This window comes from Gopherus flavomarginatus, chromosome 5 (genome assembly GCF_025201925.1).
Source record: "Gopherus flavomarginatus isolate rGopFla2 chromosome 5, rGopFla2.mat.asm, whole genome shotgun sequence".
In the NCBI taxonomy this organism is placed as follows: Eukaryota; Metazoa; Chordata; order Testudines; family Testudinidae; genus Gopherus; species Gopherus flavomarginatus.
Genome location: NC_066621.1, coordinates 149,808,971 through 149,881,059, shown reverse-complemented (window position 1 = coordinate 149,881,059; position 72,089 = coordinate 149,808,971). Strand labels below are relative to the sequence as shown.

The 72,089-nt window shown below is 42.4% G+C and overlaps 1 protein-coding gene across 3 annotated transcripts; it reads left to right on the top strand.

Moving 5' to 3' along the window:
* Positions 1-35,729: 35,729 nt before the first annotated feature.
* Positions 35,730-61,383, top strand: NAA30 (N-alpha-acetyltransferase 30, NatC catalytic subunit). 3 transcript variants are annotated; one of them, XM_050952691.1, is made up of 5 exons: positions 35,730-35,846; positions 36,076-36,852; positions 45,273-45,396; positions 47,867-47,922; positions 50,276-51,493. In XM_050952691.1, exons 2-5 carry the CDS (start codon positions 36,079-36,081, stop codon positions 50,291-50,293), a joined length of 972 nt encoding a protein of 323 aa, XP_050808648.1. In that variant the 5' UTR covers positions 35,730-35,846; positions 36,076-36,078; the 3' UTR covers positions 50,294-51,493. The 3 variants fall into 3 exon arrangements, with proteins under 3 accessions (XP_050808648.1, XP_050808646.1, XP_050808647.1); XM_050952689.1 differs by lacking the exon at positions 50,276-51,493 and adding an exon at positions 58,077-61,383 and having other exon boundaries at positions 35,734-35,846; XM_050952690.1 differs by lacking the exons at positions 35,730-35,846; positions 50,276-51,493 and adding an exon at positions 58,077-61,383 and having other exon boundaries at positions 35,857-36,852.
* Positions 61,384-72,089: the final 10,706 nt, after the last annotated feature.

Below are 72,089 nucleotides of genomic sequence, written 5' to 3'. Positions count from 1 at the left end.
GAGGACGAGCTTGAAGAGAGCACACAGCACTCTGTTAGCCCCAAAAGCCAGGAGCTTTTTCTGACCCAGACGGAATTACCGTCCCAGCCCTCCCAAGCCACTAACCCAGACAGTGAAGCCATGGAAGCGACCTCTGGTAAGTGTACCTTTGGTGAGTGTACCTTTGTAAATATAAAACATGGTTTAAAAGCAAGCTTTTTTTAATGGTTGATTTGCCCTGAGGGCTTGGGATGCATTCACGGGCAGTAAAGTTACTGGAAAAGTTTGTTAACATGTCTGGGGATGGAGTGGAAATCCTCCAAGGACATCTCCATGAAGCGCTCCTGGAGGTACTCCAAAAGCCTTTGCAGAAGGTTTCTGGGCAAGGCAGCCTTGTTCCGTCCACCATGGTAGGACACTTTACCACGCCATGCATGTAGCAAGTAATCGGGTATCATTGCTTGACAAAGCATAGCTGCGTATGGTCCCGGTGATTGCAGGCATTCAAGAAACATCAATTCTTTATCTCGCTCTGTTATCCTCAGCAAAGTGATATCGTTCATGGTAACCTGGCTGAAATTCAGGAATTTAATTAAGGGGACAGAGATGGCCTTTTTCCTACAGGGGTGTTTGCCTGTTGCTTACAAGAAATCCTTCCTTGCATGTAGCCAAGCAGGGGGAGGGGAAGAAGGATAGCGCTGAGCTTTCTTGCGTTTGGCTAGCAGGAATCTTCCCAGCTACCAGCCACGCGGTGAGCGGGAAGGGGGTGATTAGCAGTGATCTTCCATGATACCAGCCATGCGGTGGGGGGAGAGGGTAAACCGATCATCCTAGAGAATTGGAGGGGGGCGGGGGTGGCTTCTGTGAATGGAAGTGAAGGCTGCGGAAGCCGAAAGACAATAGCTTACCATGGCCGCATGCAAGCTGTCATAAACAGATAGCTAAGGGTTAATGTTTCTTTCACCTATAAAGGGTTAACAAACAGTGACCTGCAAACACCTGACCAGAGGACCAATTAGGAAACAAGATACTTTCAAATCTCATGGAGGGAAGCCTTTGTTTGTGGGTTTTGGGTTTGGCTTTGTTCTTTCTGGGTCCTGAATGGGGCTAAAGGTGCAACCAGGTTTTGCCAATCTTCCTGCTACAGTTTCTTATTTATTTAGAATTGTAAGTAAGAAAAGGCGGTCATAGTCTTTTAATTTGTTTTTTTTTTTTTCATTTACATATGTGTACTTGCTGGAAGTAGCTTAAATTGTGGTTCTGCTGGAAAAAGTTTCTTTCTATTGTTTATAAGTTAAAAAACCCTGTAACTGTTTACCATCTAAAGTGCAGAAATAAACCTTTTACCTTTTTTCTTTCTTTTTTATTAAAAGTTCTGCTTTTTAAGACCTGTTTGGTTTTTTTCTCCTATTTAAGGTTCAAGGGAATTGGTGGGGAGAAGGGAAGAATAAATTTTCTCTTTGTGTTATATTCACGCAGCTTGTATTGCCTCTGGGTGAGGGGGAAGGTAACACTCCTCTCGGTGTGCTGATTCAAAAAGTAGAATCAGGCAATCTCCTAGTGTTTCCAGGGCGGAAAGGAGCTGGAAAAAAAAAGGGAGGGGGAAGGAAATGGTTTATTTCCCTTTGTTGTGAAACTCAAGGAATCTGGGTCTTGGGGTCCCCTGGAAAGGTTTTTGGGGGACCAGAGGGTATCAGGCCCTAAAACTTCCTGATTGGTGGCAGCGCTACAAAATCTAGGCTGGTAATTAAGTTTAGAGGACTTTATGCTAGTACCCATATCCTGGACGCTAAGGTCCAGATTTGGGAATTATACTTGACATGGTGGCAGTGGTGGGATAGATAAGAATCCAAAAGCCAGTAAGATTATTAATTTGCTTCTCTACTAGCTGGTTATAAGCAGAGGGAAAGGGTTTATTTTTTTAAACCTACAACCAGAGAATTTTTTTTTCTTGCTTCGGTCTGGCTGTGCATAGATATGGCCTCAGGCAAGGGCCATTAAGTTTAACAGAGGTCTTTTGTTAGACAATAGAACTCCAGCTGTGAGTCAACTACACCAGCAGAACACATTTGTAAATGAAAGACAGTTTCTTTTGCTTTTTAACTCTTTCCGGAGAGGCTAGGAAGTTAAAGAACTCTGTTGCTAAGCAACCCCAGGAAGCCAACAGAGAACCTGCATTTCAGGCAGTAAACACCAGAGGGCACCTCAGCACAAGAAAGCAGGAGCCATGAGTTCAAAGGAAAGCCTGAGACAGGAACAAGCCCGGCAACAAGCCATGGACAAAGAAAATGAACATAGGAGACGGATGGAACTAATTAATGCAGAACTAGCCAAGGAAGAGGCAGCCCACAAAAGAAAAATAAGAAGAAGAAGAGGTGGCCCACAGAAGGAAACAAGAAGAAGAAGAGGGAGCCCACAAAAGAAAACAACAAGAAGAGGTGGCCCACAAAAGGAAACAAGAAGAAGAAAATGCAGCCCACAGAAGACAGATAGAACTCCAGAGGGAGGCCCACCGACAGGCCCTGAAATTAGAACAGGCTAGGCAACAGAACACAGCCAATCCTAACAACCCTTCGCCAATAATGGTTCCACAGCACAAGAAATTTCCCACCTACAAGGCAGGTGATGACACTAAGGCCTTCTTAGAAAATTTTGAAAGAGCCTGCCTTGGGTACAGCATCTCTGAAGACCAGTACATGGTAGAATTGAGGCCACTGCTCAGTGGACCCTTAGCAGAGGTGGCGGCTAAAATGCCTAAGGAGAAAATAAACGATTATAAACTTTTTCAAACCAAGGCCAGATACAGAATGGGGATAACACCTGAACATGGCCGTCGGAGGTTCAAAAACCAAAAATGGAAACCAGATGTGTCATTTCCCCGACACGCCTACCACATTGCAAAGCGTCTGTGAGATCTGTAACACCAGAGCCCAGGCACTCAAAGTTAAGATGCAAAATGCGACCTTGTAGTGAAATCACATGTGCTGTGTAAGGTGAATAGTGTTGTTCACTGTGAAAGAGTATAACCATTGTTCTGTAAAATGTATCTTTTTAAATACTTCTCTCCCTTTTTTCCCTCCCTCATGCAGCTGCACATTTTTCAAGCCTCCCTACTCCATCCCAAAGGCTAGCTCAGATAAGGTGGAGGAAGAAGAGGACGCGAGACGAAATGTTCTCTGAAATCATGGAAGTAACCCACAATGAAAGAGCTCATCTGAATCAGTGGAAGGACATGGTATCAAATTACAGGAAAGATGCCAGTGAACGCGAGGACAGGAGGGACCAACGTGAGGAGAGGAGAGATGCTCGAGATGAGAGGTGGCGGCAGGAAGATCAGCAGTGGTGGAATGAAACGCTGGGGCTGCTGCGTGATCAAACTGACATCCTCTGACGTCTGGTGGAGCTTCAGGAAGAGCAGCGAGGTCACAGAGTGCCGCTGCAGCCCCTGTGTCACCACCCTCAGTACTCACCATGTTCCATATCTTCCTCACCCACACGTGTAAGAACACATGGGGGAAGGCTTTGTGCACCCACCCACTCCACCCCCAGGGACAGCCCAACCAAAAGGCTGTCATTACATTGAAATGATTTTAGTGGCCTTTTCCTTCCCTCCTATCCTCCTCCCAAACCACACCCTTGACAGTTCTCTCCCTCTTTTTCTAATGAGTTTTTTAATAAAGAATACATGATTTTTAAACGATAGTGACTTTATTTTCTTAAGCAAGCTGTAATCGAAGGGGGAGGGTGGGTTGCTTACAGGGAATGAGTCAATCAAGGGGGTGGGGTTCATCAAGGGGAAACAAACACAGCAGTCACACCATGGTCCAAAGCTAGCGGCCCGTGATGAAACTCGTTTTCAAAGCTTCTCTGATGCGCACCGCTTCCCGGTGTTCTCTTCTAATCGCCCTGGTGTCTGGCTGCGCATAATCAGCGGCCAGGTGATTTGCTTCAGCCTCCCACCCCGCCATAAAGGTCTCCCCCTTACTCTCACACAGATTGTGGAGCACACAGCAAGCAGCAATAACAAAGGGGACATTGGTTTGGCTGAGGTCTGAGCAAGTGAGTAATGTGCGCCAGCGCGCCTTTAAACGGCCAAATGCACTTTCTACCACCATTCTGCACTTGCTCAGCCTGTAGTTGAACAGCTCCTGACCACTGTCCAGGCTGCCTGTGTATGGCTTCATGAGCCATGGCATCAAGGGGTAGGCTGGGTCCCCCAGGATAACTACAGGCATTTCAACATCCCCAACAGTTATTTTCTGGTCTGGGAAGTAAATTCCTTGCTGCAGCATTTTAAACAGAGCAGTGCTTCTGAAGACGTGAGCGTCATGAACCCTTCCTGGCCATCCCACGTGGATGTTGGTGAAACGTCCCTTGTGATCCACCATTGCTTGCAGCACCATTGAAAAGTACCCCTTGCGGTTTACGTATTGGGTGGCCTGGTGCGCCGGTGCCAAGATAGGGATATGGGTTCCATCTATCACCCCCCTACATTTAGGGAATCCCATTGCAGCAAAGCCATCCACTATGGCCTGCACGTTTCCTAGAGTCACAACCTTTTGTAGCAGCAGCTTAGTGATTGCTTTGGCTACTTGCATCACAGCAGCCCCCACAGTAGATTTTCCCACTCCAAATTGATTCCCGACTGACCGGTAGCTGTCTGGCGTTGCAAGCTTCCACAGGGCTATTGCCACTCGCTTCTCCACTGTGAGGGCTGCTCTCATCTTGGTATTATGGCGTTTCAGGGCAGGGGAAAGCAAGTCACAAAGTTCAAAGAAAGTGCTCTTACGCATGCAAAAGTTTCGCAGCCACTGCGAATCATCCCACACCTGCAAAACTGTGCAGTCCCACCTTTCTGTGCTTGTTTCTCGGGCCCAAAATCGGCGTTCAATGGGTAGAACCTGCCCCATTACCAGCAGGAGCTCCAAAGTGCAGAGGCTGGCGGTTAAGGAGAATTCAGTTTCCATGTCCTCATCACTCTCGTCGCCGCGCTGCCGTAGCCGCCTCCTCCTCGTCGCCTGGCTTTGCAGTTCATGGTTCACCATAGACTGCACGAGAATGCGTGAGGTGTTTACAACGTTCACGATCACGGTGTTGATCTGAGCGGGGTCCATGCTTGCAGTGCTATGGCATCTGCACAGTTTACTCAGGAAAAAAGGCGCGAAACGGTTGTCTGCTGCTTTCACTTAGGGAGCGGTGAGGCTGTACCCAGAACCACCCGCGACAATGATTTTTGCCCATCAGGCACTGGGCTCTCTAACCAGAATTCCAAGGGGCGGGGGAGATTGCGAGAACTATAGGATAGCTACGGGACAGCTACCCACAGTGCAAAGCTCCAGAAATCGACGCTAGCTTTGGACCATGGACGCACACCGCCGAATTAATGTACCTAGTGTGGCCGCGCGCAATTGGCTTTATAATATCTGTTTTATAAAACCAGTTTATGTTAAATCGAATTTATCCCATAGTGTAGACGTACTCTAAATATGATGAAAGGACACCATTCAAACATGCATTAACACCCTTTCACCACAAAAGTGCGCTTTACAATATAGTGTGGGGAAAAGGTTAGCAATTTACTGGACGTCTGATTGCACCTTTTCACCGTAAGCTTCTGTTTTATTCGGTTTCTTTCCATTTACACCCTAATTCCAGAAGTATGATGGGACTACACTTAAGGTTCAAGTTAGGCACATTCTAAAATATGTTGCTGAACCAGGGGTTTAATAATTAGCGATGGGAGAGAATTCAGTACTAATGAGCATCCAGAAGGTTAAATGTTTATTCTAACTTTAATCAAACTTCCAGTCTTGTACTTCATTCCCTATTCTCCAACAAGCACTCCCTCTCTCCTCTCAGAGGAACCCCCATCTTGACCCTGTCACCCTCCCTAGCTCTCCAATGGGCTGCCATCATCTCTTTTGCCCAACACCTGACCTCTTCCCTTTCTGTAACCCTATCAGCTTCCCCCATCTTGAAAGATCTTCAGTGGGGTTCAGGTGGCTCTTCACCAGGCCATGTGTAATTCCACCTTAAATTCAGTGAGCATTTGACATAACTCGGATTGCCACCTGAAATTCAAAGGATGTGAGTCATAAAATGCAGAAATCTGTGGCCCAGGGTTGACAACAGCTGGACTCCACAATAGATCTTAATATGAGGTGGGAATACAAGTAGTGCATTTTGTATGCAGGCGTTGGGGGAGGGAGATGGTCTAGTAAGAGAGGGAGTTTATTTAGGGTCTCTGGGAGATGGCTGATTTTTGAGGGGTCTCAGTAGATAGAGTTATTATTGATCGTATAATCACACTTAGAAGCTTCAACAGAGATTGAAGCATGTTGTGCTAGGAGCTGTACATACACAGATAAAAGACAGTCCCTGCCCCAAATAACTTACAGACTAAATAGACAAAGGAAGCATTATTATCCCCACTTTTTAGGGCTTGTCTACACTACCCACCGGAATCGATTCAGCAGGGGTTGATTTATTGTGTCTAGTACAGACACAATAAATCGATTGCTGAGCACTCTTCCGTTGACTCCGGTAGTCCACCAGAATGAGGAGTGCAAGTGAAGTCAGTGGTAGAGAGTCAGTTGCCGACTTACTGCAGTGAAGACACTGCGGTGAGTAGATCTAAGTACATCGACTTCAGCTACACTATTCACGTAGCTGACATTTCATATCATAGATCAAGCCCACGTGGCAGTGTATATAAGCGCTTATTGGGGGACCTGAGGGACAGAAAGACTAAGGCGCAGATCTTTGAAATCAGTGGGCATTAGAGCCAAATCCTTGAAGGTATTTAAGCACCCAAGTAACTTATCCAAGCTCACACAGGAAGTCCATGGCAGAGCCAGGAATCGAACCCACAGCTCTGGTCCAGTGCCTTAACCACAAGTCCATTCTTCCCCACTGAAAAAGCATAAGTGCAAGCTGGAGGCTACTGTGAAGAAAGTTGGAAACATGGTAGAACTTACCTGAAGGGTCTTTTAATGAATCGTTTCCTCAACACTTACAGAGTTTTGGCAGTGTACAAAGAGTCAAATCATATGTTACCAGAATTAATTCACTATTTTTATAGGTAATGGGTTTTCAAGTTTCATCTATGCTGCTCAATTGACTTCAGTGAAGTTCAGGTGAGAGGAGAATATGGCCCAACATGAACAATAAACACTTTATTCCCCACAAGAGGCAAGTTACACTAAGTATTGTCAGTTTGCTAGGATCTTCATTGCTGCACTCAGGTGGTATCTCAAAATGAAGATTTATCTGAATAGAGATCAGAATGGTACTCAGTTTATACAAACAAGTTCTTTCATACAGAAAGGAAATCTAAATTAACACTTCCTCTTAGTTGCAGAAAGACTAATCACTTATTCACATCTAGAATACATCTTAATTTCACTGAAAAACAAAAAGTCACACTAGCAGCAGTTCCTGTTTTGTTGCATTACCATAGAAACAAAATAGTGACATACACCAAACAGGTCGCATACCTATTGTCTTGGTCTTCAGCTCTCCTTTGTTTCTATCACTTCCTCTGTCCATTTCCCTTCTGAGATAATATCTAGGTAATTTTTAAATTAATATAACAAAGAAAAAGAGAAAATGTGTGAAACGGAAAAAAAATGTTGAATCTGACTCTTCTCTAGTGTTGGGGTATTTTATCAAATTCAAGCTCCATAAGTAAATACTGGAACAACTATTTGTTTTTTCTAAAGGCAGTGATAACATACAAACCTGCCCGCTGTACGTCTTTCTTTCAGAAAGTGTATTGCTCCATTGAGGTAGTGATAATCTCTGTATCTGTTATTGTTCAGTTTTATTAAAGGGACATAGTCAAATAATTTGGGCCAAAAATAGATAGGCTAATATAAAGATGGTATGATCTTGCGTCTATATCCTCTAAAGCATTTAGGTGCCTAATTCCCATTGATTTCAATGGGCCTTGGTCCCTGATCCTCCAGACACTTACGCATTTCCTTAGCTTTAAGCACCCGAGTAGCCCAATTCTACTCATGTGGTTAAAGTTAAGCATGTGTGTATTTTCACGCTGGGAACCAAGCCAGTGGGGGAAGAGCGTATCTTCAAGGGTTTTGCAAACAAAGGCGAAAGTTATAACTCTGTCCTGTTTCCATCTTCATAAAGTATTTACCACTTTAGAGAGAACAGCAGCATTCATAACGCTCAGGTCAGATGAGGGTTCACACAAACTCATGTCAATGGAACATAAAATGTCCCACAACTATTACCCACTACTACTAAACTGCTAAAAGAACAGTTATTTTTGCGGATACAGACTAACACGGCTGCTACTCTGAACACTAAACTGCTGAGACATATTAGTCATAGATGAGCATCAAAAGGCTCAAAGATTTAGTTCAGCTCAATCTATAATCAAAGCTGGGATAGGAACAAGATGAAAATGGTATGAAGATTTTGACATTTCTTTTTTTTATCAATATTTGAAATTTCATGAACACCTGTCAAAAAGTTGAAGCTGCTTTCATAGTTTTAGAGGATTATCTGACTCTCTTGCCTGCCATCCAGCCAGCCCTGTTGTGATGGACTGGGATCAGGACACCTGGGTTCTAGGCCAGGCTCTGACATAGGACCTAGGGCAAATCTCTTCCTGTCTGTTTCTTCTCTAATCTTTTGTTTAGTTAGATTGTAAGCTTTTGGGGGGCAGGCACTGTCTCTCATTCTGTCTATACAACATCTAGCACAATGGGGCACTGATCTCAGCTGGGGTCTCTATACATTTCTGTAATAAAATAGTAATTATCAGACAATCCTACCCACCAACAAGTCCCCTGTTCAAGTTTCGTACACTCCTTGCCTCTTTTAGTGGCAGCAGGATCCTTGAAAGTCACCCTGCCTGTTTCTTGTTATGTTCAAGGGCATGTAGAAGTGACAGGACCTTACCCAGAGGCAGCACAACCCAGAGACACAAGCCAGCAGCCACTGTCATTCTTTTGTAAATGTGGTACCCCTCTCTGACCTCCCCTTGATCTGTCCCCCTAATGCTTGGTGTGTCTCTGGGAATCCCCAGAGCAGCGATCTCTCTTCCCTTTTATAACTTTTCCACAATAGCTGCTAATTTTGCAAAGAAGGAAGGGTCTGGTCTCTGCCCCTCTAAGACTCCATAAGTAATATTTGCCTGTTAGGACAAGGATAATCAGCTGTTGCACTTCAGGTGTAAGCTGATCACCACAGAGTTCAAGAAGGAACGTATCCTCTTGGACAGCACTGCACTATGTACTGAGTCAGTTCGGGGATCTTGGTCATCCTTTTGTCCCAGTCTTTGAGTAATAAAAGAAGTCTTGGATTTCTGGTGTGGGTTGGAAGAGAAGAGCTGGCACAGACCCAGGATATTCTATTCCAAAGGGGCTTTATTCACAAATATTTACCTGCTTGCCCAAAGACAGCAGAAGCAGCAGCAAAGCTCCAAGTTCAAAATCTTTGACCAAACTCTTTCTCTGTCCCCAACACACACTGGGGCCAGACCTGGCGTGTGTCTGTCTTTTTCTAGCACAGTAAATTCACTTTGTGTTAAATGAGTCTCTACTCAGCTCAGTGCCAAGCCATCTGGGGGCTTCCTGGTCCAACAAAGGGAAGCCAATATAACCTCCTGGATTTGTAAGTCACTTCTGCTTTTTAAGAGCAAAGGTCTCAGTATAGCTCTGACAATGTAAATACCTCACCCAAGAAGCTTTTGGGTGTGGCTTCTGTAGCTTGTTTCCTTCTTATCCCATCTCAGATCTTTTACCACAATAAATCAATTTTGCCATAATACTCTGAATCATTCAGCGCTGGTTAGCACCAGGGGCACAATGCTGGGTGATTTAATGCAAATCCTAGATTTGTCTCGCACTAAGACCGTACATTGAAAAGAGAACAACTGCAAGGCCCAGCAGACAGGCTGTTTGAGCCTGTTTCTTTCGATTCACAGAGAACATGAGTGCTGCATAACAGACCCATAAAAGCTTCAAAATGACTCTCAGCCATTATGGAATGTACAGTGTTAATAACAGCTAACTCCACAGGATGGGCTAAGTTGGAGGATCTGGATTCAGAGCTGAACTCTCCTGTGTCCAGGGGTATTTGGCTTCAGGATTCCAGTCTGGACCCATTTTAGAGCTTGATCTGAACTGCTAAGTATGGAGATGGGTGCAAATCTGAATTCTCCCAAGTTCAGGGTGGTTTGGATGCAGGGTTCTAGTTCGGGAGCCCCTGTAACTTTATGTTTGCAAACAAAGACAAACATGTTGGAAGTTGCCATTTGTAGCTGCACATTAGGCACAGGTCCACTTCTGCAGGGGCAATCAGTTCAGATGTGAAAACAGTGGGCATGCAAAATCAGAAGGCAAAGCTAAATGTTTACATCTAAACGTTCTTACAACCTTCCAATAAAGCTTCCAAAAGCAAAATGATACATTGCTCATTTGAAATGCCTGGCTCTTTCTCAATCCTGAAGGTTCAAATCTGCTGTATCCTGTACAAAGCACATATTTCAGATAATGTATAAGGTCTTAGCCACAGCTCTAGATGAATGTATTTTCAAAATATAAATTGGACCAGCTCTCCACCTGCTCATCCATTCAAACGGCTTGGCTTTACTTTTCTTATGCACGTAAGTAAAATTAAATACTATGTATGTTCTGTTGAACTATTCAAGCAGGGAACATATACAGATATTGCCTGGCTATCACACACCTGCTAGTAATGTTGAGCATCCTGTCATCAGTGCAGTGCTGGTTTCCATGGCTATCCACCTATCTTTCCTTTGCTACTCCAGCCTATTATGAGACAAAAATGCTCAGAGTGCTGCTTTCAAGTAAAAGACGGCTTGCAGAGCTTTACGTTATCCTGCCACTGTCCTGTTCTAAAGGATTTGGCCACTAACACGGGCATTTAGAATCTATTTTGTAAGTGACTTTGTAATTTTAATCTGTTGCTTTTCTCTCTTACCATTATTTTTTTCTTTACTTAACTCTTGAGTTAACATTATGGTTTACTTGTAAGCAACATATGGTTTGTTTTCTCCATTTATGCCTTATAGCATATTTTTGAAGGAACGATGCTAGTTAAAAACAAGACAAAGGAAAAAGACTATAATAAGATATTCTCACAAGTCCCGACAGGTACTAATTAATAACCTCAAATATATGTATATGTAGTTATGTATACGATTACAAATAAATACAGGAGCCTAGAATTAGCTGATGTTAAAAGGCCCCCAAATTTGTTGAAGATGTGTTCCTCAGGCTTTTGGTACTGCACACATCAAGCTTATCAGAAAGCTTTTGTTCTTGTCATACCGCAATGCTTTGTCTGACCCGAAGGTTTTCAATACTTTGGCAATAAACCATGGATTTGATCCTGTGTAAATGGGGATTGTCACCTGTATAATAACTATAACAGGTAAAAAGAACAGGAGTATTTGTGGCACCTTAGAGACTAACAAATTTATCTGAGCATAAGCTTTCGTGGGCTACAGCCCACTTCATCAGATGCATAGAATGGAACACACAATAGGAAGATATTTATACATACAGAGAACATGAAAAAGTGGAAGTACCCGTACCAACTATAAGAGGCTAATTAATTAAGAGAAGTTATTATCAGCAGGGGAGAAAAACGTCTGAAGTGATAATCAAGATGGGCCATTTCGGACAGTTGACACGAAAGTGTGAGGATACTTTAACGTGGGGAAATAGATTCAATTAGTGTAATGACCGAGCCATTCCCAGTCTCTGTTCAAACCTAAGTTAATGGTATCTAGTTTGCATATTAATTCAAGTTCAGCAGCTTCTCATTGGAGTCTGGTTTTGAAGCTTTTCTGTTGCAAAATTGCCACCTTAACGTCTGTCACTGAGTGGTTAGAGAAGTTGAAGTGTTCTTCTACTGAAAACAGCAACCACATCTTCTGAGCAAAATTATGCCAGTTCCCAGCTCTTCCTCGGGAAGTTTCTTGCTTTGCTGTGAAGTAGCTGCTCCTGCAGTGGACAGTAGGGAAGTTCGTATGCTCTCTGACTATTACTAGGTGAGGCAGTGACGTGCAGTTGGAGATCTCTGTTACTGGGCTAACTAAACATTGGAAAAGTTAAGAGTCGAGAATCACAATGTCTCCAGCAGACAATGGGTGGAGAGAGCAACATGGCCGTCTCAGGAGCGAACTGTGGTAGCACAAAGACTGTTTCACACAGAGATCCAAAGGAAGGACATGAAAATGAAGTCAGATCCAGAAGTGGATTGGAAACTTTTCTGCTCAACACTTCATCTGGATTGCAAGGAAAGTAGGATACATCAATCAATTTTTTTAAAAATGGGCCTCCGTGATCACTGTGTCTGGAGTGGCTCATGACTGTGAGTGCCAACCTCAGGGCAGAGACCCCACACTGGCTGTATGTTCTATAATTGGATTTCACCAACCCATCAACAAGTGTGAACGCTTAAAAGACTGTAACAGTTTGAGCATGGAGTCACAGTCCCCTTGGGCATTCCAGTTTCTCTTGCCACCAGGCAAGCCAGCCTTTATGACAGTTGGTTGTTATACACCAAAGAACACAAAATATTCAGTTTGCTTCCAGTCCCAAGAGAACAATCACTTGTCTCAGGTCAATTTCTACCTCAGATCTTTTGCCAAAGACAACACTTGTAGCCAATCCTGTAATAAACCAAATTCATTTGTATATATATGTTTGCCTGCTTTTAACCTTGTAGTAACTCTCATTTCTTTTTCCTAGTTAATAAATCTTTGGTTAGTCTTTGGTTTCAAAAGCTGATACAATTGTAATAATCCATCGGCTCTGAATGTCTTTTAGGGCTAACTCAGGTTGACCCTGGGGATCTCTGCTTCTGTCCCCATGAGAGCCCAAACAGCAAAAAGGATGAAAAATTTTCTTGTCGGCCATTTTTATTTCCTTCTTCCACAATTCAAGCTGATGGGACAAGCCCCTTTGCAAGAATCCTCTTCATAGTGCAAGGGGGCAATTAAAGTCTTTGTATTGCGATGTTCTACAATGGCCCATTTCGTTTTGATAGCCTTTCTTGCTGGGCAGGAGACAATCCCTCCTGACTAGGTTCATGGTTTCAGAGCAAACACTGTTTATAGTTAGAAAGCAAACACTTGAATATTTGCCTTATAGCAGGTGATAAAGATATTCTAAGTGAGATTAATGCAGGCAGCAACTTGCAAGCATTTCATAGTCTAACCACATTGTTATAAGTTCAATACCTGTCTTAACCATACTAATCGACTGCTTTCCAGCAATGAATTTGTCAGTGCTTGGCTGAGGCCTAAAGCCTTGGCAAGAGCTGACACGTGTCACATCCACCTCACAGCTCCATTGACTTCACTGAAGCTGAGTATCTGGCTCAATAAGTGGAAAGGGTCACTACTAAGCTTCAGGGTAAATCCTGCCCTATCATATGGACAATGGCACCTGCTATGCAATGAACCAGTGTAGGTTCCACTGTATGGTGGCAGAGGCAGGATGTGAGGAGCCCATGGAAAGGATACACAAACTCACTGGGCATCATGGAGCCAACCCTTCACCAATCAGATAGAACTGGCTGCAGGAAGATAAGTGGAAACTGATGGGGCACCAACAACCTCACAAATCCACCAGCTAAGCCGAATCACATAGGGAGACTACACCAGTTGCATAGGCTACTCCCTGAGGCGGAAGTAGCCACGTGGAGAGGATCCTTTACTACTCCATACCCTGGCATGGATGCAGTATCAGAGTTTGGATTAGTACATGTCCTGATAGCTCTGGGCAAGGCATCAGTCAATCACCAATATATTAACCCCTTGGCTCTGCATGTGTGACTGGCAAAATCCCTTTTGTGTGTTACTGTGCTTGTGAAAGACTTATCTTAATTATTCCTTCTTTAGGGAAACAAAGGCTTTAAGTGGATCTATCTGTATTACTGTTTGTTTGTTTGATGTCATCAGATGAGTATGTGGTGCTGTAGGAAAAAGAGAGCAGACCCCAGGCCACTATGGAGCTTAACACATATATCAGACAAATACAAAGAGCCAAGGACAATGGGAAGAGTGGGGGAGAATTAGAGAGAGTAACAACATTTGAAGGCAAAGAAGAAGTGACCTTAAAGGAGGGATAGGAACTAGATGGCTTAACACAGAGGAAAGAGGGGCTGTTCCATGCATAAGCATGAGGAGAGTGAAAGAAGGCCTGGGAGAAGGAGACTAAGATCCCAATCCTGCCGTCATATTCACTGTCATAGCTCCTGTACCTGTACGGAACCCCATTGGCACAGAGGTCTACGCTAGGGGGTTTGATCACAAGATCAGTGCGTACAGAGCAGTCAGGGGAAAGAGGACTGAGGAGAATGTAGAGTGGGGGTTATAGGAGCTGAGATGTGGGAGAGGGAAGAGCTTTGTGTTGAGCCTTAAAACTGGGGGCAAGAGCTCAATGTGTGTAGTGAGGCAGAGTGGCTTCCCTCCGAGCAGAAAAACAAGGGACCACTACACTCCCCGTGGTGGGCAGAGATAAATCCACGCTGCCACGCTCTCCGGAAGTCCCAGGGTGAGACATGAAGTATAAAAGGAGAGCTCCAGAGCTCAGCTGGGGCTGGAGCACTGGAGGGAGCAGACAGCTTTTCCAGGGAACTGGGATCTCAAGATCTCAGACTAGGCCTTAAGTGGAGCTGCACCCTGTGGCCGGAGGAGACGGATGAGTGCCCCGAGGAGCTGCCAGGACAGCCATCAGACAAATGACCCAGGGAGCTGTGAGGACTACCGGTGGCTGAGTACCCCGATGAAACAGAGGACCTTGGTATTACAGAGCCCTACATCCATACTGTGGTAAGAAGTAGCCCAGGGGAACCAGATTCTGGTCCGGTTCTGCTGCCGGAGTGTGAGTCATTGTGTTGCGGTGGGATTCCCCGACCTAGTGGTGGAACTCTCTGCCACTGTTTGGGCCCTGGGCTGGGACCCGGTGGAGTCAGGAGGACCTGGATCCCGCTACCCCTGCTACTCTAACCCTGAGGTGGCAGCCTCCCCACCTTTAAGCCCAGAGGCCTGCATCTGTCGGCCGTCCACTGGAGTAAGTGCACCCGACTGTTTGGTACCCTACCCTGCCTGAGGGTCTGGGCCCCTAGACTCCTTTGCTACTCTCCCCTAACTACAGGCCTAGACTGTTTGGTACCTTCTCCCCTGGCTTGAAGGTGCTGGGCTATAGACTGGTTGTGCTCTGGTCTGCCCTGCCCTGCCCAGGACACCAGAGCTCCCTTATAGACTGTTAATTACTGTCCGCCCCAGCCAGAGGGTGCTGGGCTATAGACTGTGGCTCTGACCCACCCAGAGGGCTGCAGTTTCCCCCACAAACTGTGACTTGCAGTCTGCCTGTGCTGAGGCAGAGTGGCCTCCTTCCCACTCGAGGGCGAGGGACCACTCCAATCAGGACCAGCACTACGGGTTTGAGCGCCCTAGGCGGACGGCAATTTCGTTGCCCCGCGCACTGGTCCCGCGGCTCCGGTGGAGCTGCCACAGTCATGCCTGCGGGCGGTTGACCGGAGCCGCGCAAGGAGCCGACCATCCGCAGGCACGACTGCGGCAGCTCGACTGGAGCCGCGGACCAGCAGACCCTCCGCAGGCACCACTGGGGCAGCTCCACTGGAGCTGCCTGCCGCCCCCTCTGGCAAAATGCCGCCCAGCAATTATTATGGCGCCCTAGGCGATTGCCTAGGCTGCCTAAATGGTAGCACCGGCCCTGACTTCAATGAGGAAAGACCTGAGGAGGCAGTAAAGGGGCGGGGGGGGGGGAGGAGATAGGGCCCAGATGCCAGGAAGCTAGCAGCCCTTTTCCACGCGCTGCACTTTTTATTACTTGCATCACTTATATTCATTGTTAACATGTAACTAAAAGCCCTGGGATCCATCTCCATTTAGTTTCCTTCTAGCAGCTCTTTGGTCCTTAAGAGGATGCCTGAGCCCAAGCCCAGGCTTTCTGGGAAGGGCTCCCACCCATATGACTTTGCCTGTGGAGAGACTCTGAGGAAAGAGAGTCTCTTTTAGATTTATCCTCCCTCCATTTCTCACAGCTCGGATCCACCCCTCAATAATAATACTTGATGCGACAGCACTTTACATCTTTCCAGTGCTGCACAATCATAACCTAATTAATCCTCCCCACATGCCCGTGAGGTATTGCAGGGAAACAGGTATTATGAAATGTCTTTCAAAATGTGCTCTGCTGTTCCCAAGCACCTCTGGGGCTCTGTGAGCAGGTCCCCAAGCTACCTGCCTGTTTGCTACTTGCATTTCCTCTTCAAAGAGTGCTGCCAGGGCCACTCAGAGCTGGGGAGGAAGTGAAAACCTTTGAAATTGACACAACTTTCTCTGATCAGTCAGAGTGCTGGAGGGAGGGGTGTTTTTACACTCATTGCTTTCAGAGGACACTGGAGGAAGGGTGTAGGCTGAGAGCCAGTGGAAATGAGGGATTAAAGCTGACCTGCAAAGGAAAATGAATTGGATGTTGCCTGGCTTTGCTTTCTCACAATGCATGCAGAAGGCTCAATAAGATTTTTTTTCTCTTTTTTTTTTTAATGTTAGACGTTCGTGCTGTAAGACTACAGTGACTGGAGGGCTAGTGAAATGGTGACTTTACCTAATTCAAGAGGGAAAGCTGAGCAATTCAGAGGGCGAGGAATTTTTAGTCAGACCATTTACAATTCTTTGGGACAGATTCTGCCCTATGTCAAGGTCACTTTGCGCCATGACCAAAGTTGCCCTAAAGAGGCGGTGGAGGATTTCTCCAGAATGGGGGGGCATGTCAGGGACGAGATCAGAGTGCACTGTGCTCTAGCTGATCCATGCCAGTGTATTGGCTCCTAGGGGATGATTGTAAAATGGCAGAAGTTAAAGCAGAGCTTAGGTTGCTCTAAATTGCACCAGAAGTCAGTCTGGTTCCCAGATCACCCTATGCCACCCTTCTACCTCCCCTAAGCTCACAAAGTGCAAATAGCCTTTGGCATATTTGGGAACGGAGTACCTAAAACCCCAGTCCTGCAATGAATTCCAGGCAGGAGGACCCCCTACATGTGCATGGACCCTCATTAACTTCAGTCAATCAGGCTCTGTGCAAGTACAGGGGTCTGAGTGGAGTTAGTTTCACGTTCAGGACCTAAATAAAAGTAGTCATGGCATTTCCCTCAGGTGCTGCCCCAGACAGAGCTCAGCTGTATGCCTGAATTTGCCTCAATACATTTAACACATGCAGTAGCTAAATTAACCATTCAAAATATGCAAATACAGCGAACATCTATGGTAAAAGTAAACACTGCATGTTCACTATACTAATGATTCTTTATTGTAGTGCATTGTAATTGTAATCAGAATATATGCCTGGGTATCTGATAATGCATTTGAATACTCCAGGATTTTCAGAATGTTCTTATGAGTTTTGAAAAGACAGATTCTAATCTTTGCATAGATAAATCTTCCAACGCTTTCAAGAACCTTTGCATTGTTCTAAAGTGGAATAAAAAAGTTTCTGCACCATTTCTTTTAAGAAATATTCTTGAAAAAATCATTTAGGTTAGATATTAGGGGAAAATTCCTAACTGTCAGCATAGTTAAGCACTGGAATAAATTGCCCAGGGAGGTTGTGGTATCTCCATCACTGGAGATTTTTAAGAGCGGGTTAGACAAACACCTGTCAGGAATGGTCTTGATAACACTTAGTCCTGCCACGAGTGCAGGGTCCCTTCCAGTCCTGTGATTCTATGATTGCTGTTACCTTTCTAGCATTTCCTTCCTAGAGCCTCCATATTTCTTGTGAATCTAGCAGTGAGTGATTTCCTTGTGTGAGCAGGCATTGTGCCTTTGGCAACAGCTGAAACATAAATTAGAAGTATTAAGTGCCAGGTAAGCATTAAATGCTTATTAGTTTGGCCAGCATTCCTTTGAAAAACATTATGGGTGAGACTGTGACTAGGACAAAATGCATTCATTCAAGGGAGTAAGGATTCCCCTTACAGCTATGCATAAGCTACTCAGATCTGGGGTCTGGACATGTTACCTGCTTAGTCCCTGCCTGGAGCAGATGGACAGAAAGTGGGTCCGATGGGAAATGCATGAAGCATTAGCTCCTCCCATATAATACATAGGTCATAGTGACTGAATCAGCATGGATGGTTAATAATTTACTGCTTGGTATAGGACAGCAGTAAATTACTACCCTTGGGAACCAAGAGGAAGAAGAAGATGAACTGTTATAGTGTATCAGAGGCCTGGTTCTCCTCAGTGTCTCTAGGAATATGCCTGTGTTAGTACAATTTACCCATCACCCAGGGCCGGCTCTAACTTTTTTGCCGCCCCAAGCAAAAAAGAAGAGTGCCGCCCCGCCGTACCCCTCCAGCGCCATGCCACTGAAATCCACCCCCAGTGCCATGCCACTGAAACACCCCCCCGAGCACCATGCTGCCTGAAGCCCCACCCCCCAAGCACTGCGTCAACAAAACAAAAAAAACCTCCACACCGCCCCGACGAACAAAAAAACCAAACAAACAAACAAACAAAAAATACCCGAGTGCCGCCCCGCCCCAAGGTGCCGCCCCAAGCACGTACTTGGTCGGCTGGTGCCTGGAGCTGGCCCTGCCACCACCACCGCTCTCAGGGTTGATGTCAGAATCTAGACCTATAGCTTTCAATTGCAATGGTCATTGTATTTCTTAACCAAGGGGTTTTTTTCCTTACTCTTCTTGCATTTCTTTTCTCTTTCCAAGATTCAGATTAAGAAGACTTTACGCTTACTGTTACTATGTTCAGCTTTCTGGATGTTTTAAGGGCTACTGGAAAATATCTGATATAAACTTTGTTACTTTACATATTTGGACAGATTTTATTTTAGCCTTTTTTATGTGCACAAATATTAAGGAATCATCTTAACAGGTTCATTTCTCACTTAAAAAAAATTAATCCGTGCTACTTTTGAATTCACTTTCCACAAATATTACAGCCAATGAGTTTCCTGGCTGGAATGTCTGAAGAAACAGTGACTTTTAAGTATTGGAGGACAAATGTGGAAATCACATTTTGAATTCCTCAGCATGAGCATTCCCCCCCAAAACTTAATTCTGAGAGTTCAGTCAGGAAACAGAACCCTGGGCATCCAAACAAAACTTTGAGTTTCTAATTTGTCATGCTGAATTCCCACCATGGACTGCTTGTGAAGTTACTGACCAGCAATTATGCACAGAAATTATTTGGCAAACAAGTTTGAATAATAAACAAATGTGAGACAATTGCTATATTTCACTCATGACTTATTCACCAAATTCAAATCCAATAGTAATCAAGGACATGTCTATATTGTGATGATAAGCTACAGGGGTCATGAGCCCTGTGAGTCTGGGGTCTTTGCATAATGATTGCTGTTTCCTGCAGAAATTGTGATTCAGTTAGAATGCATGTCTTGAAACATTCTGACGGTCTACTGAGAAATTAAATTGGCTGATCTCAGTTCAAAGCACTCTGGCTTGTCTTTATTTTTGTGTCATTAAACACTTAGTTCCTGTGCCTAATCCAGACTGCTATTTTACTGTGATGTAAACTGTGTATTTGATTATCATTGTATGTGCACAAATAAAATAAATCTCCTAACATCTGTATTTCAGATGTCTCTCTGTCTATTACACTTCCTCAGTTCTTACACCATCTGTTGTAGCACTGGAGAGATAACTCATCATCATCCTTCAGTACCATACACAGACTATACTCCAAAGGACCAACAGTGCAGGGATCTGGGTTTGGATGCAGAAATCTCTTCCAGGGTTCCATGCCTTTGTTAGGATGGGGACATTTCAAACAGCCATCTGCTAGATTCAGATGGACAATAAACAGGTTATATATCACAGGAATTGTAATTTCCTGATGTCTTCTGCAACCTACTGTGTGATGGTGTTCTCTGATGTAAATTAGCATAATAAATGGCTCCAGATATGAATACAGAAGAGTCCTGATAGTGTGCAGTTCCACAGGCCTTCTCCTAAAAGCAAGACGTTTCTGCAATATTTTGACTCCCCAGCCTAGGGGAAATTGGGTCTTTAGGCGACTTCTGTTTATCGTAACCTTCTGTTGCTGAATCTCCCATGGAAAGAAAGTATATCACAAAAACAAGCAGTGGATGAGCACTCCCTGGGACAATGCCTGCTTAGTTAGCAATGCTTAACTCAACCTTAATATGCACTTTTAAGCAAAAGGTTCAGAAAAGTCCTGAAGAATGGAAGAATTAGCCCCATTTTACAGATGGACAGGGGTTAAAGGGAAAGAAGAAGAAGAGAAATTAAAAAGAGCAATAATTTGAGGGAGAACAATGTTTCTACCACAAAAGCATTTCTGAAGTTGTTACCCTTAAAAGTATTGCTGCTTTACAGAACTAGGGTCTGTTCCAAAGCTCATTGCAGCTAATCTGTGTTTACAGAATTATGTCAATGGCTTTTGGATCACAGATCCTGAAAGGTATTTAAGTGCCTAATTCCCACACCTAAATGCCTTTCAGGATCTGGCCCTTAAGGCTATGTAAGGTTTTCTTCAGAGACATCTAAGAGCTCCTCACTTATCACAGTATATGGATACGCTGTAACAGGGCTTCTACACATTGTCAAGGATCCTGCTGAATTTCCTGTGAGTCAAGTTTGATTTGTTAGATGTTCCAATAAAATATTTGACACATTTATAAGCACTCAGCTTTGGGAGACTATACCCTGGATTCTGCTGATTGTGACAGTAAATACTATAGTGATAGCTTCAAGAAGATTTTTACTATAGCCATTTTTTTTTCCTTCTTCATTTACCCCAATTTTCTGAAAAATCAACCTTTGGGGCTTGAACTCGGTCAAGGGTGAATTTCATGAAAGCATTTAAAGCAAACAAACTCTTTAACCATTTCTGAGTTACCTGAGCAGTTTTTTTTTCTGCCTTAAAAAGAAAACAAAAGATTTCTATTGCTCAAGGAAAACTAAAATACTTCTGATTATTAAAATGTCAGATATCACACGATGTGCCATGCCCTCAGTAAGGAACAGATGTTATGTACCAAATCCTTGTCCCATTAAAGTCAATGGAAGATGAGGAAAAAGAACCATATCCTGATCCCATTGAATCAATGTGACTTGGGGGCCAGGGGGACGACACAGCAATTACAGAGTTAAAAAAAATAACTAGATAAGTTCATGGAGGATAGGTCCATCAATGGCTATTTGCCAGGATGGGCAGGGATGCAAAACCATGCTCTGAATTGTCCCTAGCCTCTGTTTGCCAGAACCTGGGTATGGGTGATGGAATGGATCACTTGATTGCCTGTTCTGTTTATTCCCTCTGGGGCACCTGGCATTGGCCACTGTCGGAAGACGGGATACTGGGTTAGATGGACCTTTGGTCTAACCCAATATGGCCGTTCTTATGTTCTTGTATTTGGGTATGTCTACACTACCCACTGGATAGGCGAGCAGTGATCGATCCAGCGGGGATCGATTTATCACATCTAGTCTAGATGTGATAAATCGATCCCTGAGCACTCTCTCGTCACCTCCTGTACTCCACCGCTGTGAGAGGCATAGGCAGATTCGACGGGGGAGCAGCAGCAGTCGACTCACCGTAGTGAAGACACTGTGGTGAGTAGGTTTAAGTACGTCGACTTCAGCTACGTTATTCACGTTATTCGATCCCCCCCCAGTGTAGACTAAGGCTTACAAAGTTACACAATCCCAGTTCAGCAAATTACATAAGTTTATGTGTAACTTTAAGCATGGGAGGAGTTCCAGGTTGTGTTTAAATAACTTGCTGAATCAGGATTTTACACTCTGATGCTCAAAAGGTATTTAGGTGCCTAACTCCCATTAAATGGAAGTTAAGTGCCTAAACACTCTGAGGATCTGGGCCTTAGTGATTTAAAAATGATTTTATGAATGCACAGTAAAAAAAAACTACAGAGCTTGAAATTGCATAATTGCCTGCCGGATAGCATTTTGGAGTTGCTGTATCTAGGCATCTGGAATATTTACATTGTGGCTGAGTTTAAAACCTAGGAAGTTACCAAAGCAAGGCTGGACAAATCCATCATGCAGCACACAGGGTTTTCCTTTCTTTTCTTAAAAACAAACTGAGGAAGTGTAATGCAAAAGCCTATATTAATGCAATATTAAAGCTGCAAATTTAAATGTGTAAAATTAACGGGTGTTTTTGTGGGGGGGGGGGTTTGCACAAATATGTAAGAAAACATGGTCTCTGCCTCTCTTTGTTTAAAGGAAAATTAATGAAGATTAGGATTTGTTTCTCGTAGGCAGATTTTAAGATTCTATATGCTCAGAATAAAGATACATAGCCTTGATTCTCAGTCTGCCTCAGCTGTGAGAGAAAGGTAGCCTTATACTGCTTAATACTTCTCCAGCATAGTACCAGCCTGGGGTGTACCCAGCCCCTGGCATCAATTAGATAAGTCTCAGGGCTGCTCTAACATACGCACAGCTACAACAGTCCCCTGAGGCCTATTGTGTTAGCTGAGAATAGCCAGTGCAGCAGTGTTCTGGACACGCACCCACAACTGAGCCTATGACGTGGAGAGAGGGTGTAGAGCCAGCTATCCTAGCTATATGCTCCATGGGCAAGTCACTACATTAGCAGGGCCCGATTTACAATTAGACACAGTAGGCAAGTGTCTAGGAGCGTTCCAAGGGCCCAAAAGTTAAAAGTGAGTTAAAAGTTTCATTTTTTATGGAAAACACCAACGTCAGCTGTAGGCAGGGAGGGTGCTGAAGACGCTGTGCCTGGGTGGGGGGAGGTGACATGTAAATCTGGCCCTGTACACTAGAGATTTGGTACTGGAGCAATATAAAAAGGCCACATGCCCCCATAACACTTAATAATAATAATTAATCCTGCCATGCGTGCAGGGGACTAGACTAGATGACTTCCTGAGGTCCCTTCCAGTCCTCTGATTCTATAAGCATTTGTTTAATAATCTGTGAGTAGTAATCTATTTAATTAAGTACCAGTTATGTAACAATCTGCTAGTTTTAGTCTCATTTTGCTGCAAATGAAGTTAAGGTTACAATTTTTTTTTGAACTAAAGTTATGTGTATCTAAATTTATAGTAGAGCTTTGTGGCTGATACCCACCCATCTGTAGTATAAAATCCACAGGATACTGCAGCTGATTAGCATAGTAGTACAGTCCAAATAAGATGATGCACAACTCCATTTAACTCAGTACAGTAAAAACAGTGACCAGCTAAAGAGTTTAAACAGCTGTAGGCAGATTAAGGGTTAGATTTTCCAAAGGCCTTCAGCATTGGTCTAACTCTGCTCCCACTGAAGGAACTCAGGTATGTCTGCACTGCAATTAGACATTCTGCGCTGGCCTATGCCAGCTGATTTGGGATGAACTAAGGGGCTGTTTAACTGCTGTGTAGATGTTCAGGCTCAGGTTGCAGCTTGAATTTGGGGACCCTCCACCTTGCAGAGTCCTAGAACCCAGGCTCCAGCCTGAGCCCAAAGGTCTACACTGCAGTTAAACAGCCCTTTAGTCCCAGCTCAAGTCAGCTGGAATGGGCCAGCCATGGATGTTGCGGGGTGGAGGGTTTTTTAGGTTTTTTTGGTAGTAGTAGTGTAGACGTATGCTGAGAGTTTCACCATTAACTACAATGGGTCTGATATTAGGCCAGCAAGCACTTTTGAACATTTCACCCTAAATCTTCAGTTCCCTGAAGTAGGAGGTTTTAAGGTAGATGAGAAACATATTGGCTACTGTACAGTTTTCAGAAAACTCATGTAAAGGATGCAGAGACTCGATTTTAAAATGGACTCAAATGATTATCTTTTGGTTTTGATGTAGTTGATTAAGGTGTTTGAACTGATTCTGAAACTGCTCATGGGCTTCATAGGAACAACAGTTTGTACTTGTGTCAGATGTGTTCCATGACCCCCCTTGCTTCACGTAACAAAGTAAGGCTGTGTGAGAGAGTGGTTATGTGGTTGTGGTGAGAAGATTAATGCATTACCTCGCTTGGGCTACAATCCCTCCTTGTGCAATATGGAGTATCACAAACCACATAACAAGCAGATGGGGCTGGGAAAGCCAAACCTTGTGCTATTCAGGCTGCACTTTTGTTGATTGTGTCAGTAAATGGCTTCAATGGAGTTCACTTATTCTTTCTTTCTCCATCATTTTGATCATATATCTAGATGAGTAAGTGAAAAGAGCAGTTCCTAGTGATTCACAGGAAATATGTGGCATTTGTAACCCAACAAAGAGTTCTGTGGCACCTTATAGACTAACAAACGTATTGGAGCATGAGCTTTCGTGGGTGAATACCCACTTCATCGGATGCATGTTGAAACCCAACAGTTCATCATTAGCCTCATCCCCACAAGACTCTGGTTGTACTGAACAGTGGAATCCTCATCTAGTGAAGTCATTTTTTAGTGGGACAGCTTCATTGTGAGCTGACCCCGCCAAGGGAAATTGGGTACATCATGTTCCCCAGAGTGCCATATCCTCCCATTTCACTTTATTTACGCAAATGTTTGGAGGGAACCATCTGAGCTCCAGGCCCCAGTATAATCTCTCTCATCAGCCCTGAAATTTATGAAACATACTCTGAATAGGCTTGTAAGCTCCTATGGGGACCAAATGCTGCAGGAACACTGGGAGCATCCTTCTTTCCCTTCTGCAACTTCAACCAACTTCAGAGAGGGCCAGTGAATAGCTATGAGTGTGGGAGAAGCCAATGGCAGAGTAGCTACCAGGGGAGACATGCTAGAATAGCCAGGAGTGTTGCGACAGACAGGGCTGGTGCAAGGATGCTTCACGCCCTAGGAGAAACTTCCACCTTGCGCCTCCCGCCCCCCCCCCCTGCCCTGAGGCGCCTCCACCACGCAGGAGCTCTCTCCTCCGCCCTGAGGCGCCCCCCCTTGTGGCAGCTCCCAACCCCCCACCCTCCGCCCTGAGGCACCACCCTGCCCCAGCTCATCCCTGCTCCGTGCATGAGCATGAGTACCTCGAGCAGGCCATGGCTGCTTCACTTCTCCTGCCTCCCAGGCTTGCAGAGCCTAAGCTGATTGGCGCCGCAAGCCTGGGAGGCAGGAGAAGTGAAGCAGCTCACCTCTGCCCTGCCTCCTCCCTGAGCACGCCATCACCGCTTCACTTCTTCTGCCTCCTAGGCTTGTGGCGCCAGTCAGCTTAGGTGCCGCAAGCCTGGGAGGCAGAAGAAGTGAAGCAGCCATGGCGTGCTCGAGGAGGAGGCAGGGTGGGGGTGAGCTGGGGCGGGGAGTTCCCCTGCGTGCCATCCCCCCCAACTTGCTGCAGGCAGCCCTCCCCATGCTCCCCTGCCCCAGGTCCCTCCATCTATGCCGGCGGTGACCGAGGTGGCCAAAGATCCGGCCGCCGCCATCACTGCTGAAGAAAATGGTGCCCCCTAAATCTCAGTGCCAGGTGGTCGCCTAAATGGTTGCACCGGCCCTGGCTACAGAGCAGTAAAAAGGAAAAGGTCCTCCCATAGATGGGCCAAATCCTGCATGATTGAGAATAACACTCCCTGCAGATCTTTAGGCTTTTTTGGCCACACCTCTTGCCCCTTCCACTGAGCCACAAAGTTTTCCTCTCCAGTGGAGCATGAGGCACCAGGCACTTACACACATTTCAGGATCTTGGCCCATGTGTCCAACTTTAGTTGCCATGGAATCAGGGAACCTCACCAGTGGTACAAAAGAAAGGATAAAGAAAGAAACTGAATAAACAATATCAAAGCTAACTCACCCTGCATAGATCTCTGGTTTTATTACTGAATCAAAATCTGACCTGCCAAATCTATATTATTTATCATTTCACACATGGTTTCAGTGTAGCCAAAAAGGTGAAGATGGCAATTTTTCAGTTGTATTGATGTTGACACCAAGTCCTCGCCTTACATGCAAACAAATGTCATCTTCCCAGACTTTCCTGTCTGAACAGAATCCTGACAATGATTTGAATTTTCTTCTGGTAAAAATAAGCTCAGTTTATTCAGAAGACTTGGGGCTTTCAGACATTTGAATCCTGTGCAACACTGCCCTCTTGTGATTTCTCTTGTTAAAACGTTTTCTTTTTTCGCCCAAAATATTGCACCCTGTCACTGAAGGAGTGTTAGTGGGCCACTTCACCTTGAACGGTTCCTTGAAATATGGGTTTAACTACTTATGCTAAACAATCTGTTCCATCTTATATTTAGCAGCGACAGGGTTAATTCCCCACACCTGAAGAAAAGCTCTGTGGAAGCTTGAAAGCTGGTCTCTCTCACCAACAGAAGCTGGTCTAATAAAAGATATTACCTCGCCCACTTTGTCTCACTTTTTCAATAACATATATAGAGACAATTTTAAAGAGCAGACTCCCTTTTTGAGAATACTGTTAGTGGCACAAGTCTTATCATTTTGACAGCTAATTTCCTGATTCCTACAATTAGGATTTAGCCATCTAATTAGTAGTATTTGATACGTACACATAAATTTGGCAGTTTTGTTTTTACTGAATTCCTCTTTTCCTATGCACAAACGTATGACTTTCTAGGAAGTCGAGTCCCATGAGGAAGGTTTCAGAATTTCTTGTTTCGGTTGATGTAAACCTGGTATTTCCACTGAAAACAGAGGCAGTTGCACCATATAACTGAATGCAGAATCAGGTCCAAACATGCTAAATATACTTGTACATTTTTCATTGCCATTATACTAGTTAGAGTTGTGGAGTACAAGAGTCAAATAGCTTTAGTTTAATGACACAGCATCTGTGTCAAAAACAAAATTTCGGAGGGACAGAAAACAAACAGGTCCTACCTACAAGAAAGGAGATGCAGAGTCTGACAGAAATTTTCAAAGGTGCCTATGGATCGTGTGTCCCATTTTCAGAAATGACTGAGGCTATGTCTACACTACAAACAGTACAGTGGCACAGCTGCAGTGTTGCAGCTACGTCACAGTTAGACACTTTTTCTGTCACTATATTAAATCTACTCCCTTGAGAAGCAGTAGCTAGTGGCATATAGCGAGTGGGTTAAGTTGACATCACACAGGACAGGACATTTTTCACAGTCCTGAGCAATGTAGCTAGGTTGACCTCAGTTTTAGTTGTAGACTAGGCTCTAGGCTCCTAAATGCTTACATCACTTGAAAATGGGTCTTGGGCTCCTAAATTGTTTAGGAGCTTTTGAAATTTTTATCCTGAGCGATTAACTCCTAATAAGGTTTCAGAACATAACCTGGACTAGAAGGTACAGAGAAAGTTATTTTTTATTTGTACTGCTGCTCTCAGAGTCTGAATAACACATTTAATATTACAGGTCAGTCTACCCTCCTTGGCTTTAAAATATCTTTACATGAGGCCAGCATAAAGGACCCACGTGGCATCAAAACCTAACTAGAAACTATTTAACAAATGACTGATAACACATGGGAACATTTGGAAAATGTTTTATTTGGAAGCAATTCTACTCCTATATCACACTTTCTGATTTTTTTTAACTTAATTTTTTTTAAAAAAATTGGAACAGAAGGGTTGGTAATTAACAGTTCACCTTATCCTGCTGGTTTACTCCACAGCTAAAGTCAGACTCCAAATGCATTTTCCATGACATCACCATCATTGACATAGCAACAGGCTGTGACATCACATATAATATTATGAATTCAAGCAGGGAACAATGCCCCCACCGGTTGCCAAATCCCACTAGGGTTTCCTACCGCCAATATCTTTTGTGTAGCAACACAGAAGCTACTTTGGAGACCAGCTACTTATTCTAAATACTCTAAATACAATGAGGGAGCAATGCCCAGTGGCTGGCCACGCCCTCTTATGGAAATATCATGATTCTATAGGAGGGACCTGTTGACAGCAGGCTTGGTACTATTTATTATTATTTAATGCCACTGTTATAGAGACCCTTTGGTGTACATAGCTATTGGAAAAAAAAGAGGTAGGAAGGCAAAGAGGCTGCTGTGGAATAGAGAAGGCTACTTTTAGCCCAATCTCCACTTCAGAAGACAGTGTGATGGTGAGGTGAAATGAGGCCACTGGTGGCTCACTCCTCTTCTGAGGAACAGAGAGATCTCTTCCCCTGACCTACTCACAAATCCGCCAGTTTGCTTTGTATACCATGCTGGGCCTTTTTCCCCCGCTGTGAGTTTTGTTTGGAAGTACACTCAAAATAACAGTGTTCCCACCTGTAATAAGAAAAAACACATGCTCCATTCTGTTTCAGCCATCAGAATTTGAATACTGTTAGCATGTCTGCTTTTTGGGGGGGCAGGAAGAGGGGATTACTTTTGGCAGAAGGTGGAAGAATGCCAGCAGTGAGGTGGAAAGACTCTAATTAAGCCACAATGTAAAAATAACTGCACTGAGGGCATAATCAAGACTTGGTTAGCTGGTCACACAGCACAGCCAGTCAGCAGCGGGAGCAAATGAACTTTACTTTTTTACAGAAGGTGGAAGAATGCCAACATTAAGGACTGGCACAAAGGCCTTATGCCAGGTCTTCAGCAGCCAGGGAGGGCTCTCTGTGCAGAGCGTATTCTCAGGGGGCCATTTCCATCCGCTTTAAGACCCTTTCATGGTGCCAGAATGGTGTAAGAAGTCATTAGCGTAATTGAAAATCAGGCTCTACATTTCTCTGTGCAGAAGCAGTGCATGGCTCCCCACAATACTTCGCCAATATGCCTCAACCCTGATGTGCAGTGGCAGTACCGGGGGGCGGGGGGAGGGGAGAGCGAGTTTATTTTCCAATACTCGTTTATTTTCTTCTCTGCTGAAATTGCCAACAATTGTATTAATTACTGTGATCCAATAGTCACAGTAATTATTTTGAAGTGGATACCTCTTCCTCCTGTATAATTCTTTCAATAATACAGATAACCTTCATAGTGTACATGAATCCTGCACTGTTGCTATGTTAACATAGCCTTGCTGATAAATAGGAAGTAATAAAGAGGAGACATCTACATACACACTTCATCTCACTGCAGCATTAACTCAGGAGCTTAGTTGTGACCAGAGCAATTTACTCCATCCATGTTGGCTGTATTCTTCTTACTACAAATATTTTATAAGAAATCCAGATTCTGGGCACATTTTATACATTTTAGAATGATACCATGCAACAATTCCCCCAAAGTAGGGAGCAAGTATGTTATGATCCTTCATAACAACTTCCTGGGAGACAGGAAAGTCAATCTTGTGGTGGAAGCCCTAGACTGGAATTCACAAGATGGAGGTTCAACTTCTGGCTCTGCCATGGGCATCCTGTTTGACCTTGGGCAAGTCACTCTCTTTCTGTCTCAGTTCCCCATCTGTACAATGAGGATAATAATATTCCCATCCCCCCAACCATTGTTTGTTTTCTCTATTTATATTGTAAGCTCTTTGGGACAGAGACAGTTTATTACCATGTGTTTATACAGTGCTGGCAGGGCTGGCACTTCCATTAGGTGACCCTAGGCAGTTGCCTAGGGCGCCAGGATTCAGGGGATGGCATTTTGTGCACTCCCCACGGGGCGCACGGGACCTTCCGGTTCCGCTTCTGTCGTGCCGCCGAAGAAGGACCTTCTGCCGACATGCTGCGGAAAACAGCGGCAGGCAATTGAGCAGCTCAATGACTGCCACTGTCGCCTGAGGCATTTCGGCGGAGGGTCCTTCTTCGGCGGTGCGATGAGAGTGGAACCAGAAGCTCCCGTGTGCCCCGTGGGGAGCGCACATTATGCCACCCCCCGAATTCTGCCTAGGGCACCAGAAACCCTGGCGCTGCTGAGTGCTGGGACCAATTCTTGTTACCATAATGCAAATAATAAAGAACATAAACAATAAGAAGACCAGAGACATAGTATGACACAGTGGACCAAGGGTATGACTAACAGTAGGACAACAAACTGACAGCCCATTATCCTGGCCCCACCTCAACTTATGTTGAAAATGGTTCAGCTGCTAGCATGGATGGGACAAAGCTGTTTTCAGCATTGTAACAGAAATCATTCCAGTAGGTCTCTCATGCTTCCTTTGACCGTGTGGTTGATGGCACAATATATATATATATATATTTAAAATAACAACTCAACTATTTTCACGCCAGTTGACAACTGTTGCCAGCAAGACATCATTTTCCTGACATAGATGGACACACAATGTTGCGGGGGTCATGCATTTCCAGACCATTACTGCAACAATCTGCACTGAGCCATAACACTTTTTGATGCCATCATGCTGGCTAACACCCACTTTTATGCCTCTTCCATCTCATGCCTTCCCCTGTAGACTTAGGAAGTTTCAGTTTCTCTTGATTAACAGTGGCTCCAATAATAAGTAAAATTCCTCTCGCTGAAAACTCCCTGAATTGCCAAAGGTTGTGAAGGATCAAAAGAAATCATCAATCACTCCCTGAACTTTTAAGTTTGTTCCTTGTGTGATTGTGCTGGCTGGAGAAGAAGCTATACTTTTGTGGCCTGTATTCCAGTTCTAGTTTTGAATGGATAAAGCTATACACGTCGGTTGCTCAGGTTCTTTATTCTTTTTATATCTTTGAAGTGTTTTCAATTTTACCTGGCTATTTTGTGGCAGGGAAAATACCGGACCCATCCACACATGTCCAAAACCAATGGGATCATTCTCATGAGTCAGCTTACATGTGTGTGTGTTTGCAGGATCAGACTCTTAGATTGTAGGCACCTCAGACCAGTGAGGATAGCTTCTTATTTTGCTGTAAAGTTAGGGTGACCATCTATCCCATTTTTAAAGGGACAGTCCCGTTTTTGAGGACTTTTTCTTTTATAGGTGCCTATTACCCCCCACCCCCTGTCCCGTTTTTTCACTGTTGCTATCTGGTAACCCTATGTAAAGTGCTATATGCACTCACTTTGCTATATCAGTAAGAGCTGGCTAGGAATTATAAATGTTAATTAATAAAACGAAAGTAAAATAATAGTAAATAATGTTCAATGAAAGCCGCTATTGGGTGTATTTACACACACACACACACACACCACTTGTACATACTTCTATTAATGCCAATGAGAATTTCAGACAGCATAAGGGAGACAAGGCAGCATTAAGGCACAGACCAGTCCAATCCCCCTCCCAGCATCGCTAGTCTTGACAAAGAATTGTGAAGGGGAGACTCCCCCACACTCTCAGTGTAGTAGGTCCCCAATAGTAACATTTGTAAGACGTGGGGTAACGCATTAAAGCCCACGCAATCTCCTCCCATGGGCTGAGGCAGGCCCTCCGATTCCTATCCCCACCTAAAGGAGTAGGCCAGGTAAAAACTCCATTTGCCTACTCCCACAACATAATGGAGGGAAATCCTTTCCTCCAGTCCTTCCTTTCCTACTCTTTAGTGCCCATTGTCCATATTGAACATTCAGGGTTGGCTCTGGGGTCCAGATATTAAGTATAATGCAGGCTAGAGTTCCTCAATTCATACATCCTCTCTGGAATGCTATGCCTGAAATTCAGAAGTCCAGAGAAGGGGGAAGAAATGACTAGCAGTCTGATAAGGTTAACGCATGACAAAAAATGGGAAAGATCTGAAAGGGGAAAAAATTGCACAAGGGGATTTCAACGAGGTATAAGAAATTATGAAGGATGAATGAAAACAGATGCCAAGTATAATAAAATATAATATGTGAATGAATGAAGACCCAAAGAAAGTGAAAGGTGGTACTATTTACCAGAAACAAAAGGGAACACTTTGTTACACAGCTTCTAAGTCAACTGTGAAATTCACTGATGCAAGAGGTCATTGAAACTCGGAGCTTCTCTAAACTAGAAAATTTTAGCAAAACATTCCCTCTGGGTCCTCGTATAGATGGCTCTCTGCCTTCGGCACCTGCTGTCATCACTATGTCGCTTAACCTGGCAGAGCTGGAAGGTTGCTAACACTACCCATGCAGTTGCACCACTGTTCGCATTGGTGGGAATTTTTTCTAAACAAAGCCAAAGCCAAATAGTGTGGCTGCATTTAAAAAAAGGACTGGATACGTTTTGCACAGCTGCAAATGCTATGAGTGGTCAATTTTGCAAGGATATTCTGTCATCTGATCCCCTCGTGGGTTGGGAAGGAATTTTTCACACTTATAGAACATTGCACAATTTGTTAGGTGCACTTGCTTTCATTCCTAATTCATCGGGTACTAGCCATGCCAGACGTGTTGATTGGATCTTATATGGCAACACCTATTTTCCTCTGTTTATGTATTTAAACTCCTTATTAACTGAAAAGATTAGGTCTCTGAGATGAAATTTGTAATTAGTAAACTGTCTGGGACAGAACAAGCTCTCAGTTGTACCAGTGTATATTTGTAGTAACTCTACTGAAATTACCGTTGTAACTGACAACAGAATTTAGTGCAGTGGTACATTAACAGGACTTTCTTACAGGGTAACACACTCTTTCTTTTTGGTCACAGAGGGTGACATTCACTTGTCTTGCGTAAAACTAGAGCATTTGGACTCTCTCCAAGCAGAAAGCAAAGCAGTGGTGGGACAAGAAAGGCCAATATTAGTAGAAATAATATGCATTCATTTTTCTGAAGGAAATCTATTAAAATATCGAAATAGAAATGAATATAGGTTCTATTTCATTCTTGAAACTGACAGATTGCTGTTATTAATCTCTGTGGTTTAAGAAAAATGAGGCAATTCATTCATTTTCAATGAGCATTTTACTTTTCTCCTACTTTTCTTCAGAGCTCAGCAACGCATAGATGGAAGCTTGAAACTCAGGGGTATTTCTAATTAAAGAATCCTGTTATGACATGTACAGCAACCACAGGAGTTTCCTTTTAAGTCCAGACCTGTCTCTTCTTCGAAAAATAATTAAATGAAGGTGAATGAGTTCTACATTCAGCAGACCTGCAAAGTGTCTTTATTTGGGGAGGAAGAAGCCACAAATTTTAAAGGTATTTTAAGATCATTTTAAAAGTATTCTCTTCTTGTTAGACAGGATTTTGCCTTGTTTCAATTATTTTTTTTAACATTTCACGGATAATTTATTTCAGTCTCCCTCATTTGCATAGTCCCAAACTCTCTACAGTCCCACGTGGAACTGGGTAGAGAAGTTGATTTCTTGGAAACTACATATATTTTTTAAATGTATACTTTGCAGTATCTCCAATCAGCAAACTGAACAACTTTCTTAGAAACAATGAAATTGACTCAGAGGGGCTACAACCAGAAGAGGAATGGTGCTACTAGTTGTTGTCTTTGGCAGGAAGAGAGAGGATTAAAACAGCTATTCATTCTCTCTGGTTGGCAGAAGAGAAACTGAAATACTGCTAGTGACTATCATGTCCACTAGACTGTCCTTGCAGAGCCTGTCAACTATATTTAGTGTCCTGTAACCAACCAGACTAATACTAGTGACTGTCCCAACAGCAACTAATATCTGCTAGTGACTATCTCTATAGGAGCTAATATCACCAGTGCATAGAGGGGAAGGAGTGATTTTGGAAGAAAAGAGAGGTCGCATACAGAGATTACTCTTTTAGATCCCAATGAACACTGTGCAAGCAGATCCTTGCGCCTGTGCAGAATTCATTGCAATATTGGGGTCTTAGTGGGCAAGTGTTGATATATATCATTTGGGCAGTCAATTTTATAAATAGTGTGCCATTGGGGGTTTCCATATAAATACAGGTCTGTCGCATCTTACGCATATTTAACATGCGCGATTTCAGCTTTACGCGGTCGGCAAAAACAAAAACAAGGGAAAAATAACAATTTTAATACTCTGAAACCAATTTTAATACTGTACCTCTAGTGCAGGTGATTCTGCCCGCCATTACACTCAATGTAATTTTAACTATACGTGATTTTCGCTTTATGCGCTGACTGCAGAACGTAACCCCAGCGTAAGATGCGACAGACCTGTAAGGCTAACCTACATTGTCATAACTCCGACTACAGGAAATGTAGTGCCTGTCTGCCCTGGAGTTGGGGACAGGCAGCTTCAGCCCTCGAAAATAACACTTGGTTTCATTTTCCATTCCTCCAGCCGCTCTCAAATTCTCTTTCAGTAGTGACCAGCCCAGGTAACGGGGGAAGGGAAGCCCACTACATTCTTGTGATTTGAATGTTTTCATCTCTTCTCTTAAAATTGGTAAAAGACCCCCGAATCAAAGAAAAATGCTTCAGTTATAAATCAAAGGGAATGTACACACATAAAGTGGCTCTCCTGGGATAGTCAAAGAGGGACTAAAAGTGCAAGTGGTTGTCCTGGTTGGGTTTCCAATATCTATGGCTAATGGGAGAGGCTTTAGTAATGTCCTCAAACTAGCCTTATAGGGGCTAGAAAAAGGTGAGTTACTGTCCCTGGGAGGGGTAATAATGCTAGTGCATCCCCCCTGGCTACTGAGATGGGGTAAATGAGCACAGTGACAGGCCCTGTGGGGGTTAATAACCCCAGTGTCTACCCTATGGACGGTGAGAGGGGGATAGATGGTGCTATTGGCTGGCCCTGTGGGGTTCATAACAGAGGTGTGTGTCCCATGGCTGGAGGTGGGGAGATGATGCTCCTGACTGTCTCTCTGGGGTAAATAAAAAGTGTGCCCAATTGCTGGGCGGGAGGGGGTGGGGCTGATGACTGTCCCTGTGGGGTTAATAGCAGCAGTGTGTACCCCATGGCTGCGGGGTGGGTGCCCCATGGCTGGAGGTGGGATGCTGGTGACTGGCCCAGTGGGATTAATAAAAACAGTGTGTGCCCCACGGCTGCGGGGGAGGGGCGCTAGGGATAACGGCGGGACGTGCCCCACGGCTGCGGGGGGGGAGAGGCTAGGGATAACGGCGGGACGTGCCCCACGGCTGGGGGGGCGCTAGGGATAACGGCGGGACGTGCCCCACGGCTGCGGGGGGGCGCTAGGGATAACGGCGGGACGTGCCCCACGGCTGCGGGATAGGGGGGCGCTAGGGATAACGGCGGGACGTGCCCCACGGCTGGGGGGGCGCTAGGGATAACGGCGGGACGTGCCCCACGGCTGCGGGGGGGGGAGAGGCTAGGGATAACGGCGGGACGTGCCCCACGGCTGGGGGGGCGCTAGGGATAACGGCGGGACGTGCCCCACGGCTGCGGGGGGGGAGAGGCTAGGGATAACGGCGGGACGTGCCCCACGGCTGGGGGGGCGCTAGGGATAACGGCGGGACGTGCCCCACGGCTGCGGGGGGGGGCGCTAGGGATAACGGCGGGACGTGCCCCACGGCTGCGGGGGGGGGGCGCTAGGGATAACGGCGGGACGTGCCCCACGGCTGCGGGGGGGCGCTAGGGATAACGGCGGGACGTGCCCCACGGCTGCGGGGGGGGCGGCGCTAGGGATAACGGCGGGACGTGCCCCAGGGCTGCGGGGGGGGCGGCGCTAGGGATAACGGCGGGACGTGCCCCAGGGCTGCGGGGGGGGCGGCGCTAGGGATAACGGCGGGACGTGCCCCACGGCTGCGGCGGAGGCGGCGCTAGGGATAACGGCGGGACGTGCCCCACGGCTGCGGGGGGGGGCGCTAGGGATAACGGCGGGACGTGCCCCACGGCTGCGGGGGGGGGGGCGCTAGGGATAACGGCAGGACCGGTGACTCGCAGCTTCTCCAAGGACTGACAAGTGACGCCGCGCGCAGGCGCTGCCCAGCCCCAGTCCCCGCCCAGGCCGAGGCCTCTCCAGCTGTCACGCGGCTCCAGCCTCCGCCCGTCCCTCGCCAGGGCCAGCCGCCAGGCACGGAAGTGTCGCAACGCCTGACAGGAAACTTTGCCGTGGGTACGATAGCGGCGGGCTCGCTTTCCGGCCGCTGGATGAGTGGAGAGTGGGAGCCGAGGAGGAGCTGACGAGACGCTGGGGTTAGTGGCCCGGGGGAGGGAGGAGGCCGCGAGGGGGAAGCGGCCCGGCGGCGGGGTCAGGAGCCCGGGCAGCCGCCGCTGGCGGCGGCGGCGATGTGAGGCGGGGCCGGGGGCCGGCTCTACCTTTGTTCGCTCCCCGCCGCCCCGGCCCGGCCCGGCCCGGCCCGGGAAGCGGCTGCCCCGTCTCACGTTCTCCTTCTCTCTGGGTCTGTGTCGGTCTCTCTTCTAGGACATGGCCGAGGTACCTCCCGGGCCGAGCAGCCTCCTCGCCCCGCCGGGGGACGCCCTCTCCCCCTTCCCCGGAGGAGGGGGGGCCGCCGCCTGCCCCGGGGCCCTGGACGAGGAGGAGGAAGAGGAGGGCGGCCAGGAGCAGCCGCCAGGCGGCGGCAAGGGGGGGCCGCAGCAGCAGCAGCACCGCCTCCTCCACCACCACCACCCGCCGCATCACAACCACCAGCTCAACGGCCTCATCAGCCCCGAGCTGCGGCACCTCCGAGCCTCCCTCAAGAGCAAGATCCTGAGCTCGGAGGGGGCCGAGGGGCCGGAGAACAAGCGAGCTGGCAAAACAATGGGCTCCGGACAGCTGCCGCCTGCCGCAGCCCCTTGCTCGTCCCCTTTCCCCAACCGCCTCCCGGAGCCCCAGGCGAGGACTGCGCCCCCGGCAGCCACAGGGGACAGGAGGCAGCCTGCGACTGCCACTGCAGCCCGCAATGGACTGGCTGGGGGGCCTGGCCTGGAGGAGGACGAGCCGGAGGAGGGGGATGAAGGGGAGGAGGAAGAGGAGTCCCTGCTGCTGCTCTCCACATCCTTAGCTGCAGCCTGCAGTTTGAAAGGCTCAGGGACGGACTCTCCTCCCGAGGAGGACCTAACGATACGATACGTCCGGTATGAGTCCGAGCTGCAGATGCCCGATATCATGAGACTGATCACCAAAGATCTGTCTGAACCCTACTCCATTTACACGTATAGGTATTTTATCCACAACTGGCCACAGCTTTGCTTTTTGGTAAGTGGTGGGGGAGGAGGGAAGACATTGGGAAGGGTCTGGGGTAGAGGGAGCAGGTTGGAAGGGGGTGGAATTTATGGGGAAGCTTGAACTGCCAGCTGATGCTTTTCGTGATCATGGGATGGCGAGAGATCTGGAAATACCCTGTCTTATTTAGCAGTGATGTGCCCAGCGTACCTGTGGTTCTTTGTGTAGTCAATATTGAAAGTATACATACATATTTACAGTCATAAATGAATGATTCAGGCAGAGCCGTTGACACTGATTTTCTTTGTGACCTCTTGCAGTTCATTTCTTCATTTTCTGCCTCAGTTTCCACTCTGGTAAAATTGAAATAACAGTACTTAACTAGCAAGTCTTGTGAGTTAATTTGATAACTTTCTTCAAGATACTTTGAACTGTTTTGCACAGCAGTTGACTTGTAAGATACAGTCCTAGTTACATTGTAAATGTAATGAGATGGCCAGATTTCATGGAATTGAAGGTTTTGCAAACATCAAACTTTTTATCTACAAAACTAGTAGAAAATGAAACACAAAATACAACTATCTTCTAGTGTAAAAGTCACAGTATTTGTAAAAACATGATAGTCATGCTATGCCCAAATACTGTGGTAATAACACATCCAGTCTTGTTTCCTGCCTGCTATATTAAACTAATAGTTCATTAATCTGCCTTCGTCAGTGGCTTGAACTTCTTTATATTAAAGAAAACATTGTTAGTAAGTTCTAAAGCCTTTTTAATAATGAAAAGTTTAGTGTTATACACTAATCATATGGGTGTGAGGCCCATATGTAAGTTGTCTAGAGAAACATTTGTGCCTCAATCCTGCAGACATTTCTTCACACATTTAACTTTATGCACGTGAATACTTACATTTAAAACAAAGTATGTGTGTAAGTGTATGGCCTTGATCCTGTAAACATTGTCCTTGATAATAGGTAATTTTCATTTTACACAAGGAAAGCCAGCATTTGTATGAAAACATTTTATAAAGGTTATCATAGTGAAATGAAGTTAAATACAAAGTAAAAGAAGGAAAAACATTTTATGGATCTCTTGAACAGTTTAAAGACTAGCTATTACACTACAGACAGGGTGTAACTAATTTTGTGGAGGCAGAAGTTCCTTCTGATAAGTTATTAAACTCTTCTCCTTTATGTACAGTACACAATCACACGTGGCTTGCAAATATTCACTCAGGAATAATTATTATTGCATAGGACTAAGATGTGACTATACCTTTACTGTGGATTACTGGTGCTTATGTGCTTATATTTTCAGTGTTAAACTTAGGCATCATTTAATGGTTTGTACTAGGGTTTCCAAAACTTTGGGTCTTATGACCTCTACAAGGGGGTACAGCGGGGTTATGGGAAGTTGTGCAAAACGTGAAATTGGTAAAAATGAATATACAACAGAAGCCTTATAATGGTATATCCTATTTGGATCACCATATTGTTGAATGTAAGAACCTCAGTTAGTGGTTCGATGCAGAGTAATGCAGGATGTTCTTCTGATAAAATAGTATGAAGTCTGTACTTGGGTGTGTCTAGTTTTACCTTATACAAAACAAGTCCTATTAAAAACACTTGTGTGCCATGAAACTCAAGTACCCATATGTGCACACAGCGCTGAATTGGGACTCTGGATGTATCAGCAGAAATCGGGCCAGAAGGCACTGTTGAGCATTGCATGATCATGTAAGATGTGGTGTTTAGTCTGTGGAGCTCAGTTCTTGCCAAGGAATGATTTAGGAAGACTGCTTCGTGAAAAGGACAGTGACGAGTCATTCAGTGACATTCTCAAAGAAAATGTGGGAATGTGACACATGAGACATGGTTTTACATTGGTGGTTTCAAAACCAGCGTGTAGAGTGCTCTGAAGTGCTGGCTGTGGAGCTCTAAAGTCTTTAAATTGATTGCAACATCAAAGGGGAAAGAAGGAACCTCAGGTTTATCTTTAAGGGTGTGTTTTGAGAAAACTTGAAGCCTTAAAAAAACAACAAGACTTGAGTACTCAAACTATCCTTCAGATTTCATATCTCTGAATCACGACAGTGTAAAGCACATACAGTTGTGGAAAACCATATACTTGTGGCTTCAAATGTTAGTCTAATGCAGCTAACAAGTTGAAAACAGTGCCTTTATCAAATAAGTTTGTTTTGTGTTGTATTAGTAACATGGATGAGGATATTCAAGAGCAACTGCTTTCAAAACTTGGGAAAAGAGACTTCATAAGCCATTCAATGTGCTAAATCAATTGATGCTTCTGATGCAGCACAGATTTTAGCATTTGTGAGGTTTGTTTTTAAAGGGTCTGTTGAAGACTTGCTTTTTTGTAAAGCTGAACCATGTACACACAACAGACAAATGCATATTTGAGACATTTCAGGAATCAAAGGTTTCCACATTTGTGGGGAGCATTCTATTGTAATTTGCGTGAGCAGTGTCAAGATGACAACAGGAAAGAATAGACCTGGTCCTGCAGACCCAAAATATCACACCTAATGCTTCATCGCTTTGTTGTTTTTTCCTACAGCAAGAACTTGGAAGTTAAGAAAACTCCACAAGGATTGCACCACTCGTTTAAGAAACTTACAGAGAAGTGAATTTCTTTAAAAGTTGTCCAGTGAATACCTGACTGTTTCCATTGCTCTGATAGGTTCCTTTCACCAGCAACTTCTTTCATGCTGAAGGGAGGTGGCTTTCACACAATAAAGTGCTAAGTCCACTCTCAGTTAAGACCAAGATGGCATGTTTTCCTGAATTATCCCTTGCTGAAACCTTCAGCATATTGGGCAACATGCTTATCCTAACTAGTTGACATGTTTGGGCACCTAAATAAGCAGAACTTTCTCTTTGGGAGTGGACTAGGAATGCTGCATTCATGGTTCCTAATGTAGAACACATGGAAATTGGCCATCATGAGTGCAAAGAAGAAATGTTGAGTTGTTTGCCCTTATTTCAAATTTATAAGCTGTAAGAAACCAATCAAGAATGTATAAATTAAAAACTGAGGGAACTTAAAACTCAGCTGGGAATACAGTCCTGTAACTGGCTTTGGAAGGGATAGGAGGGAAGTTGGACCACCGGTTCTTTCATCCAGCATGTTACTGATTTGGCTGCATTGACTAGGCTAGTGCAAGTCATAAGAATGGCCACACTGAGTCAGACCAAAGGTCCATCTAGCCCAGTATCCTGTCTTCCGACATGGGCCAGTGCCAGGTGCCCCACGTGGAATGAACAGAACAGGTAATTATCAAGTGATCCATCCCCTGTTGCCCAGTCCCAGCTTCTGGCAAACAGATGCTAGGGACCCCATCCTGGCTAATAGCCATTGATGGACCTATTCTCCATGAACTTATCTAGTTCTTTTTGAATCCTGTTATACAGTAGTCTTGGCCTTCACAACATCCTCTGACAAAGAATTGCACAGGTTGACTTGTCATAAGAGACACATGTCAAACTGACAGTCTTGGCCTATGACAAGACCCAACAACTGACTTTAGGTAGGAACTCGGATTTGTGGCTATCGCTGATAAAGGAGGCATCCGTCTTAAGTTGCAGATGCCTTGAAAGTGTAATTTTTTTTTTGTTCTCCTCTCTGAGAGTCCAGTTTCTCTTCAGTGGTGGAAATTAAAAATGAAGTATGACAATCATTTGTCAATCAAAAATGACTTAAGACCACATGTTTTTCCCCAGTTCAGCTTATGCGAAACATCTTTAATTAGAACAGGTTCATCCATCATACAAAATTGTGAGTATATTTAAAAAAAAAATTGTGGCTCCTTTTTAATTTTTTAGTTTTGGCATGGTTGAAGTTACAGAACTTCTCCCATTTATGGCTGCCATTAGAGGGCTTAGGGAAGGTGTTTAGTTTATAAAGGGCAAGCCAAGCAAATCCTGGTCTATTCCTAAAATTTGGTAAAATAGGACCTGTTGCTTAATATATAGAAGTAGATTTCCTTCTGATTATTGATACCTTTTGCAACCCCCCCCCACCCCCCAAAAAAACAACAACAAAAAAATCAGCTATAGATCCTACTCAAGTTCTATACTTCTATAGGGTTCTCAACTTCATGTTGTTAGCAGTGGTAGGAGTTCTGTTTAAACTAAATTCTACACATTCTAAAAGTAATTTTTTTTATACTTCCAGTAAAGAGACTAGAGGTGTTTGGATATAAATCCCTGATGATTATAATTGAGATTTTTATGATTACTATTAATATGTTGCTCTTCTGTATCATATTCCATCCAAAGAACTCAAAGCATTTTACATTAACGTAAGATCCCTTTGAGAAAAGTATTCCCTACTTTTCAGTGGGAAAAACTAAGGCATTGAAACTGAACCATAGAGAGGCCAGGAAATTGTCCAAACCTTCATAGCAAGGTCACTGCAGAGCCAGGAATAGATCCTAGAACACCTGACTGCCAGTCTTGCACTCTACCACAACTATTTCTTTTTGTATTTCAACTTAACTCAGTTAAGAACACAAGTTCCTCCCAGAGCTTGTTACTTTTTTAACTGAAATACTTTGTCTGTTGCTTCTGTCTATCTAAGGTACTTGTATGGTCCCCAGCACTGTATCTGAGCACCTCTCAGTCTTTAATGTGTTTGTCCTCACAATGCCTTTGTGAGGTAGGAAAGTGCTGTTACCCACATTTTACAGATGGAGGAAGTGAGATGCAGAAAGACTAAGTGACTCTCCCAAGGGCAGACAGGAAGTCTGTAGCAGAGCTCTCAAGTCCCAGGCTAGTGCCCTAACCGCTGGGCCATCCTTCCTCTCTTTGCACAGTTGGTGATATGTTAGCAAAAGCTGAGACCATATTGTGTGGCTCCGAAAGGTACTTCTGGCCTTTGGTTTCAAGACTTAATTGGGTTTTTATTTTAGTTAATATTCCAATCCATATGTACACGCTTGTGAGGCAAAATGTAGACAGTGTAATAATAACTTGCAATACGTGGATGAGATGAAATAATCTCTTCAGTTAAATATTTAAATTTTCTTGTTTAAAAAAACAGGTAACATGATTAAATTGAATCTATGAAAGTTAACACTCTTTGAGATTTAGACTAATGTAGGTCTGAAAAATAATCTCTCAGTACAAATACCTTTAGTACTGGAGATACTAACTATTAAGTATCTTGGGGCCAAAATCTGCTGTTAAAAACTTGCATGTGATTTCACTGGGAGCTGCATTCACATATTTGAAAGCAGAATTTGGCTCTTAATCATTTTCTTTGAAATGATCCTGTATGGAAATTTCATTTTGGTTCAGTCTGTTTTCATTTAGGCTGTTTCCACTTTCCCCTGCAGAATGCCAGCGAACTATACTGTTAATTTTACATGCTGGAGTAGGCTTTTCACCTTTAAGAGGGAAAAGGGAAATAAGGGCCTGATCCTGCAGTCCTTATGCAAGTAGAATGCTACTGGAGTCACCGAGAACCTTGTCTAAGAACTGCAGGAAAAGGTCTTCTGAAAAACTTGTGCAATACCACTTTGTTACTTATCACTATTTTCTGACAGTAACCACAAAGATCAGTGAATCTGCAGTTTTGTGTCAGTGAATTGCTAGATCAGTAATGCAGTTTTATTTTTAAATAAAAATGAACACTATTTCTAGCCAGTAGAATGTTGGTATATACATTCATTATTTCCTGTTTATATTGAATTTCACTTCTCTCAACATGTATCAAGTATGTTATCTATAAAGTTTTCTGTATGATTCTAGGTGAACAGTAATTTGCACCATTATGTTCTTTTAAAGGCAAGAGGTGTGTGTTTGCTTTAAATCAAAGTATGGGATCACATCAGGTACTCTGCATAATAGTAGTAGCACTATTTAAGAGTCTGTCAGTTCTTCCAGTATACAGTAAAAGTTCTCTAAACTGGCATTTCTGATTTTAATTGACATTCCAATGTATAGTTTGGTTGGTACAGGGCTGGCAGGGGGTTGGAGTGTGGAGCGCAGGCTCTGGGAGGGAGTTTGGGTGCGGGAGTGGGCTCAGGGCAGCGGATTGAGGTGTGGGAGAGGTACAGGCTGCCAGATCTGGGGGCTGCTCACCTCGGGCAGCTCCCTGCAGGTGGCGACCTGTCCTGGCTGCTCGTAGGTGGAGGCACAGCAGGCAGCTCTGCGCACTGCCTCCACCCGCAGGTGCTGCCCCCGCAGCTCCCATTGACCATGGTTCCCAGCCAATGGGAGCTGCAGAGCTAGCACTCGGAGCAGAGTGGGGGCAGTGCATGGAGCTGCCTTCGCTTAGGAGCAACTGGGATAAGTCGCTGCTTGCGAGTAGCTGCCTGAGGTGAGCACGCCCCAACCCACTGCCTCGAGTCCTCTCCTACACCCACAATCTCCCTTTGTGCCTGCGCACCCGCGCCGTGCTCTGTGCCCCCCCCTTGCATTCAAACTCTCTTCCTCTTAGTTAACAGTCATTTTTCACTTACCAGCACCCACTAGTTCCCCAACATGCCGATAAAACAGTTTTACTGTATTGCTTCGTTTCTCAGGGCCCAAGCTGAGATATACAAAACTTGCCTTGGGCTGAAACTTGGCATACTAGGTCTTAGTGTGGATTAGGTGTTTTTTCTTGTAAAGAAATGGAAAGAAACCAACTTGATTTGCTTGTTTTAATTATGAAATGCAAAGCAAAACAACTTGTAGCGTGTGTTATATCTCAAAAGTATCCTCCCTCCCTCCCCCTCATTTTTTAAACAGATCTTTTTAAAGCCATTTATCTAAATTGTAGGCAAGTTCTGGATACATTAAGAAAGAAGTTATTCTTACTAAGTTTAATTTAGAAACTTCTTTCAGTGCTTGATGCACTTTGGGCCCAAATATTCTGCACACACAGTCTGAATAAAGTGTTATAGTCAAGGGAATAAAGTCTTTCCCCCCATGTCATGGAGCTACTCTGAAACCACTGCTAATTTCTCAGTTGCTGCACCTCTCCTTCAATGGGGGCTCCTGGCTGGGATGATTTAGTTGGGAATTGGTCCTGCTTTGAACAGGGGGTCGGGCTAGATGACCCCCTGAGGTCCCTTCCAACCCTGATATTCTTTGATTCTATGAAAGGACTTTTTCTGCTTAGACGTTATCCTACTGCATTTGTGACATCAGTCCCATCCTTGCTGCAGGCTGTAATGTCATAAATAAAGGATTGTGATTTCTCCCTCCTGCCTAATTCTTCAAGGAACACATTATTTTTTTGTTTCTTTCTTCTCTGGCCCAATATATTTCATGTTAAATCTGTGTGAATGCAGTTAGCAATTATAATCACGCTGTTTATTCAATATACATTTAACATTTCATAATATAAAGTATTTCAGAGTGACTAAGTCGTCATGACCATGCCTCTCATGACAAATGTCACTGGGACTAACTGTCAATGAGGAACTCTTAAGTAAATGAGAACTCTGAATTAAAGGTACTTGAAATGCATGAAATTACTGGTAAAAATAATTTTGTCTGAATGGTTTCTCTTCCTTGTTACTAGAATGAAAAGTGACGCCTGTTAAAGATAAAACATAGAGGTTTCATAGGAGCCATTATATTCTTGGGGTTAAAAAATTGCTAACAGAAACCTGAACACAAGTATAATTTTTCATAGCTTTTGTAAACAGACATGGAAATTGCATGCATAAATAAATTCAGTTTGTAGTTTATTTGCTTAGTCTTGAAAGAATTCAGTTGGATTTTTTATAATTTTGATGGATAATATCAATGTTTATTTTTAAACTTTTTATTTTTATCTATTTAAATTTTCACAGATGCAAGGAATTATGGGGTGGGGAATGTCAGGCAATTATTAAATGACAGTAGACTCTGAGACTATTAAAACATAGATTTTAAACATAACATGTCAAAATATACAAAGGAAATATCCATAAATGAAAGTTCTCAAGCAGTGGGGTGTTTTTGTTTTGTTTTGTTTTTTTGCTTTGCCTAGCTGTACCATTTAGATTGTTATTGATGGAAATATTTTTGTCAGCTTCCATGTGTACAGTGAAATTTTTGATAAAAATCTAATCCTTCTAAGCCTAGTTATACTCTTACCTTTACTCAGGCTGCCATGACTTTATTTTTAAATGTGAGTAAATAAGGATAGATTGAAGGACCTATTTATAGAGGCTTGTCTTGTATACAAATTCCGTTCCCATTGGAGTTCTGCGAGGGATGACGGTAAACTCTGTTTCTTGTCACTTTGAGAGACACTATAAAGAGTAGTGTTGATAAAGTTTCCCATCTGTACTTTGGATATATGTTTGAACTGTATATATAATTTTATAGTGCAAGCTATTATTTTACTTTTGTGTATGTAAGATTGTAATTTAAAAGGCAAACATTCACTTTTTTGTTGTTGGTATTCATTGTATATCGCATACTTAGAATGTACATAGATATTTGTTTGTCTTTAAGGCCATGGTAGGTGAGGAGTGTGTAGGTGCCATCGTCTGCAAGTTGGATATGCACAAAAAGATGTTCCGCAGAGGTTATATAGCCATGTTAGCAGTGGATTCCAAATACAGAAGAAAAGGCATTGGTAAGAATAGCCTCTCCATGTTCTTATTCAAACTCTAATAACCCTGTTGGGATGGTTGTAACTTTTGGAATAGAAGATTGCCACAAAAATAACAGGCTTCTGCAGAGGTAAAAGATTGTTTTCCTAGAAAGCTTTTTTCTTTAATTCAGAATAACTTGAAGTTATTTGGAGACTGTCTGCACTTACTATTGTGTCAAATATTGTATTTTACAACTTTGGCATTGCAATAACTAATTCTAGTTAGTTTTCCAATGAAAAATGAAGAACAATTTTATTTCATTTTTTACTTGACCTTTTTTTTTTTTTTTTTTTTTTTTTTTTTTAACTAAGAGGCTGTTTACCCGAGAAAAGTCCTATTTTCTGGTGGTAGCAGTCTCCCCAAAACCAAGTCTAGACAAGCAACACGTACTTGCTACCTTTCTGGAGAGTTCTTGATGTGCACTTAAATTCCTGGGTGTATTGAATAACTGGTAAATTTGGCATAAGTCTGAAATGAAAGATACCCTGCGACCTCAATTTCTCTTGTAAAATGTCAGTGCCAAATAGCAAAAGAAATGGATAACTTGTGTAGCCGTGTTTGCACATAAACCTATTCCCGACTTCCTACTCACTATCCTGGTGAGCTGCTTTACTAAATTCTTCCTGTGGCTCCTCTTGATCAAATGTGCCACATGCTGCCCTTTGGGGAGCCATAAATATAGCTAATTACAGCATGTATACTTAAAAAAATCTCTCTTCTTACGAGGCAACCAAATTTGAGATACTTTGTTGGACAGTTTCCTTAACGTCCATGCCAGGAATTTCTTCCTTGTTATCTTCACTTACCAAATCAGTGTTGAACTACTTTTTTAATAGGCCATCCTGAAACATTGTCTTCTATTTTGCAAGTACTTTTGAAACTTAAAATGTATATGTCAGCATTTCAGGGCAAGGATATGCTTTGCTACGAATTTGTTATAGAGCAGACTCTTGCTTCCTATATGTTTAAAGTCTGTTTTGATTATGGAGGACAGAGAGCATGACTTGCAACAGAAAAATATAGGACAGTAATGTAAAATATTTCTATTGTGCTTCTCCTCCCCTTTCTCTTCCTGCAGCTCCTCCAAATATGACACAACATCAAAACAAGTTTCACCCCAAGTGCACAAACAATCTTGAATGTAGTCTTGGTTTTTATAAATGCAAAATTTTGCCAATGTCTAACCTACATAGGCTTTCAAGTTTGGGGCCAATAATGACTGTCCTAATATAGTCACAGTAGTATGTAGGGGAAAGGATACAGGGAGATCACTCTCGCTCCTTTCCCTCAAGCACTGTCATGGAGGAGGCACCCATAGTTTAGCTGCAGATGCTTGGGAACACAAGGGGATGCCAGCTGGTGCTACATTTATGACCACAAAGCATGCAGTCTCTGCATGACTTCTCGCCTTCTCTGCCCCTCCTGTATCCTGTTCATGCAACATCAGAGTAGCACTGGCTTCACTTCTTTTTAAAGTGAAGCAAATCCAAAGTACCTTCCCTCAGTACCTCTCAAGATGTTTTTTTCCCCACAAAGAGTACCATCACTCAGGAGATTTACCTTTCCCTGTCCCTAGCATTTATCAAACTTTTTGTAAGAGGTGAAATTTCATCCTCTATGTCTATGGTGGGAGGGATAGCTCAGTCATCTGAGCATTGGCCTGCTGCTTAACCTAGGGTTGTGAGTTCAGTTCCTGAGGTGGCCATCTAGGGGTCAGAGGCAAAAATCTGTCTGGGGATTGGTCCTGCTTTGAGCAGGGGATTGGACTAGATGATCTCCTGAGGTCTCTTCCAACCCTGATATTCTATGATTTAGTTGGTACTTTAAATATACAATCTATAGATAGTTTCAGGGTGTGTTTTTCTTTTCTTTTTTTTTTAAAGGGCAATCCTTTTGCGAGAGAAATGTTCCTCAAATATGCTCAAAGAGGGATTCCAAACATAAGTGCAACAAAAGAGACTCAAATAAGTCTCGAAATTTATCTTTATTATGTAAAATATGAGGATATTTTTAAACATGAGAAGCCTGTTTATAACAGTATCCTGGCAAAGAAAAGACCTTCAGATTCCAAGGAGAAGCTTGTATATGTTATATAATACCTCTAGACCTATTATATTCTCATGGGCGCCATGTAGAAGTCTTTGCAAATACAGAATAGTTAGTATATGTTTAAAGGCAATTTTAATACAAAACCTTGAGAGCAAACAGTGAATCTGCAGTCCAGTTTTGGGTATGGTGAGTATTATATGCCACTGTGCATTGAAATGGAATATGTGGGTGTAATATTATATATATATATATATATATATATATATATATATATATATATATATATATATATATATATATATAATAAAATTAGTCATCTGTAAATGGTAATTCTCTGAATGTAGATCTCTTTAAAAAATCTATACCTGTATTTGACTTTAATGCTATTACTCTATTTTCTAGGTACAAATTTGGTTAAGAAAGCTATTTATGCCATGGTTGAAGGAGATTGTGATGAGGTAAGTTTTTATAGGTGCTCAAAAATTTTGAGGGAGTACTCTATGCAGTGTTTGTTTTTCTCCATACCCATGGATTTCTTTTATAGGCATTCTTTTAGACACTTGATTTTCTTGTAAGCAACTCTTCCATTTATTGTAGGAGATGGGATACCTTCAAAAAGACAAACTGAGGAGTATTTTTTCAAACTTAAGTTTAGTTAACTATAACATAATGTACAAATAATAATATTTAACACTTCTGATATTTACTACACTAAACAGTTAGATACATCTACTGAAGTTTGATTCATGTGCTCCAGGCTCCCAAGCAGAATAAAGGCCACTGTTGAACAGAGAGAATTTGTTTTGGAATTTGAGTTGGTTATTGTACCTAACCCTTCATTGTATTCAGGATATGTGAAGTTAAATACTGAAACAGTATCAACTGTAATACTATAAAACATGGTCTGATCAGAGTATCCTCAAATTGTCCAAAAGAAATCCGTAGAGAGTGCTTCCCAATAATATAGAATTATCACAAAATTATAGAAGTGATTTAGTGTGTATTCTCTTCAAAGAATTTAGTAACACTATTGCAGTATCATAAAATCAAACTTTACTTTCTGTATCCTACATTTTGTTAATATCCCTTTGTATCTTTTTTGCAAAATTCTTCTAACTAGATGAAAACTTACGAGTTCTATTTGACTATATTAGAAGTAACTAATGTAGTTTTAATATGATTGGGTGAAGAGGAAAAATAAGAGAGGGAGAGAAGAAGATTCTTCACAGGCTGCTCTGTTTATTCCAGCCATCTATTCCTTAACACTCTTTCCTCCACCCAATGGTATAGAACCATGAACCTGTTGTCCTTAATGTAAGTGATTTTAAAACACTAAATCATCTTCATAGTTCCTCAGGGAGGTTAGCCAGTCCTTGAATCTTTCTTGGATATCCTGATTAGCTGTGCACCCTGCTAATGAAGTATTTAGGTATGTTATGGAAATTTGAACTAAAAATTTCAGGTTTTCTTTAAAAAACAAAACAAAAATATCCCTTCTAGGATATATTAAATTTTGTTTCTCTCTCTCCAAATCAAGGCTACTGATAAACTCTGCCACTTTTTGTATAATCCTTTTGAAAACTTGTTCCTTGTTTCCCCCTCATCCTTATTGCCATGGTCAGCTCTCATCTCAATGACTACATCCTCTTCCTCTGGCCCTCTCATTTCTGGGATGTGCCTCTCAATTAGAACTCATGTGCTTCTGCTAAAATAGTTGTCCTCCCCTATAGCGCTTACCTCTACCATCTCTTTGAGTGATCTTCAGATTTGTTCTGTAGTTCATTGAAACCCTCCCTCTCCCCAAGGCCCTTCAGAGCTCTGATCTAACTGCGTGTCCTTTTCTATCACTTGCCTGCTTATGACCTATGCTTTGGCAACTTAATGAAGCTTGATAAGTCTCCATTTCCTTTTCCTATAAGCAGCTCCATGTCTTGTCTCATGTCATCCTCTATTCTTGAAATATGCTTCCCGATCCTGTCACTATACATCCCTTTCTTTGTTCAAATACCTCTTCAGTAATACCTCTTCAGTACTTCCTCATTTTTATCAGTCTTCCATTGCTGATCTCCAGTATGGCCTTGAATATGATTACCATTTACAGATAAATAGCAATATTTCCCCTGTCACATTAGAGATTGAGAGGTTCTTAGCTACTATGGTATTTGTCACAACAGCCTTGTGATATAGGAAGTGCAATTATCACTGTTTTCTAGATGGGGAACTGAGACCCAGATAAATGCCCAAGGTCACACAGGAAATTTGTAGCACGGCAGGGAGTTGTAACATCATCTCCTGAGTCACAGGCTAGTGCCCTAAACATCCTTCTTCATTAATAAATTAATAATTGATTATTTTTTTTAAATGAGAGGAACTAACAAGACCCATACATAATATTAAGTACATCTCATGAGGTTTTCCTATTGTATTCTTTGTATTTCTTGTCTCGTACCCCTTGTTGTTTTTATTTCTCACTGTGTAAAATTTAATGTTGACTACAAGTTCCTCAACACATGTACCCTTCCATTTCATTTTTGTTAAATGCTATGCTCCTCTGCTGTATAAATAATTTTCCATGTTAGGTCGATTATATACTTTTCAAACTGTCCTGTAAAATGTGCTACATTCTAGGTTTCATTGTGATTCATTATTATGCAATATTAACATATATAAACTATCTACAGTAATATAGCAAATATGTCTTGATATTTTTTCTCTTCCTTGGCACTAAGTCTGGGCTTAGGTGACTTCCTCCAGATGCTTGTGGTGCAGCAATAACAACTTTGGCTACTTGAACCTCCTAATATATTTCAGAAAAGTTTTCGCTCATAACCAGGATTGGAAAAATCCACAGACCTACTCATCACTGGAGAGTGGGAAGCTTCCCCTGATGAGCGAGGAAGCCCATACCACCCATTTCTGCAAAATTTAAGTTTTTTTAATTCTTATTTAAGTTTCTAGTCCTTATGATTGGTACATAGCCAAGCAAGTATGAAATGATGCAGCATTAGAGCTTGTCTTCCTGAGCCTATAGATTGCTGCAGTACCTCTGCTGCTGTTAGTTTTTTTTCCAATCAGTGGCAGAGAGAAATTAACAAATATTGTTCAGTTTCACTGCTGCTTCTCAGGATAGTGAACAGTAAGAGAGAGAAATGTAAAAAATCTTATTTTTGTTCAAGCAAAGCGTGCTTGAAAAATTAGCGTGTTGTCCCATGTGCAAACGTCAAGTTTTCCCAAATGCCTGTTTGTTCACCCACTTAAATATGTTTAGATGCATCTTTGAAACTTTATCTGTAAATCTTACCGTGGAACAAAGGTGACAAAAATACCATGTTCCCGTAATACTTGGGCAAGTAATCTCACAAGTTTGTACAACACCTTTCAAAGTATTGAATAGCAAAGGGTAGATCTTAGGAAACAGTAGGTGAACTGTGATATACATTTAGTACCTAAAGTATATGGTGGTGCCCATTCGTGGTGTTTGAAAGTTTGCTGCAACAGCATAATGGTAGCCGTAAAAAGTTTCATCTCTGTTTTGCTTGCTGGTAATAACAAACTAGGTAAACATACGAAGTCCCAAGGTAGAATAGGCTATCTGAGGCCTTGTCTACAGTACTGTGGTAAGTCGATCTAAGTTATGCTACTCCAGCTACATGAATAACGTAACTGGAGTCAACATAGCTTAGGTCAACTTACCATGGTGTCTACACTGCGCTGCGTCGACATGCTCCCATGGACTTACCTTACTCTTCTCATTCCGATGGAGTAGACTGGAGAGCGCGCTGTCGTCGATTTAATGGGTCTTCACCAGACCCATTAGATCAACCCCCACTGTGTTGATCGCAGCAGCGTCGATTTCCAGTAAGTGAAGACATGCCCTAAGGCACTTTGTGCTTAACATACTTTGGTCAAAAGGCCATTTTGAGCTAGAAGTAAAATTTAAGTCCAAATTAGCAGAGTTTCTCAAACAGAGGTCGCCGCTTGTGTAGGGAAAGCCCCTGGCGGGCCGGGCCGGTGTGTTTATCTGCCCCGTGCGCAGGTCTGGCTGATCGCGGCTCCGGGCCAATGGGACCTGCTGGAAGTGGTGCGGCCCTGTGCCACTTCCAGCAGGTCCCATTGGCCCGGAGCAGCGATCCGCGGCCAGTGGGAGCCACGATTGGCTAGACCTGCGCACGGGGCAGGTAAACACACTGTCCCACGCCAGGGGCTTTACCTACACAAGCGGCCCATGTTTGAGAAACCCTGAAATTAGTGTCCGTGTGTAAATTTAACATTCTGGCAAGTCCCTAAATTTCACTAATGTAATTTTTGACATTATGGTTTCCTGAGATACTTAATGATAGTGAATTTTGATGATGATAATTCAAGATTGTGGACTAAAGATTTTGGGGAACTAAATGAGGCAAAGTTTATAGTAGATTATGGTAAATTAGCATAATTTATTGACGTGATCTGAGAGCAATATGTAGAAAATGTGGTCTACCAGAAACAATTTTAAAAGCTATGCCTCTGAATTACATAATTACATGAATTACTGTGATTGTATTTGCATAGCCCCAAACTGTGCTAAAAGTGAAAACTCAGTGGTTTGATAAAAAGTCAAATATGTCTCTCTTTTTGATTTCATGAATACTCAACTGCTTAGATGCTATAAGCATTTCATTAGTAAAATATCTTGGGAGAGTATTTTCAATGACTTTCAATGGGAGTTGGCCACTTAACCACTCTGTGTTTGAAAACTCCCCTTAATGCAGATCTGGCTGAAAAATTGTAGTACTTAGGGCCATCCTGTAGATTTGTTTTCCCTTCTTGAGGGAATTTGATTCTTTAAAGCAAAAAGTGGATTGCTCATTAACGTCTGATCTTTCATAGTAATCTAAGTATAACATTTAGTACTTGCACAGTGTCTTACATCTTCATAGCACTGTATAACTGCTAACTAATCAAAATAAATTGGCAGAACATGCTAAAAATACTTAACATTCCCATCATTTTTCTGAAAGTTAGGAAAGAAAATTGCTTATACAAAATGTGAAAAGGAATTGCAGCTTTTCACAAGCAGCCTCACTGAAACAGATAACATGCCACAGCTGAAAGTCACCACGAATGCTGTTACCAGCTAGATTGGTCTTTAGCATCATAAATACACCTACTAAACAATATAGTGTGACACTTTATTTATCTCACTGGGATCACAACTTTAAGTCAGCAAAACTTGAGAGTCCAGGAATCTAGTTGCATGAAATGTTGCATCATAATGTGGCCTTTTTATTGTATATGTTGTAAAGGATGATGTATGATATCATGAAATATTTCAGACTATTCACAGGAAATATGAACTTTCTTCAGAAACTTTATGCATCTGGACTCATGCAGATGGACAGAGGAGATGATGATTCTGGGTTATTAAAAGAATTAAAAGGCGTACTTGTACATCGAAAGCATATTGGTTGTAGGAGATGCCCTAGGACAGGAGTGAGTGAGAACACTGAACACACAGTCTTGCATTTGAAACTGAGTACAGGAATGGGACAAGTCTTTGCACAGCCACACCCCTCCAAACCAAATGAAACATGAACAAAAACAACCAAGAGAATGTAATTGGGCTTCTTGATTATGTGCAGAGATACATTCCACTTTCACTTGCATATCGTTTATTCAAGCAGGGTGACTTAGGTCCTTCTTGTCTGCAAGGTGCATATATCTAGTGTTCAGTGTTTAATATTAAACTTTTTCCAGCAATATAGTTGATCAATTTTATACTTAACTAAAGGTTAAAATTACACGAGATTACACTAGCCTTCTAGACTGGAAGAATCAATAGTAATGAGATGGCATTGTCCAGCGGCCAAGGCACTGGCTAGGAGTAACGAGGCCAGGGTTCTAATCTTGGATGAATCAGTAATTTGCTGTACTTCTAATTATTTAATCTATCCCCTTCAGTTTTTCCATCTGTAAAATGGGGACAAAAATACTTAAACCCTCAGATTCCATGGTGGTGTGTGTTATAAAAGAACCTAGGCAGAGCTGCTGTTGCTTTGTAGAGCATCAGAAGTCAGCCTTTTTGTTTTACTTCTCCGCCCTGAAAAAGCTGGCATTCTTAAAATCGGAGCTCCCTGTCTTATTTAATTTTTTCAGTAATTTTTCACTTTGTATGACACTATCTATCCCTTCTTATGGTCTGATGTAAACAAGTGTACTTCAATATTGTCTATTTCATTGCGTCTTGGAGAATGGAGAACTGAAGTATTGGGATTCCAGCGAACCTGAATTTCAACATTTAACCACTCTTAAATAAGTGACTTGCAGGTGTGGTTGGCAGCCCTTTGGAGTTGCTTGCAAGTTGTCATGAATATGCAAAGTTGAAACTGGACACAGGCATGTTATATTACTCCACCAAGTTGCTAAACTTTAGTGAGAATGAATGCTGTTTGTAGACAGATTTCAAAAGACAAGGAGCTTCCTGCTCAATGTTACTTATGTGGGTCATATTTCCTGACCTCTACAATGTTTGGCTTTAATCTGAGCTCAGAAGCAATTTAAGGCTTTTAATTGTAATTAAGTAGAAAATAAGGATTGATTCTTTAGTTCGAAGTTACTACTATTTCAGTAAGTGATTGAGTCAATGTTTAGTTAATCAATTCAAATTAATATGGTAGTACTAATGAGCCCAATTAGAAGTCCTGATAATATGATTCCAGTGAAGTAACAAGGTGTATTGAAAAGCAGAAACTCAATGTCTAATTCTTCCAGGAGGCTAAGAACTGAATTAACATGTCTCACAAATATAGATACAGCAAACTGACCACCATGTTTTAATTACCATGGATAATATTATTTTGTTTTTTATTTTACATCAGTTTGTCTTTGTTTATTTAAAAAAATGAATTATTTTAGCCTTCTCTTCCTTTTAATTTTCCTGCTGTGCCTATCCCAGGATGTGGTTTATTTGTGAGGGGATTAAGGTGGGGATGAATGGCTGGAATATGTGGTCTGAGATGTTTTAGATTTGGCCATTAGTCAAACATGTAAATGGAATGGATATGTATTATGTTTTAGTATATGCATTCAGAGTACATGGTGAGCACATTTTAAGTAAATTAAAGTGGCCGCTCATTCATTTGGGCCCTGTCTTTTCCATGGTTTTATATGTTGTGTAGCCATTTCTACCTGTGCAAAGTGGATGTGAAATGCTACGATTTGACAGCATTAGAAGCTCTTTCTTGAGCTTCAACAAGAGAGCTGGTTCCTAGTTTGCTGCAAATATTGTGCAAAATGTTGCTTTAATTCCGTGGTCTCTATAGCATGCACATCATTATAGTATTAAATGCTTTTTTGTATTTAATACATAAATTCACTTGATCATGGATTAATCTGTAATCTGAAGAGCTTGTCATTTTCATTTTGGTGAGCAAATATTGTGTGTTCTTGTGCATACACAAACCATTTTTAGTGTTAAAATAAGATCCGCTTGAGTTTTGGTTGAATTTTGTGAAAATGTGTGCATACTTTACAAATTTAGATGAGGGCTAGATTCTCTGATGTGCCAGTGTTCTGCTCAGTGCAGCTGAAAAAAGGGAAAGAAGAGTGGAACCAATGCTGATTTTATGACACCTTTGTACTGCTCCGTGCCAGGGCCAATGTGGCTTTCAGTGTAACTTGGGCCAGGCTCAGGTTTGCTGTAAATTATACATGGCTGCCATACTTTCCACGGGGCCTTTCCACATCCAGCAATTGCCAGAGCACAAGGGAATAGAAACAAATGGCTCTCCGTGCTCAACCTATGTCGGGAGTGTCTGGGAGTGGTGTAGGGCAAACTGTGTGACACTCGGGAATTTCCCTATATAGAATCTAATCCAGTCCCCTGCAATCATGACAGGACTAAGTATTATCTAGACCATCCCTGACGTGTTTGTCTATCCTGCTCTTAAAAATCTCCAGTGGAGATTCTACAACCTCCCTAGGTAATTTATTCCCATGCTTAACCACCCTGATAGTTAGGAAGTTTTTCCTAATGTCCAATCTAAACCTCTCTTGCTGCAATTTAAGCCCATTGCTTCTTGTCCTATCATCAGATGTTAAGAAGAACAATTTTTTCCATCCTCCTTTAACAACCTTTTATGTACTTGAAAATTATCATCATGTCCCCTCTCAGTCTTCTCTTTTCCAGACTGAACAAACCTAATTTTTTCAATCTTCCCCCATAGGTCATGTTTTCTAGACCTTTAATCATTTTTGTTGCCCTTCTGTGGATTTTCTCCAAGTTCTCAACATCTTTCCTGAAATGTGGCGCCCAGAACTGGACATAATACTCCAGCTGGGGCCTAATCAGCACAAAGGAGAGTGGAAGAACTACTTCTCGTATCTTATCGTATCTCCTAATACACTCCAGAATGGTATTCACTTTTTTTGTTTGTTTGGGGCAACAGTGTTATACTGTTGACTAATATTTAGCTTATGGTCCACTATGACCCCCAGATCCCTTTCTGCAGTACTCCTTCCTAGACAGTCATTTCCCATTTTGTACATGTGCAACTGATTGTTCCTTCCTAAGTGCAGTACTTTGAATTTAATCCTATTCACAAATGCAATAAAGACTTCAGACCATTTCTCCTGTTTGTCCAGATCATTTTGAATTATAATCCTATCCTCCAAAGCACTTGCAACCCCTTCCAGCTTGATATTGTCTGCAAACTTTATAAGTGTACTCTCTATGCCATTATCTAAATCATCAGTGAAGATGTTGAACAGAACTGGACCCAGAACTGATCCCAGCGAGACCCCACTCATTACGCCCTTCCAGCATGACTGTGAACCACTGATGACTGGTTTTCCAACCAGTTATGCACCTACCTTAGAATAGCTCCATCTAGGTTGCATTTCCCTAGTTTGTTTATGAGAAGGTCATGTGAGACAGTATCAAAAGCTTTACTAAAGTCAAGATATACCACGTCTACCACTTCCCCCATCCACAAGGCTTGTTACCCTGTCAAAGAAAGGTATCAGGTCAGTTTGATACAATTTGTTCTTGACAAATCCTTGCTGACTATTACTTATCACCTTATTATCTTCTAGATGTTTGCAGATTGATTGCTTAATTATTTGCCCCATTATCTTTCTGGGTACAGAAGTTAAGTTGACTGGTCTGTAATTCCCCAAGTTGCCCTTATTTCCCTTTTTATAGATTGGCACTATAATTACCCTTTCCAGTCTTCTGGAATCTCTCTCGTCTTCCATGACTTTTCAAAGATAATTGCTAATGGCTCAGCTATCTCCTCAGTCAGCTCCTTGAGTATTCAAGGATGCATTTCATCAGGCCCTGGTGACTTGAAGACATCTAACTAGTCTAAGTAATTTTTAACTTGTTCTTTCCCTATTTTAGCCTCTGATCCTACCTCATTTTCACTGGCATCCAGTATGTTAGATATCCAATTGCCCCCAGCCTTCTTGATGAAAACCGAAACAAAGAAGTCATTAAGCACCTCTTCCATTTCCACATTTTCTGTTGTTGTCCAACCTCCTCCACCCCCTCCCGTCATTGACCTGTCCTTCATCTTTCTCTTGCTTCTAATGTAGTTGTAGAATGTTTTCTTGTTCCCCTTATGTCTCTAGATAGTTTGATCTCGTTTTGTGCTTTGGCCTTTGTAATTTTGTCCCTACATACTTGTGTTATTTGTTTATATTCATCCTTTGTAATTTGACCTAGTTTCCACTTTTTGTAGTACTCTTTTGATTTTTAGATCACTAAAGGTTTCGCCTGGTTAAGCCAGGATGGTCTCATGCCATACTTTCTTTCCTATGCAGTGGGGTAGTTTGCTCTTGTGCCCATAATAATGTTCATTGAAGAACTGCCAATTATCTTCAGTTGTTTTTCCCCTTAGACTTACTTCCCATGGGACCTTGCCTACCGGTTCCTTGAGTTTGCTAAAGTGCATTCTTGAAATCCATTTTCTTTATTTTGCTGTTCTCCCTCCTATCATTCCTTAGAATCATGAACTCTACCATTTCACCATCACTTTCACCCAAGCTTCCTTCCACTTTCAAATTTTCAATATAGCAGAAAGCAGCCATTTTAGGGGTCTAGGATCTGCCTAGAATTTTGATTTGAGTTTGTACTACTTTTTCTATACATAAAAAATGTTCTAACAAATGTTCATGGAAAGCTAAACTTGGATCTGTTGCCATATCTGCTTAATCACGTAGCTGAACTTGTTTTGGGCAAAGTGTAATTAGTTTATAAAGGTTAGAGCATTCTTTGAAAGATCTGAAAGGGTACCATGTGACTTAGGTATCTAGCCATTCAATTTGAATAATAAATTCCAAATATCAAATACTTGATTGAAGCAATACAGCAAACAGATGAAATTTGATTGCGCAAAACTTTAATCGATGTTAAATAACTGCAACATTTTTAAAAATTGGGTTCTATTTGGACAATTAATGAACAGAAAAACTAAATTCTATCAACAAATTGTTTATGGGTAAATTGCCCACACCCCATTAGTCGATTAATCTGGAAGAGTTTTAAAAACCATCAGATCGCTGTGTAAATAATTTTTCTGAAACAATGCAACTCTTCTCAAAATTGACTTTATTTTTTTCATTGTCTTTAAAGGTTGTCTTGGAAACAGAGATCACAAACAAGTCTGCTTTGAAACTTTATGAAAATCTTGGTTTTGTGCGAGATAAGAGGCTGTTCAGATACTATTTAAATGGAGTTGATGCACTGCGTCTTAAACTGTGGCTGCGTTAAAAGAAACCATCACATCAATCAACAGACTTCCCAACAACACAGAGTTGTCCTTTGCATGCAATGCAATTTGTACAGAATTGCTTTGCAGGTGGACTTCATAATTTCCATGCAGCTCTTATCTGTCAGTGTCTCATTGAGTGTCGCACATATTTGTTGCACTTTGGCATGGCGCATTTGTTCTGAATTAAAACAGATTGCTTCAAACTTCGAGTTCTTTTGGTACCAACAAGATGTGCCAGTTGATAGCCAAGATATGTTCATTCATTTGCAAGTCTACTGACTGTATTACATACATAGTGAACACTTGATCAAAGAAACTGTATGTGGAACGCAACGCTTGGTTCCAGAAAAAAGCCAATGTAGATTGTAAAATTCTATGAGTATACTAACATTTCATACAAAACTTGCCATAGTTTTCTGGAAAAAGGCTTCAATTTTAGGTTTTATTTTCAATATTGAATTTTCCATTCTTAAATATTGGTACCTCAGTGATTAGTGAATGAAAAAATGTATTGTAGGGTGGGGTGTGCGTTACAATGAGTAACAGTAACAATTAAATTGCGTCTGCCAGTGCCTGTATAGATAAGTATATTTGTCTTCACCTCTAATTTTTGAGTGCATGCTTTTTTTTCTTTTACTTTTTTCAATTGTCTTTGCAAGCAAACTTCTGCTTTTATTTAAATTCTGAATTTGATAATAAATTATTTCAGATTTTTATAATTTGGATACTTCTCCCAGAAAAGGGTTTGGAAAGCCCATCTTTTCTTATAGCAAGAAGTGTTAAGCTATTTTGAAAAACCTTGAGTAGCTGCTAAAAAAAGAACCTGATGTCACCAGTAAATCTCTGCTGGTTTTGGATGCACTTTTTCTTTAAAAGAGGGATTTTAAAAAATATATAGAAAATTAATGTAAATTGGTATGATTTTATTTAATCAAAATTATCGCTAGACGCTCTGAGGAACAGCTATTTTAAAATAGAACAATTTTTTCACTTTGATTTGGATTCAGATTGCTTTGCTTCAGTGTTCTAAAATGCTTCAATCTTCGGTTCTAGATCTTTGAAATAAACGTCAAGGTGTATTGTATCCATTTTTAGCTGCTCTCACCTTCTCAAAACTTATTTGAGATAAGTTATTGGGGGGGGAGTCTTTTTTTTTCCACCCTGCCCCTTTAAAATAAATGTAGCAGGGAAGGGACTTCCCTTTTTTAAATGGGATACATAGGTCTTACCAAAAGCCATTAACTTGTTCAGCGGTAACGTTATGTTTATGCTCTCCTGATTGACCAGTGTGATATATGACCAACTTTATAAATGGATTGTATTTCATCCTGAAAAAAGCTGACATTGGTTTATTTATATAAGTGGAAGAACCTAGGCAACCCATGAAAAAAGGATGAACTCTCAATGAGTCTGCTCTTCTGTACTGAGTGTAATCTTCAGATTTGCCTTATTACACTGTGTTTTTAGGGTTTGGTTAGTCATGTTTTTTAATTGTTATAATTACTGTACATTTAAAAACCCTACCTCCTGTAATGTTTGGAAAAGATCCCCTTGCAGGAAAACTGGATTTAAAGGAAAGCCAGCCTTATTTTGCACAGACGAACGTTCACATGGTGACAGGCATTTCTCACCATGTACAAATTGTGAATTGTATTTGAAAATAAAGATTTTTTTAAATTAAAATTGGCACGTGGAAGTTCTATGCTTGTGGACACCATTTGTGCTTTTCACTTTTTCCATTTCTAAAATGAAACGAATCCTCTAAAATGGTGCCAGAATCAATGTAAATTGAAGACTCTTATTTACAGAACAGGTATGTTATGGTCAGCGGCAGTGCATGTTTCTACCATACTGCCCTGTAATGTAATTCATGCTTGTTCTGATTCAAAAACTTCTAGGGATAAGAATATTGTTGACTCTGCTTAATCGATCATTGCTTGGCCTCTTGTGAATATACTGTCAATAGGTGCCAATTGTAGTTAAGATTCAGTGATGTGGACTTCAGTCCACTAGAAACTGAACCATCACCACAAACTTGTTTCCAATAGGTGTTTTGGTGTCCTATCAAATGGTAACTGCTTTGGTTCATTTGGCACTAATATCCAGAGAGGAGATACTTCATGTCCTGTTACCAGCTGTTGGAGATTATGTAGGGGATCCAGTGTTTGGAAATTGCAAACCAGTCTGTCTTGTTCCATTGTTTAAAAAACAGCAAAACAGAAGTCCTTTGCTGGTCAAATTAAACACCTACTATTTATATATTAAAAGCAGATTAAAACCTAGCTTACAATAGCTCATACAGGCTGTTGCACAAATACCACTTTTGAGCAAAATTCAAATACAATTCCGTCTAGCCATGGCAAGAAATGGTTCTCACCATGCAAACTTTCAGAATGCTGAGCAAAATGAGTGCAACTTTCTTTTAAAAGTGTGCTGTCTACAATAGTCTAATATTGCTACTGTATCACACAGCGTTCACTACAGAAGATACTGAAGCTGTACACGATGGTATTCAAAAAACTGGTAGTCTCACTTTGTTGCATGGGGGGGATGTCATGAATCTGCAGCAAGATGAGTGTCATTAACATGAAAACAGTTCAAATAGTACTTCAAATAGTCTAGCAAAAAAAGGCATAATCAGGGTTTCTTGGGGTTCTTTGTCTTTGTTGCCAAGACATGCTCCCTGCCCCTTTTTGCATTGACAAATCTAAACTAAGGAGTTGGTATTAAGTCACTTTTGTTTAACTTTATATTGCCTGAAATACTACTATTGGCTGACATGTCAGAGATGTGTGCATTACAGTGCTTAAAAAAGAAAAAAAGTTAATGACTGTCAGGCTCACCACTAATCTAATTGGCATTGCATAGCACATCACAGTTTCAGTGCACCACAAGACATCACTAAAACGGAGTGCTAAGTTACCAGGTTTTCAGGTTTTGTAGAAATGCGACCATAAATTATATTGGAGTTCGGGGCTCAGGTGGGTAGCTAAAAAAATATCAAGTGTATCTCAAAATATTGGACTGCTGTTTTGGGTGGATTATGTTCTTCTGTCCTTTATCCTTTGGCAGGAACAAGAACCAGTGGGGTTATGGAATGTGCAAGCTGTCTAAATAAGATGCAGTCAAATAAAATATGGTTAAGTTGTTTATGCATTTCTTTTTAAATGCACATTTTAATGTTCTAGTTTGATTATTTTTTATTGCTCATAAAAACATAATTTCTCTGTGTGTTTTTACTATCATAGAGGAAAAAGAGAGAAACATTAATAATTGAAAATTGTACTCTTGACTCCTTCATACAGCTATGTTTTTGATTTCCAAATCTAGTTCAGAATCATGTTGAATGTTATTTATATGAGCTTCACTTCTATGAATGGACTGAAATATATGATTGTTTGCATTATGCATCGATTAGTGTAGACAGGCAATCCGTGAGCCTGACCCTGCAAGGGGCCAGAGGCATCCCGTGAAGTAATATGGGCAGTTGGTTCCTATTGAAATAAACAGGAGTTCAGGGCCATCAGTAGCCTGATGTTCAACGGCACTAAGGGCTGGATTGTTAAAGATATTGAAGTGCCTAAACTCAAAGATTAGCACCTTGTGGTATTTTTCAGAAATGCCAAGGCACCAAACTCCCACTAGGTGCCTTTTCAAACGTGCCTAACTCCCATTGACTTCAGTGGAAATTAGGCATTTAAGCACTTTTGAAAATAGCACTAGGCACCAAAGGATGTAAATATCTTTTAAAAATCTGGCCATATAAGTAACTTGCAGGATTTGGTCTTATGTTTGTAAGAGGTGTACGACACAACTGAGATTAACTTGTTTATATCTTGAATTACGGATCAGCTGACATCGGCTCTCATTACTCCAGGCTATCTTCCAGCTAGATTCAGCTCTATTGGGTTATGAGGACGTCCGAGTTACCAAAAGGAAATGGAGCAGGACAAAGCAGTTTTGAAGAACATTGCGCACACAGTTATTTTGTGGTCCTAATGGTGGTAATCTTTCTCTAGGAGTATTCTGCTACTAGAAAATATTGTGTGTAAATGGAACACTTTTTCCAGCACAAGGAACCCCAGTGTGCACTGAATTTTTCAGCTCTTTTGGTATATCACATGATAAAGCAGTGTGGCAGAAACTGGCCTAGAGCATTGCTTCTGCCGATGTTCCTCAGCAACCTTTTGAATTCTGGGCAAGATGTGGATTTAAATGTTTTCTTGTTTTGTGCTGCAATGTATTCCTGCTGTGAATACATACAGTTAATACACCTCTACCCCGATATAATACGAATTTGGATATAATGCGATAAAGCAATGCTCTGGGGAGACGGGGCTGCGCACTCTGGTGGATCAAAGCAAGTTCCAGATTACATGGTTTCACCTATAACGCAGTAAGATTTTTGGCTCCCGAGGACAGCATTATATCAGGGTAGAGGTGTATAGGCTAAAATAGGTTTGGAGAGATCCAATAGCATTGGATTTTCACATTGGGAAATGAATCTTTCAGAGCTATAGCTGAAAACCATTTTCAGTACCCTGGCAAATATTTTTATGAATGGAATGCTTTTAAGAAATATATTGTGTTAATCTACATAAATCTAACACAGATGATCTTGATTGGGAGCCTTTAATTTTCCTAAATGTATGGTGCTGTAGTAGCTGAGCTATAAATAATGGAGGAAATACCTCCCTGCCTGTCCAAAGGCTTTGAGTGAGGAAGTAGAAATCCTTTCTCCCTATGAGCGTGCAGATTTCTGAATTTCTAAAGGGAAGACAAGGAATTGTCATCTTTGTGGTACAGTTTTTCCCTTGCCTGCTCTATGTGGTTGGGCTCAGTGTCGGGGTAACTGGGTGAAAGTATACGGCCTGTGTTTAAACAGGAAGCCAGATTAGGCCACGTCTATAAGTATGTGGATATCTTAGGCAGTGGACCTACCTGGATGGCAGGCTGCCGAATCAGATAATGGAGTAAGAGCTAGTGGTCTCTGGGGTAGCACCTTTCCATGCTATGCAACAATAGTTCCACAATGAAGTGGAAAAGGAATAAGAGCAGAAATCCCCATGAGAGGGGGGTGTGTGTGTGTGTGTGTGTGTGTGTGTGTGTAAAAAAAAATCCTCAGATTGCAGAGATAGACCTGGAGCCCTAGATACTGCATGAGGATCCAGCTAATGGCAATGTAGCGTGGAGCTATGCTGTGGAGAGGGGATTTGATAAGAGCTGCAGCTGTTCCTTCAGGATGGCTTCCCCCTCTCTCTGTAGGGATTGAGGTGTGATGGGGTTCCTCCGAGACCTGGGAGGGTGGAGAGGAGTGTGCCTCCAAATTCAGTAGTGCCCCCTTCCCCTGTGGTGTGGTTCCAGGAAATTCAGGGATAGTCATGCAATTTTCTTCCCTTTGAGTCCTTCCTATGGCTCTCCTCTCAAGGGAGCAACTCCATGCCTAATGGATGTCACAGGTAAGACGTGGTGGTTGTTTCTACCGTTATTGAACCCAGGTGCAGCCAATCTAAGACATAAGTATTCTGTACTGTTATGAATTAATAAATTGTCTCTGTGTTCCGTAAACCGGTATCGCTGAATGCTGATCAGCAATCCATCATTCTACCTGGCTAAGATACCATTTGGTATAGCAGAATCATAGACATGTGGGGCCAAACCCCTGCACTGATGCAGCGCCAAGTAAACGTTAACCATCCCTGACTGGTGTTTGTCCAATCTGTTTTTCAAAACCTCCAGCAATGGGGATTCCACATGTTCCCTTGGAAGTCCGTTCCAGAGCGTAACTACTGTTGTAGTTAGAAAGTGTTTCTTTCATGTACAAGTAAAAAATATGCCCACTTAATACACTAAGTCTGCAGGAATTGTGAAGGCGTAACTAATAACAGATTTTGCTTCTTTTTCTTTACAGTTCAACTCAACAGTAAGCTTTAACAAATTTCTGCTGGCTTGATTGTCAGCAGTCTAAGATTTCTCCACCTGCTGGTTATGCTACAGGTGTCTAAATGTGGTAGAAAAAAGCTATATGCATGGAAATGCCTAGAAACTTATGGGGGTTGATAGTAGCCTTTTACCTCATGAGAACTGGGAGGTTATATCAGTGAGTAATTTAGAAAGTGGCCTTATCCTAGTGCCCAGAAAACCCTTATCACAGCTTATGTGTGGTTACTCATCTGAGTAAATATTAGCAAGATCACACCCCTAGTTTTCATTTGCCTACACCATACAGTTACCTCATAATTGTGCCCAATACAGTATTACCATAGTAACAGTCTCTTGAGGAGCCCATAAGTTATACCAGTAGTTGCACATGAGGGTTGAGAGGCTTTGGTACAATTTAGCTTTACCTGAAGCCTGGCTTTAGCTGTAGCCAGTGTTCTTAGTGCTTGTGAAAAGTGAGATGTTAAACTAGCTCAAGTAGTTCTTACTACTCCAAGATAGATGCTTCCTGGAAACAAAGATTTTCAGCTCTATTTGGCACTAGACTGTTCATCGAGCAGCTTTATGCTTTCCTCCACACACCACGCCACAGTGATGGCATGCTCTCAAGGGGAGGTAGCAGCACATACATGGGGCAATGAATGACAAAGCTATCAGGGCTAACCATCGTAAGCAGAACTTGTCATCACTAGTGTCACATGAGCAGGGGTCAGAGAAATCTTCAGATTCTGACATGCAGTGATATAGCATACTTCAGAAATGGATGAATGGCTTGCCTTTATTCCTTTCAGAAGAGAACTTCGTACTCACTCCAGACTACCGAAAATTGGAGTGGCTTCAAAGTTTTACATTCCCCGTGGGACGTCCACAGGAATACACGTAAACCATAAAACTCTTACAGATCACCTTGTGAAGTGCATTGCATCCCAGCCCCCAGTTTCTAAGCTTTTATTGTAGGTGGTTTCTCCGTCACCCCTCTCTTCCTCCCTAGACATAGCTATTAGTCATTCTACTGTCACATAATGACAGGAAAAATAATAAAACTCTTGTTACTCCTACCCTCTTTCCACCATCCCCACTAGTGGGGTTTGTCTCAAAGATGCTGCTTAGATGATGTCCAGGCTCCAGCAGGTGGAGATGGGTCACTTACTGCTCAACTAGACTGGATTTTACGAGTCTTGTGGTTTATATTGCTGTAGTGTCCAGGGGCCCCACGTTTGAAGTGCTTTACAAGCATCAAACAAAGACAGCTCTTGCTTCAAAGAGTTTTACAACTAGAGCTGGTTTAAAAAATTGAAATTTTGATGGGACTAATTGTCAAAAATTCAAATTTTGGCTGGGAAAAAGGGTCAAATATTAGTAAAAACTTGATCCCAGCTGTACACCTGGTGGAAAAAGTTTGGCACCTAAAAAGGACAACATTTTGTGACACATTTGGACCCATTTTTTAATGATTTAAATTTTAAAGAGGGACAAGATGGAACAGGTTGGTACAGAGCACAAGCAGAGGGGGGGATGGTGATAGGAATAAAAAATTGTATATATTTGCTAAATGTACAACTTGGCATCTTCAAAGTAACTTTTTTCCACTTTTTCCCTGCATTAAGATACAAATGAACAAGAGATAATGAGTCAACTTCATAGCTATTATCATTTGGTAGTCTGCCATGGCCATCCTAGTAGACATGAAGCTTCAGACGGAATTTCAAGGAGAACACGGTAATGGCTTTGCTAAGGTAAAGATTTATTTTATGCAAAGCTAAGGTGGTTATCAACCACCTTGCCAAAGAAGGTATGATTTGAGTGACCAATGTTGTATGTAAACTTGATGATAAAATGCCCTCGCTCTTGAAAACACAGCCACATGATTTCATTTCAAATATAACTCCACTGAGAGTTGCCAGATCTGCACCCAGGTCCGCATTCTGTCCATGTACAAGCAATTTTTTTCACGCTATTTCTAACAGGAAGCTAATCATATGCTCTCTGTTGCCAGTTCATATGGCTCTCCAAGAGGATAGGAACAGAGTAAAGGGCCTTTAGTGAAAATAAGAATCAGGCCCTCGTGTTCAAAAGGCTCCATGAGCTTGATATATGTGGTGGGACTAGGCTGTCATTTCAGAATGTGGGTAAATACTACTTTAAGCACATTGGTTTGAATTGTAAAAGCTAATATATTAAAAGAAAGTTACATACCCCTAGGACAAATTAAGGACCCCATCCTGCAAGCTGCTTTCTGTGCCTGCACAGATCTCCACTGAAATTAGTGGGACTCGAGACAGACATACTACTCTGACCTGCACAGAGTAGCTTCCAAGATCAGGGCCTAAAGTGTTGCTGCAAATGTGGTTTTAAATTTAACTGTAGAAGTTAGTGTTTTGTAAATCTTAATATATAGCATATTTTATGTAGGATGGAACTGGACTCATTTGAAGCCTCTGGGCTGGCTGCTAAGTGTCATAGCCATGTCAGTAACACCTAGGATATGTGTGAGTCTGAATTTTGATGAATAAATTGCATTTTATAGATAGAAGACAGTCACTTAATTTCTTGGTGGCAGGTGCCCTTGCTAGATAGTTAAATTCACTCTGCAGCCATGTCTTATTGCTTCAGCTTCAATCAGTTAAATGTGTTGTGATAAATTCAGAATTGAATCTGAAATCCCTGGTTGGCCCAGAGTGCATCTTTGCAGCTGTGAAGCTAGCTAGTTAACTGGACTAGCATCACTTGAGACTGAGACACAAGCTGCAAACAGCAGTCAAAGAAATTTTCTGCAAGTGTGCACAGCCCTCTTAGTTAGTTGTATGAACCCAGCATTTCCTTGGAGAGGGAAAAGTGCCATGTTATATTAAGCAGTCAGGACAGGGAAGTGCTAAAAAGGGAAGCTCTTCACCTTATGCCTTCTGCTTGATTGCCAAATCTTCCATTTTCATTTCAATCTCTGGACCATCACGAAGCAGAAAACAGTTGGACAGTTTCATATATAAGACAATAAAAGGGGTATGTATAATGCATTGAATATAAATATGCCTCTGCAATATACTCCATACTAAGAACAAGCTTAAAGCCCACTGTATATTCTCAGTGAAACAAATCTTCTCTTAAACTAGGTTGAAATGTTCTGATGTTTACTGGAATGTAAAACTTCAATATTTGGATTGTTATGATCAAGTAGAGGAGAGGTTTTTTTATATTTTGGCAAAATGCTGCTGTTCTCCATGAAATAGAGATCCCTGCTTTGGGGTATGCAGAAAAATGTTTATTTTTGCAAATGTTTTCCATTTTTCAGGCACTACAGAGCTGGTAAGTTTTCAAAGTCAGACATTTAGAAATAAAGTAAAACAATGGGGAACATATTTTTAATATTTGTTGATTTCAGTCACTTCCCTTCTCACACCCTGCTCCCCACCTACCCCCCATTTTCCAACCAGCTGTGATATTTGGAGAACACATTACTGGATCGTAGGCTTCCTTTGTCTAGATAAAAATATTATTTTTCAAACGTGGGGATTTGATTCAGCAGCAGATTTCTTGGGTTTGAAATCAAACTGCATATCTTAAGGTTCTTCTAGCCTTGACACCTTGTCTAGGAAAAGCTCTGTGCCCAAAGCTGCCCTCTTTTTCTATGAGCATGGAATCTAGTTGAATTGCCTTGCAGGATTTATAAAGTGCCAGCTCTGTGATATATTCCCACTTCTCCTTTATTTCTTTAGAAGTCCTTCTGTGATTGCTCTGCAGGGTTTGAGCACGGAGTAGATGTGGGGCTGGGAGAGACAGATCCTGTCCATGCTACCTTGAACTTATGGAAAATCCTGACCAGTCAGCATGAACTTGAATTTAACCAAATCAGTATCAAATTGATAAGAGCAAATACTTAAAGCTTGCATTCTTCTTTGAGTGATTGCTCATGTGTATTCCACAGTAGGTGTGTGTGCTCGCCATGTGCACCGGTGCCGGAACTTTTTCCTGTAGCAGTACCATAGGGGAGCACCTTAGCGACCCCTGAAGTGGCGCCTCTGTGGTGTGGTACAAGGGGCACTGTGCGCTCCCCCTGCCCTCAGTTCCTTCTTGCCACCGGTGAAGATGCATCGGAACTGCTCTGCTCCAGCTTGTCTGCAGCTTTCCTCTAGACCTCTTGTTCATTCATAGTTGATTTTTAAATTGCAAGTGGTGGAGAAACCAGCATAACTCTTGGTAAATTGTTCCAATGAGTAACCGCTCTCACTGTTAAAAATTCAGCGCTAATTTCCAGCCAGGGAATCATGTTACACTTTTTTGTCTGCTAGACTTGAAGAGCCCATTTTTAAATATTTGTTCACCAGGTAAGTATTTAAAGATGTGATTAAGTCACCTCTAAACCTTCTCTGTGTTTTAACTAGCTTGAGCTCCCTGGATGTGATTCATGAAGATATTTAAGTGCCTAGGTCCTATTTTGAAGTACCACTGCAATCCACAAAATGCCCATTCAGCTGCCACCTGAACCTGTCAGCATCCAACCTCTCTCAGCACCTATGGTCCAAATGGCAGCATGGTCCAGTAGATAGAGCACTGTACGGAGAGCTAGGAGATTTGGGTTCTATTCCTGGCTTTGCCACTGGTCTGCTTGGTAACCTTGAGCAAGTCACTTCACATCTCTCTGTTTTTCCCTTCCCACTCTGCCTTGAATAGGTAGACTGTAAGCTCTTCAGGACAGGCACTCACTGTATGTGTACAGTGCCTAGCATAAGGGGCCCTGATTTCTGGGGCGGGGTTGGACTAGATGACCTCCTGAGGTCCCTTCCAACTCTGATATTCTATGATTCTATGTTTTTGCCCCTGGGCATGTGCATTTCAGCCTTGCTGTAAGTACCTGGAAACCTATCTCCTCCTTGAGCCCCAGAACAATTCACAAACTGGGGTAAATAGGCATAGAGGTGTCTAAATTGCAGCATGCAGGAGCCTGATGCTGTAAGTGTGCTCAGAAGTCACCTACCCCACCGCCCCTTTGGGTGAGACCACACAAAACACTTGGGGGAGGAGAATCTCGCTTACAACCTGTAATCCAATGGGTGGGAGACTCTCTCTGTTCAAGTTGTCCCTCCTCCTGAGGGGGAAAAGGGATTTGAATCAAGGTCTGTCACCTCTCAGGTGAGGGCCCTAACCTATTCTGGTGTGGGTCTTCCTGAGTTTCTGCTACTGAAGTTGTTCCCCTTTAATGAAATATTAATTGAGTCAATGAAAAAGTTAGAAAGACTCTCTAGAGTAGGCAGGGCAGCCACCGGGGTGGTGGCAGAACTCTGTTTAAATCTCTTCTCCCCCTCAGGACGAGGAGGACTTGACAAACAGGTCTCCCACCTCCTGGATGAGTAGCCTATGCACTAGGCTAAAGTTTATAAGGGCAGTGGTCCCACTTCTCTCTCTGATTGTTTTGTTTCAGGCCTCACATGCAACTTAGGTGACCAAATGCCTTATCTGCCACTGGTTCATGGACCTCAAGCCGAGATAGGTGCTTCCCTGCAGCCTGGACTTCAGCGCTAAACTCAGAGAGTAGGGCTTAGCCCACATCCCTCTTATTGATATCTCCCATGGACTAACCTCGGCAACTCCCTGCCTTGCATGCTGACTTTTGTGCATGGCAATCTAAGGCACCTATCTCTCCCCATTCATTCTACTGAGAGCGTAGACCCCTAACTCAGTCTTAGTGGATTGCAGTAGTGATTCTGTGACTTAGAGGCAGAAAAGTCCCTTCGAGCACCCCATCCCTTGAATCTCTTACAATAAGACATGTTTTCCAATTCATATGCTTACTATACTTCTGAAGATTGAGGAAAATTATCCAGGTAGATGAGCAGTGGCAAAATCAAAGGTGCCGGATGTTAATTCAAATGCATTGTCTCAAAGAATTATTCAGCCTCTCAAATGAAGCAAATTCACCATGTAGCTAAATACTTTCTGACTGAAGAGCAATGGAAGTAAGCATGCCAACTAAATTCTTGTTGTAAATATGAATACTTTGTTTTACCAAGGAAACCTTAAATCCTTCTTCGAGATGGGTGCTCCACTTCCGGTGTTGGTGTGTCCCTGCACCTTTGATCGGATAATTGCAGGAGCAGTGCCCGTCCGGGTCGCACATGTGCCGTCTCCATCTTGTGGCATCATTGGTGCCTCATCTAGCGCACATGACCCGACCCCCTCAGTTCCTTCTCAACCGTCTATGGCCTGAAATGGAGCTCCCAGCAGTGTCATGAAGTTAGCTCGTTTAGTGTTAGAATAGTTTACTTAACATAGTTTTAGCTTAGCAATTTGGTTACTTACCCTTTTCCCTGTTTTTTTTCATTTAAAAAAAAATTCCTTTTTCATAGACTGGTTAAGTTTACCCTGGATTGAATCACCATTTTTCCATTGTGCCTGGTTCTTTAAGCACAGCCTGTCATGTTGAGACACCATGCTGGTGTCAGATGGATACTGCACAGGGTGAGTAACCTCTTATGTGCCCTACTTTTTCATCTGAAAACTCATCTGTTTCTTTTGAATATTAATCTGTTCTTTTTAAAACCTCTTCCCTTTGTGTGGGTGTGGGTGCACAGGTGTGGACATTTATACATAGGAAAAGAATTGACTGAATGAATTTGGAAAAGGCCACTAAATTCACTTGTAAAATGTGCACAAAGCCGCTTTCTCATGGAAGTATGGCAATACCTTTTAAAAACAATGGCCTACGTTTCCAAAATCCAATCTAATATGTTTCCAAAAGTGACTAGTGACATTTGTAAAAGGTGACAGAGTCCTGTGGCACCTTGTAGATTAACAGACTTATTGAAGCATAAGCTTTCATGGGTGAATACCCACTTCATCAGACCCACATGCATCTGACGAAGTGGGTATTCACCCATGAAAGCTTATGCTGCACTACATCTGTTAGTCTATAAGGTGCCACAGGACTCTTTGTCGCTTTTTTCAGATCCAGACTAACACGGCTACCCCTCTGATAGTGACATTCGGGTGCCCAACCTGAAACACCTGAAAGGGGCCAGATTTTCAGAAAATCAGAGGTCTTTAAAGTGTCTAAAGTTGGGCTCCCTAACAGTGATGCACTATAATTCATTATTCCCATCTGAAAATTGAAGCCAATGCGTGTACATTTAACTTTCTACCACCATGAAATACATAGATTTAATGCTTGTGAGAACATATTGAGTATCAAGAACAGAGTAGCTGTGCTTGTAAAATCCTGATGATGTTTATCACTGCAATAATAATAATTAAAAAAAAAAGGCAGGTAACTTTGTAAGTGAGGATATATAGGCTAATGTGAATTACAGGGATGACAACCTGTAGAAGAGTGTAAAGTGACTGCACAAGGTCACCCTTTCAAAGCATTCAGACAAAATTAGCTACCTCTGCTGTGTTGGTCATCCAAAACATTTAGCCCGAGATCTCTTATCGGAAGAAAAAAGGCCAGGTTGTTGCTCAAGAGCTCTAATTGTCTTGGTAATGTATTTGCTCCACCAGGCATTGGGTTACCGATGTTCCTTTGAGGATGAAGACATTGTTCCTCAAGGTTAGAAGCCTGATATTTATTTATTCATTCATTGAAACAACATCTTTCCTTTAAAAAAAAAATCAGCATTCTGGGGTGTTCTCTTCATCAAAGAAGGGAGATGTCATTGGGTTTTTTTCAATTTCTGTTTCTTTTAATAAAGCATAAAATTCTGTTTTCATAGGTCAGGTCTTAGTTCTCTGAAGTGTATTAAATGGATGATTAAGCACGGGAAGTATCCAGTATTCAAATCTGATTTTATGTTAGTCAATGAAATGAGCATCACTGAATCATGTTACTCTTTAGCATCAGTGCAAACCATTAGGAAACAGCTAGAAAAGACCACAGATCTAATTATAGCAATAGTGTTAGAGAACTGAATATGCTTAGTGGCGGCAACAGCCCAGGAATTAAA

Excerpts from the sequence above, each read along its gene's own strand:
- NAA30 (XM_050952689.1), top strand. The coding sequence starts at position 36,079 with ATGGCCGAGGTACCTCCCGGGCCGAGCAGCCTCCTCGCCCCGCCGGGG. Across the intron at positions 36,853-45,272 it reads GGCCACAGCTTTGCTTTTTG|GCCATGGTAGGTGAGGAGTG; the intron begins GTAAGTGGTGGG and ends TTTGTCTTTAAG. Across the intron at positions 45,397-47,866 it reads ATACAGAAGAAAAGGCATTG|GTACAAATTTGGTTAAGAAA; the intron begins GTAAGAATAGCC and ends TCTATTTTCTAG.